The following is a 72,089-nucleotide window of genomic DNA, read 5'->3' as shown; positions in this document are numbered from 1 at the left end:
GAACATGTCAGGACTGCCTTCCAAACATACCAGCTGAATTATCCTGCAAGAGAAATCAGATCTGTTATTCCTGCACCTGGTGAATCCGCATGTGGGAACAAATACACTCAGAAATGTTTTAAGGCATGGACAAAGTGCCTCTGGCCCAGTGTTCCACCTTTCATAGGGGGGGCCTTCTTTTAGTGATGAGAAAATGACTGCCTCATTAGCCATTTAAAAACAATTTACTTCACATCATTGCTTGTGCTGCCATCCAGCTCAACAGATTGTGTGCAAGCCCACACCAATCACATCTGCCTGTTCAATCTGAACAGTTAGCGAGTGGACGATTACTACATTGCCCCGTGGTGTCTTGTGTACCCATCACCATTGCTGGACAATCACATCCAAAGTGGTACAAAAACGACAGTCTCATAAGGTGAGGTGGCATATGGGCAGCAGGATAGCAGGCCTAGCGCTATCATGTTTTTCTGTTTTTGCACCATGAGCCAGTTGTGGCCATGCAAAAAGTCTGTTTATCGCTCCATCATAATACATAAAATAAGGGCCAGATGCCAGGTGGGAAATATTGAAGAATTAGTTTGTTATGAGCAGTTTTTATTTTCAAATATTTTCAGGACATGTGCAAAGTTACACATTTTTCTTTTTGTGTTCCGAATGAACAATCAGTCAGATGACAGTAAAGGCTGCATGCAAAGGTACCCTTTTAAGATGCGATGCTGTAAGGCTGGCACCCAAGATTTGCAAATTGAGGGCCTCATTTACAGTACCCTTTTGCGCCACTGGGGCATCACTTTTTTGACACTCCTGTGGCACAATGTACTGCAGCATATTTACAAGGCCTTGTAAATATGTGCCCTTTCAGGTAGAGCACTGTGTGCAAGGGTCATTTCATGGGTGTTGCTATCAGTATTGGGGCAAAGAGGAGAAATACTTTTATTTCTCCTTGTTTTTCCTCTTTCTATGTGTGCTGCATTCTGTAGCATGCATAGAAAGAGCAAAATGCCATCAATGATTGTCCCTTCCTGACCAAAAACAATCATCCCCGCAACATAAGCACACTTGCAATATGGAGCAAGTGTGTCTGCATTGGCGCATGGCTGCTGTTTGTGTACCGGCGCAGGGGAGAAGGACAGGAATGCGCTGAATCTAGGAGATACGGTGCCCTTTTCGTTTGATACACAGCAGTGCAGCAGGAAGACCTGCTGCTGTGGATCAAAAGTTTGTAAATGAGGCCCTGAGAGGGATTTCTTTCTGTTTTCAATTTAGGTGGGTGAGTGCAGTGTTGGGGTTCTTTAGCTGAAACTGATTGATGTGTAAGTGTGCTACCCCAAGTCTACACTGTGGTGTAGGACATCTTATTTCCTCAGTGGTTGGTGCGTCAGATTATTCTGATGCATTTGTAAGCAGGTCTTTTTGACATTATGCAAAAGAGCTAATGCATGCTTGGTGTGCAGGGTTAACAGGCACATTAGTCTTCAAGTTCAAGCATACACTTATAAGCAGCCTTATATGACTGATGAGGGTTTAATTCCCGGCTGATCGTTCTAGCCAGTCTACACCACCAATGATTCTTGCTTCTGAGCCATTGTTAGGAAATAAAAGGTGCACCTCATTTATTCTCTTCCTATGCCTATGCGTGCAGCATATCTCCTCTCCTCCAAATTTCCTTATACTTATACTTTGGATATATATTTAAGGGACTTTGCCCCTTTCTATCTCACATGGATGGCACTGTGCTAATCCTATTCTGGAAGACTTTGAAAGAAAAGCAGACATTTGAGGTGAGCAAATTTAGAGTGTTGCTGGTGTTGAGGGTGCTCTATGCAGGAGCTGCTTTCCACCTAAATTTGAGAACTACCCATAGTTCTCTGTTTATTTTTTTGCATAATTTAAGCATCACTCTATGCCTGAAAGGGTTTTGTTTTGACTTATACTGGGTGCTCCCTTGTGTCTGGACAAAGCTATACCTCTCTGAAGAGCTCTAATTAGAGCGAAACACTGTGTCAGGGGCTGCTTTTACTCATTTCAGGTTGGCTTGGATGGTATTTTACCAATCCAAAGAGGTAATACTTTGCCTGGAGTAGTAAAAGGTTTAGGCCATTATACAACTCGGTATGGAGAACACTGTGCTAATCCTATGCTTAAAGACTTGCTGTAGAAATGGTAAAAGACTTTGTCCCTCTCTATCTCGACGCGTATGGAATTGTGCTAATCCTATGCTTAAAGACTTTGATAGAAAAGCAGACATTTGAGGTGAGCAATTTTAGAGTGTTACTGGTTTTGAAGGTGCTCTATATAGGAGCTGCTTTCCACTTAAACTTGAGAACTACCCAGATTTCTCTGCTTCTTTTTTGCATAATTTATGCATAATTTATGCGACACTCTATGTCTGAAAGGGTTTTGTTTTGTATATATATATATATATATATATATAGATATATATATATATATACTCTTCCTCACCATCCTATGCAAAGAAATCCCAACACTAGAGTGGTACGAGGAAGGACAGCGCAACCAGCACAGGTACCCCAAATCAGTATTTATTTAATCATTTAGTTCTCCATAGTGCCAAAAAGTGCAAGTTGGTGATGTGTTTCGTCCGGAGCATTCAACTGACCTCCCTATGCAGCTCCCTATGTGTAAAAGCAATTCTGCTCCGCTTCTGGTAAGCAAGAGCATTTTCTGTTCTCGCTTACTAAAACCAGAGTAGCGTTTGCCATGGCTTGGCAGGCACTTCCGTTACGAACAGGACTCTTGGCACAGATTTGAGCAGGTAAAACTTCAACTGCTCAAGCCTGGTGACTCTATCTGACCTGTGCTCCATCACAGTCAGCCTGAACTTTTGACTTAGATATCCATAGTTGGCGCTTTGAGCTTTTTGGTGCTATTTTCACTAAAATCTTTTAAAATTCATAACTCCGGCTCTACTAATTGCATTTTTATCATTTTGGTCTCAAATCATTTATTAAAATGTACTCTATCTTTCTGAATTGATTTTGGATTTGTCTAGTGTTGTATTTTAACTTTATTACTGTTTGTGTGCTGCATAAATACTTTACACATTGGCTGTAAACTAAACCTGGCTGCTTTTTGTGCCAAGCTACCCAGTGTTAAGCACAGGTAATTTAGTCACTTTTTGTGGTTCACCCTGCAAGGGATTGTGGCTGTTGTTTGACCAGGGCTCACACCCCAGCTAACCAACAACCCAATATCTCACAACTTTATTACTGTTTGAGTGCTGCAAAAATACTTTACATGTTGCCTCTAAATTAAGCCTGACTGCTTTTGTGCTGAGCTACCAGTGGGTTAAGCACAGGTTAATTTAGTGAGTTTTGTAGTTTACCCTGATAGGGCTGTGGCTGTTGCTTGAGAAATGCTCACTCCCCACCCCCCTCAACCAACAATCCAATTTCTCACAAGTACCAAGAAGTATTTCCAAGAGCGCTCATTGATAAATCTGTCACAAATGTGTTTTATTGAGGAGAACAAATTTGTGTTTTTACACTTTCTAACAATAATATTTAATATGGTTTATAAACAAAATGCTGAATCAGAGAGCGCCATAAGAAAGAACAGCTTCTGTGCCAACCACAGATTCGTAGCTGAAAGATCAGATGGAATGTTTTTGTGTCCCTTTTCTTCTTTATAAGTGCCCCCTAGCTTTTTTTATATAAAATAATGATTTCCCAAAGCTGCAATTTGCGTTTTGCAATGGTACAAATAGTGTCTACCATTTAATTATAAAACTGCTCCATTTTGTTTTTGACAGTGAAGAATTACAGTGGACTCTCTTTAGAGACCATAGGCCAGACACTATAAAGAGATGATGTTTGCAATAAAATGTATCTGTCTGCAATCTATTTGTGTGTGTTCTGCTCAGTGTATACAGAGAAAGAGACAAATAATTATAGGAAAAAACAGCATTTAATTATATTTGGTCTTGGTGATTACCCTTCAATGGCTCTTTAACATCACCGGTAATGTCCTATGCACTCCCTATTAAGTTTATATTCTAATCTGAGATTCTGCAAGCGAAAAGTTAGCCAAGAGATGTTTCTATTAAGTATTAATAATTTGAAAGTAAGTTGAATGTTCGATTTCTCACAGCAATCCCGTTATCCTGTTATAACAAAACAGTCATTTCATCTGCATGAAGCCTGTTTTATTTGTTCTGCAGCATCATATTATCAAATGCACATTCATAAGCACATGCAGTTAGTGTAACACTTAGTTTTCAATTGGAGTTAGTTTTTTTGAGTGCGAGAAAAAAAGTTTGAATTTTTTATTAATATGTGAAATTACACAAGATTCATGATTTATAACTAATAAAAACTATTTATATATTTCTTTTGATACAATAACACTTCCAATATTCCAATTCTATTGGGGATTAACCTCTCCAGTACCTGGTGACATTTATACTTCTAACTAGTGCTGACCTTTGAACTGGACACCGAGGGGCTTATTTATGGGTGATTGGCATAGGTCAGCACTGCAAGTCTAAGGGGCTTATTACAAGGGTGGTAAACCTGCCACCGGCAGACTGCCGGTGGCTGGTTCACCGCCATCGTACTGCGGTTTTCCACCCACCAGATTACTATGGCGTGCCAAAATGTGGCTTTCGGGAACGACAGGCAGTGCTTTTCCGACCGCCTGTCAGGGCTGCCGCATTGCCCAGAATGGCGGCGGTGCCTGTCAGGGACCACCGGTTATATTATGATGGTCCATCCCCGCAAGCCTTTCCATAGCGGTTCGTCTGTCATGGAAAGGCTGGCAGGGATGGACTTTGGGGTCCCAAAGCGGGCCCCCATTTCCTCCGGGTACTTTGGTTTTGCACTTGGGGGACACCTATGGTGCCCCCATACATTTCCCGGCACCATGTGGCAGAGACCGGTGCCTGCCACGTAGTGCACAGCAATGCAAAACTTGCATTTCTTCCATTGCGGGGGGTGCTGCAGCCAGCAGCATCCGCCGCAATGGAAAACATGTACAATACAACCTCCACAGTTGCGGTTGCATTGTAATTTGGCCTGTGGGACCCCCGACACTATGTCGGGTGGCCCCCATCTCCGTTAGGGTAGCGGGCGGACGTGAGTAAGCCCACCATCCTAGTCAGGCCCTAAGTGCTGATCTCTGCGGCACTCCCTGATGCAAGCTTTTATATTCAAAGCTGTAGGGAGGCAAAGCAACTGCCTGACAGCGATCAACTAAGTATGATTCTATTCATTTTAGCACTGAGCCTCCCACTCCAATTGTGGCTAATCTATCCAAAAGGATTATATGGATAACTGTTTCGAAGACAGCCGATTGATCAAGCATGACCAAGACTGTTGACTGACCTCCGTCCACTCTCACCTGCAGCTCGTCCAGTGCATTGATTATGGAAAACTCAGTGCCATGCTCTGGTCAGAACCCAAACTGTTCATCCTCAAGGAGGGATAAGGACTCCATGAAATGGGATAGCCTCCTACTCACATATCCCTCTACTATTTTCACAGGGAAAGAAAGGAGCAATATGGGTCTGTAGTTGCTCAAGGTCAGTGGATCCGCTGAGGAGTGTTTTAGAAGGGGAATGACTACTGCCTTCTTCCAGACATATGGCACAGTCCTTGACTTAATGGCTGATTACACAACTGCAAGGTTGGAGGAGCCAGCTCATCTTCCAACTCTTCCCATACCCTAGGAGGTAGGGGGTCTAATGGCGATGCAGAGGTAGTTGATTTAGCAATGAGTCAAAAGCATTGTCCTCAAACATATCTACTCTGAAACTTGTCCTATCTGGTTAAGAAACTGAAGTTGCTCAACAGCATCACTGCAACTTTGAAGCTCACGTTCTCTATTACTTGAAATATCAGTCTTTAGGAAAATGTGCACCTCTAGCCAACCTTTGTCTGCATGTGTGCTGAATGTATAGAACTCCCTTACTCCAACCATCCTACACTTACCTTCCTGCTACTTTGAAAATAGCAAAAACATTTACTTCACAACCTCCAATTCATGACATCTTCCTGCTTGATATCTGACCTATCTATTATGCTATGGGTCACTGTATGGTGGAAGCCACTCCTATTATTCTTCATCGACCAGATGTTTTCTATCTTGATCAGCATCTTCACTACAAATAGAACTCTTCTCTCCCTGTGCATATTGAATACTCTCCCAGTGAGCCCACTTTGATGTATTTGTCCTGATATTTGTATTCATGGGGATTCCAAATTTGCCTGCAGTCTGCTTAAAGGGCTCCAGGGCAGTAAACATCCATTACAACCCATGCATTACAACACATGTTTTTACACCAAGTGCAGTTACAACATCAAAGGCTATACCTAGGTGATGACACTTGACCAGTTTTTCCCTTTTGGTATTTTATCTTGGTGGCTTCTGACTGCAAATCATTTTATGTTGTTAGCATCTCTGTTTCTTGTACTGCCTTTTGTTTACCTCTTTATTCTACACTTTACACTTTATACTTAATTTTACTCATATTTGCTTGCTCTATGTAAAGTACTCTGATCCTCATGGGCCTTGCACACGGTGCATACAAATTAAAAAATAAATAAAGGTGGCCTATACTTGACATTTTGTGGCAATTCCTCACAAAAGTCTTGCCACAAAATTCTAGCCATCCTTGGAAAAATTGTATATATGCCAGGCATAGCATGAGTAATTTTGATGTCGCTAAAAGTATACATTACATAATTTTGGTGCTGGGAATAGTGTTTCCAATTTTAGCTTATTGTGGATATTCCTGACGTATGTCTGGGTACCACTCGCGTGACAGTCATGAATATTCACTCCATGAGAAAGACATCACTGGTTTTGATTATGATGATAAAATGGAGCATGAAAGGTGGAATGTGTACATAGGTGAAAGTAAATGCCTGTTGAACATGACAAATATGCAATTTGTGGCCAAAGCTCTGTTTACTCAAATGCAAAACTGATATTGTCTGCCAAACATACATTTTCCATGAATATGAGCAGGTTCCATTTAAAAAGATTGAGCTTTTTCATCCAAAATGACAATTGTGTACCTCATAGTAAAAATGTTAAATTTTCAGAAATTGTGAGGATGTTTCAGTCACAAATATTGCATTCTGAATTACATTAAACTCAGAAATGAGAACTTTATTGTCTCATCAGAGGGCTCTTCTTGCCATGGCTGTTTTTTTTGATTCTTTATGTGGAGACTTTGAATAATGTTCTCAGTATCACTACCACTGTTTGAAGCCCTAGCCTGTAATATTTAACCGTGGGTGAAATGTTAATTACGCCGGAGTCATCAGAGTAATTTCAGTAATTATGCATTACTGTGGTGATACAAAATTATGCTATTAAGCCAGCTTGAGTAATTAAGAGTAATATGGAGCAAATCTCTTAATGCAGGAGCACAGGGACAACAAACTAAGAGAGAGCAAGTGGCTGGCGGCTACTGCTATTCATTGCCATTTTCTTAGCACAAAATGTATCCTTGGGCTCATTATGGACGCAATGGTGCATTTTGTACTGAGAAAATAGGGCTAAATGCTGGATTATGCTTCTCACATAGTTAGACAGCATTACGAGTAATTTAGCTGGAATTTTTACACTAGAGAGAATTACACCAGTTACACCCACCCCAATTAAGATTAGACCTCTCTTTTTAGCCTGATGCTGTAAATTTAGTATGATTGATCAGTATCATTTTGATATCACACAGTAGGATTTGCCTACCCCTGCTGTCTGCATCCTGCGATTATGAGTTTTGAACACTATTTGTTTGACTAAGAAAGGGACAGGGTGGAAGAATGGACTGAAGCAAAATTCAATAACCTTCAGGTTAAGTTTTTGACAATTTGATATTGATAATTTTATGAAAAAGGGCCCTCTGTTTTACCATAATTTTTTTAAAGATTTCAAAAGTTACCTTTGTACAGTAGTAAACTATATTATCTCAAGTTAAATTTTGGCAGGCTATTGGATACATTAAAAGCTATCACAAATATGATATACTAATGTGGACAAGTGAAGTGGGATTAGCTGTTCATATTCTTTTTATAACTATATGAGACGTGGTTAATGTAAAATAAACTATCAACAGGGAGAGCAATGTGAAACACAAAATGATTGTCAAATTGCGACCTTACAGTTGAAGGACCTTGTATGATGTTGTATTCCTGTTCATAAGTACACCAGTACTTTTAATGAAAAAATATTTCCCAAAGCTACAATTTCTGTTTTAAAACTGTATAAATAGAATCTAGCTTTTAATTATGAAGCTACCACAATGGTTCTTTGACAATGAAAAATTACAGTGGACTCTCTTTGGAGTCCATCAGCACATATGCTGTACATAATGATAATGCTTGGTATAAAGTGCCCTTAGTCTACTGATGCACGCACAATTGAGTGCGCAAGGAAAAACTGAAAAGAAATCTGACAATAATGTGATATAATTATATTTATGTCATGATGATTACCTTGCAACCATTATGTTCCATATCAGTGGACATATATATATGCATACATTCCCAATTGCCAACAGGAAATGTTTTTCATGCTCAACAATCATGTTATTTTTAGGTCTCGCCTACGCAGTGCGCATGCGCTGCATAGGAAAGAGACCTCTTGAAATAGATTCAGTTTACAGGCAAAAACGTGCACGCGTTGCATTGCTTTCAATGCAACGCGTGCACACTTGGCGATTCCCTTGCGGGAGCGAGCGGCGACATATGTTAGCAAATATTGCGCTCGCTCCCGCAAGGGAAATGCTGCCTGCTCTTGGCCACACCCCCTACTTGCGCGAGGTGCGCCCTTGTTACTTTAATGTTATGGAAGGGGACATTTTTTAAGTTTGTTATTCCACAATTAGTTTTAATTGTGTCTTTTCAGGGCTCCTGTTTTGTAATGTGGCATGCACATTAGCAGCAGAGCTGCACTCATTATCTTTCATAATCTTTTCTTCGCCCTTTTCTTATCTTGACCCGTCACGTCTTTCCCGTCTACTTCGTCTCCTCCCTTCTCCCTTCCTATGCCCTTCTGCCTCTCCGCTTGCCTCGCCATGTTTGTTCTTCAGCTCCTTTCGCTCCAGCCACCCTTCTTCCCCTCTCTGCCTTTTCTGCCCTCTGTCACACTTGAACTCTCCTTTGCTTTCTACCTGCCCTCTTTGCCTTCTTTTTGCTCCGTTCTTTCATCTTCCGCCTATCGGTTCTCACTTCTGCTCTTCCCTTCACTCTCCTTCCTCTCTCCTCCTCCTCACCTAGCCCCTCGCCCTCCCTCTCTGCTTGCATTTCTTCTTTCCTTGTACTCCTGCGCTGATTGTCTGGGAAGAATGCAGCTAGGCAGGCACCCGCCTCAATTTGTTATTTGGAACATAACATTATCACACAAGTGAAAAAACAAACTCTTATAACCGTGACAGTAATACTTTTATGTGATTCCACCCGCCCTTCTACAAGGCGTGATTTATTTATTACGTTATTATACGCGTTGCATGTACCACAACACGGTACAATGTACGAATAAGAACGCTTGGTGGAAAGTAAGCTTTTCAGTCACAGCGCTTGCCATACTTTTAAAATTGTTCTTTTCTTTACTTGGCCTTCGTACTGTGAAAAACAGGGTCAGGCTTGCGGTCATTTTGTGAAACAGGATTTCAGCTTGCGCATCCCTATCACTATCACTCTTTTGGGGCACATGATGTGTACTGTGGATGCGGGCGGTACACATGTGATCATTGTTGGAGAGTAGGATCTGTTTCACATGGGTACCCACACTTTTTGCTGGTGTTTCACTGTTTTCCGACCTTAGTCTGGCTGTGGCCCTGCTAATCAGGACCACAGCCTAGCTGCTTCCTCTCTAAAATGGTTTCCATGTACATTAGGTACATATCTAATTGGATTCTGGAGTGCCTTATAAGCCCCTAGTATATGGTATACTATGTACCTACGGCATAGGTACCTCAGAGGCCTACCAGGGGCTGCAGCATGTATTATGCCACCCCTGGGAAGCACTCCAAAATGACACCACAGGTCTGCTACTGCAGCCTGGATAAGAGTGTGCTTGCACCCCTTACAGTGGTATAGGCTACCTATATCACTACCCTATTCAGACACATATAAACCTATAAGCCACTCCTATGGCAGGCCTTAACAATCCTAAAGGCAGAGTGCTTGGTTTTATGTGAGAGGGTGCCCAAGCATGAGATGATCCCCTCTGCAGCCTTCGGAAATACTTCCTTATGGCTGTTCTGTGATACAGCCATACCATATACTCTTAAGTGCATTATAACCTCGCGGTCAATGCTAACTTTGGAATGGCTGCATGAAAACATGTTGTGTTTGGTGTCAAACACTTTGGAATACTACCCCCCCGCCAATTCTGGCGGCGGGGGTAGCATTCCTCCCTTCTAGAGGCAGCGACATGTTCACACTGGCTAAACCCGGTAGAACTTTCCTGAGCCCTGGCATCACAAAATGGATGCCTTTGCCACAGACACGGGTCTGGCCTCCTGCTGCTGACCGAAACTCCAGCAGGGGAGGCCTGGACAATAGGTTTCCTGTCGCAGGGAGGTGTAACCACCTCCCCAGACAGGCAGATGTGTATTGGGACTGGGCGGGAGCACTCTCGGGTGCTTTGAAGTCCTGCACGGGGGGAAACTTGGTGTCCCTGTGCATAGTCCAGTTCAAACCGGTTGCAGGGGCTACCTGCCCCGGCTCTGGCATGAAACTGGACAAAGAAAATGGGTGTAACCACCCCTCTTTCCAAGCCCACCCATAGGTGGGGCCTTAGAGTTAGTCTATCCCCTAAACTTACTATAAGTATAGGAATCCAGTCCCTAGGACTTTATTTTACCCTGGACGAAACTCTGCAAGATATATCCTGGACCTTCGACGTTCTACTTTAACTAGGAGATTGAAGAAATCTCCCTTGGGGTCAAGGAGTGACTCCCCTGCTTGGCAGGCACCAAAGAAGCAACTGACCAGTCTGCATCGCTGAAGCTCCTGCCGGACGCCGAAGTCTTTGCATCACCAGAGGTGGATTTCCAGACTTCCCTGAGGCTACCCTGAGTCCACAGCAAAGCTGAGGCCTGTGGCTATCGTGAGTGACGTGGAACCATGACCCCTGGACACCATGATCTTTTGCAGCAACAACATTTTTCTGGTGCTCCTCGAAGTTGTGCTTTGGGCTCCGAGTAGCCCCAGCCTTGAGCACCTCCTGCACTGAAGATTGTTGGCCTCCACCCCATGAGTGGCCCGTAGGCCAGCTTCAAGTGTGACAACTTGAGGCTCCTTCGCGATCACTAGCCCATTGGCTAGCAGGTCCCCACGAAGGCACCTCCTTTTCTAATTGGGCTTACCTGATTGCTCCAGACGTGCCCTGACTTACCCTCACTAGGTGAGTCCCTCAGACCTTGCTGGTTTACACTGCAGTCCTTTCTCTAAATTCCAGTGACTTGCCGCTGCCAAGGCTTGTTGGGTCCTTTCTGGTCACCGATACTGCAGCACTGGACAGACTTTGTGGGACAGCTTGAATCCAGCATGTGGACTTTGTCGATGCCTCCTGCACCTCATTGCTGAAGAGTCAAGACACCCATCAACTCACCTGAAGCACCCGACATCTGTGGGCATTGGTCCATCCTGCCCTCGGTCACTGGCTAGTGACCCAGACTCTGTCCCCTCCACTTTCAGGTTCCTCCCATCCTAGATCCAGTCTTGGATCTCTTCGGACACTTCTCCTCTTCACGGCAGCAGCAGTTCTTTGCAGGCTTCCATTGAAATCGACGACGCGACCCGACACCAAAAGGCACCTATGCACCCGGCTTCCCTGAGTGAGGTAACTCGAGTACTCCGGTGCTCTCGTGGGTGCTAACCCTAGAACTTCTTAAGTGCAAAGGGGTTTGGTCCTGACTCGATTAGAAGTGTCCCTAATCTTTAAATATCCAACCGCGACATTGCCCATAGAAGATAACGGGAACCCGCGGTTGTGTTTACACACTGCATACAGTCCCCGTGGGTCCCCTGTGACACTACCTTGGGTGGTTCCTTGGGGTCCCAGCAATTCTACAGGCTATAGGCCTTGTGTCTATTCCAGTCGTGGTTCTTATACCACTTTTTTGGTATGTTGTTTGGTATGCCCCTAGGGCCCAAACGTGTATTTGTGCTATTACTGATTGCTATCTTGTAACTTAAGTACTTCGAACTCCAGTCTCATAAAGAGACTAGAGGGTGTGTTTTATCTTAAAAACATATATTTTGAATATATACCTAGTGTGGTTGTCTTTTCATTTGATCATTCAAGAGATTATAGACTGGTAAAACAAGCTGCTTTACATTCCTTCAAGACTTAGCCTGAAGGCTGCTCTCCATAGCTACCACTAGGTAGCTTTCAATAAAGGTTGTCTTTAACCTATCACCATAAGGGGTTGTTTGGACTGGTACAAGGAGCACACTAGAACTAGTGGACATCATATATTAGGCCACCTACTCACAATCATAATTCTTATATTGCGTGCGCTCCAACTTTATCATTCCAAGGCACTTGCCTGGTTGCCAACTCAACATGGAAACATTCGGGGCAACTCAGCAAGAAGGAAACTGAGGTGACGAGGTGGGGAAATATTTATGACGTGAAAATCATCAATGGTAACTTTAACTTTAATGGGATCTATTTAATAAAAGTAGACATAAATTACGTTTGAGCTTTTTTTTGCACATTTTGTTGGAGTGAAATGTGTCCTTGAGTCAAAAATTGATGTGATGTCCAGGCTGCGGAGGTGCTGCAGTCCCTCCTTTGGTGGATTGCAATGTCCACATTGAGCAGGTCAGTCTTTGATATGGGTATTGCGCTCACGAATGTCCAAAAGTACTATGAGGTTGCGCAGGTGCAGATTGAGGTATGGGGGACCAGGACGGTGGGGGGGAGGTTGAATGATGGCTTTGATTATCTGTGTGAGAAGGGGGTTGTGGGAGAGGGAGGAGACCTGGCTGTTTTGTCCATGATGGTTGCTGAGATTGTTTTGTTAGATATTTACATGTCACATATATTGTTTTGGACTTTAAAATCAATAAAACGTAATGCAAGAAAACCTTGATGTGATTGCGCATTTCATGCTAGAGCATAGTGCTAAATGATGGATTTGCATTTTGTGTGCTTCCATGTAATTTGGCAATAATTTCACATAATTTAACAAAAGCAAATTATGCACATTTTGTACATCCTTACTTGTTTCTCACAGAGGATAGGCTAATCCAATTTCATGGAATTAGGCCCAGATCATTGTACTGGGGTGAATGTACGACATTGTTCTGCATTCTGTCCATCAATTGTTGGTTTTGCATTTGTCACCCCGAGTGGCACGGGTATGTACAGACGTGGGTCCCGTGCTCTCCATGCCACTGGAGTCAAGCTATCCTGGCTGATGAGGGCTGAAATCCCGAAATCGGTTCGAAGATGCTTGTTTCAGTCCAGGGAGGACCTGGCCTGGCAGTTAAGGCTGGACTGTTCCCATTGGGTGCAGGGTCAAGACTGATTTGCATATGGCTGTGTCCAAACTGGAATTGCATGCTGAGCAAAAAAACGATAGATTTAGGCCAAGATCGCTGTACTGGTGTGAATGTATGACATTGTTCTGCATTCTGGTCATCAATTGTTCTTTTTGCATTAATGCTAATCCAATGCCAGTTCAAGGATCAGTGAATTTGTAGGCAGATCTGCAAATGTTTTGCGAAATGTTATACCCTTTTTTTTAGCAAATCCTGAACAAAAAAATTCAATTCACAACGCAATTATGCATAACAAAGACCATTAACAGTGAGCACTGTGGCCATCAGGCCAAAGTTCTTCCACTGAGACACAGTTCCTTACCATAGTCTAGGTGATGTGGCCAACCTGCGGTGCATGTCCAAAAGCTGTGCAAATTGAGAATTGCCCATCAACAGACAGCTGGGGGATGTTCATAGGACAGGCCTCGCACCCAACCCCAGCCGTGCAGCCAGTAAAGGTTGTCCAAGGACGGCTGGGCACAAGACCTGGGCAATGGCAAAACCTTGCCACTAACCCCTGCTGCACATGGACACTATAGAAGGTTGTTATACTATTTCATCAAATATTAATAATAATTAAAAAAACTCTCCTCTTAACACCTTGGAATACGTTTACTAAACCTCAGAAATCTCCTTTTTGTAGTGTGTAATATTATCCTTTAGAGTGTATTAAAGTACTTCTTTTATTGGATAATTACTGGGTTGAACAATGAAGTTATGATGCTTCTGAGTGTTTGTTAGCTGCTGAGCCTGTTGGATCCCCACTTTAACCTCCCTTTGAAGATTGTGACTCCTCACCACTGCTAACACTGAAGATGGGGCTGTGTTTGGCCCAGTGTGCAGAGCCAGAGTAGAATGGGCCCCTGACATCAGTCCCCATGGGCGAGGCCCAGTAGCCTGTGCTTGGCCCATGTTCCTCCAAATCAAAGATCCCACATTCTGCAATAGACTAAAAGTTAGCTAAAGTAAACTTGAATCCCTCATGAAATAAGAATTATGTCCCAACAAGACTTTCAGTGAAATGTGTGACATATATATCTAACAAATCCATAATGTGTGGAAGAGCAAAGTATAGTATAAATAAAGACGGAAAAATAATACATTTTTTCAGACCGACCCCTATTTGCTTACGGATGGGTATGTAACCTGCAATATGCCCTGATCAAAGGGTAGGAAATCCAAACTGCATGATGTTTGAAAGCTAAGACAGCTCATTCTTTGCAACAATTTAATCTCGGAATCAGTCAAACACCTGTCCAGATATTGGGATTCTTCCACAGTAAGCAATAGCAGGTGAATGAGAAATCATACTTAATCAGTGACAGATATGGTGATTGGCAACTGCAGTCATAAGAACCAAATAGCATAAATGAACACAAGTAGTTGTTGTGCTGGCAGACTAGTGCCCCCAACCAGAATGGTGGGTTCTTTCAGTCAGATGATGTGGGTTCTTCATTGGGTAAAGAACAAGAACATAGAGAGTAACAGCATAGACATTTGGGCAACGCACATGGCATCATTCACTATGCTGCAAGAAACTGAGTGACTGTTCAGACATTAAGGGGCACATGCACCATTGTTTTTTGCGGTCGCAAATGGGCAGATTCACAGAATCTGCCCCTTTGTGACCGCAACATTTGCATTTGGGATGCATCATCCCAAATGCAAAAATCGCTATTTAAGTAATTGCTAAATTTGTGATTACTTAAATTGCGATTGCATTTAGGGACTCGCAAATTGTGATTCCCTAAATGCAACGCAACAAAAAAATAGATTTAGCAATTTCGCTCTTAAGAAACGCAAATTACCAACAACTTAAAGTTGATGGTAATTTGCGAAAACTTTAAAAAATGCACAAAAGAGAAATTTTCAAAGTTCTATGTTGCGCACACACATGCCCTTGGGGCATGTGTGTGTGCAACATATTTTTTATTGCACTTTCAGGGGTGAATCAGGGTGTCCTTTTGGCACCCTTGCACCCTTGAAATAGCAGGTGCAATTTGCGAGTACTTATTTGGTACTCGCAAATTGCGCATGCAATTCCCATTGATTCCTATGGGCCTCTAGGCCCATAGGAATGAATGGGAAGCCATTCCTTATTTGCGATTCACAATTTGCGAGTCGCAAATAAGGAATGTGCAGGAATCGCAAATTATTTTGTGATTCCTGCATGCATAAGGAATTGCGATTCATAAATTGCGATTCCTTAAAAATCGCAATTTAGGAATCGCAATTCCTAAGTTTGATGCATGTCGCCCTTTACCGTTTGATTTTTTCTGAAACCTCAATAGCCTTTTTATTCTCATAGAGATCACTACAACATGTGGTTGCCTACACTTTGGGGGTGTTTCCTTCATGTTTCCTTTGTTTGAACCATTTTAAAATATTGAGGTATGAGTAGCCAAGACAGAAGATTTTAATTGGTGAATAATGGGCTGCTACTTATTTCAGGTTGTTCAAACCTTACCTAAACAGATTTCATGGTTGACAGCAGGTATTTATTCTTCTTGATGTTCAAATATCTTTGGTCTGCCTTATTCTACAGTCTCTACAGTTTCTGAATCTGAAATTTGGCATGGCCAGTGTATGCAATGTTACAGTAGTAAACTTTAGTATCATCAATGATTTTACTAGTTTGACCTAATATTCAGTGTTGAGTAGGGGGAGCACCTTTTTTTGGTGACATCAGGTAGCCATTGGAACTCTTGAACATGAGACTGCCTTGTAGATTGAAGGCCAACTATGAATAAAAAATTATGTTCAAAATACCTTGCTCAGGATGAAAGATATCTTAAATTAGACCATACCAGGATAGATAAGTTAATAATCTGATCTTTAAACACATACTTTCTCTGCCCAGGTTCCATCAATAATGCGTCTGATACTTTGAACATTCTGACTTGTAAGTAGGTTTGCGCAAAGTATTCCTGACTCATTCACCTAACTCCTACTTGGAATGAGCAGGTGCAGCCGGTTCAGGTAAGAGTGGTGGGGTGGGCTAGGGGGGGGGGGAGTCGACAGACGACGTAAAAGGTCAAATAAAATTTTAAAAATCATAGAACCACTTACTTGCGCTCAACTGCATCAACGACTCAGTGATGCGGAGAGCACAAGGTAAGTGTTTTTATTTATTTGTTTAATTAATTTTACCTATTCCATCGTCTGTTGACTTACCATACCCACTCCCCACTGCCTCAGCGCTCTTACCTGAACCGGCCGCACCTGGGAATGAGGTTTTTTTGTTTACCATGAGAAACTATCGCAACAATTTGATGCACAAGGTTTCCTACCAATATCCCTAAAGTATAAATGTTTGGCTCCTGCAAAAACACACTGTTTCTTATTCACATACACTATTGTACATTATTCTTAGTAAAACTCATCATTTACACCGGGACACTTTTTGTGCAGCATCTTACTCTCGTGCCATATTGTACTTTGCGTAACAAATTAGCCCTCCCCGGGGGGAAAGAAACTGCAACTGCCTTTGAATTGTATGTTCGCAGCAGCGACCTATACCCAAGCCAGCTTTTTTTTTGCATTTGGTATCTCACCTTAATATTCCACATCCAATTTTGTAAGTAATTACCTTAAGCGTAAAGTTCTCTCTTTAAAAGCACTAGTTACAAGAAAAACAAAAATACATTATCTGGGTTCGAAATGAGACAAACTTTTTAAATTGTTCCCTGCAATTAATAATTTATAGCCATTATACTTCCATGTGATAAATTCATTCCTGAGCATTCTTTATTGTCTCAGATATAGAGATATGGGAGACTTACTCTAATGTGAGGTTGTAATCTAATCCTCCTTCCTGGTAGATCGTTAATATTTAGTATTCAGCATCCTCAGGATTGTCATCTAATCTGTTGAAAAATCCCTTTTTAGGAAAGATAAATATTATACATCTAAGTTGGTTTTTCTGTTTCTATTTCCCCAATCCAATTTTAATTCCCATGTTATAAGCCCTTATCACATTTAATCGGATTAAACGCTATGTCCCAGCATGCATCAAGTTCAACCTCAGTTCATGTTCATATGTTCCCCATGATAGAGGATACTACAAAGACTAACATGTCCTGAATTCCTGTCTCAAAATTAATGCATGACAATTTACATTTTAACTAATTAACTCCCTGTAAATTCCTGCTTGCATCCACACAGACTGAAAGGTGTGCAGGCGGGCAGCAGTAAAGCACCCACACCAGTTTATTATGCATGGAGGCTTTGAGACATCACACAATTGGATGAATGATGTTCAAAAGGTCACAAATGGGCAACATGTGTCAAACAATACCCTTGAGATGGATTTAAATACCTCATTATTCATGTCAAGAATATGACACTTGAAAAAATATGGCTTCATTGTCGCCAATGCCAGTATTTTGCGTTATCAATTATCTTTGCAACGTCAAACAGGACAACAGTCTGCTCGTGCATTTTAAAATAATATTATAAAAGAGGAAATCTTGGATATGACACCATCGATTCATATATGATAAGATGCAGCGTTTCTGTGCTTAAGAAGACCTTTTTTGAGTGCATAATAAAATTAAAGAGGAAATTAGTCACTGGCTAACGGTTTATTTCACACTATATATTTTTATGTGGTGAGATAAAATCCGCAGAGGTTATAAAACCCTCCACGTGCCGTGATTATTCATTTTGTTAATTGAGAGCCCACATTTGCTTCCCTGCCCACCTTCGTTGCAGCTGCAACTCCTCAATAAGTATTGTTTGTGGCAGATTTCTGATTCTGTTATTTAGAAAACACACGGCACGGATGCATCCTGAAAGCCGCAGAGCTTGTTACATTCTCACTGAATTGGGTCTGATTTCCACCAGCTGAGTCTGACTGTCCCTGTAGGGGATACACGTCAGAAGACAAAACGAAAATAGGCGACAGAAGCGTGAGGAGGGGTTTTCTTTGGTGTGTGACTGTGAGGTTTCTGCCCAGTGGACATGATTGGTTTCTGCAACCTGTCACACACTCTCTGTTTGGGTCAGTGGGCTTCACATTATACTACATTCCTTTTAAGAGAGTAATACACGATGACAACAAATATGTATTCATATCAATCTATTTTTATATGGATTTTTATATGGAGAAGAGTGTTGCAGAATATTATTGTCTTAAAAAAAACAATTGATCTAATATTTTCATGTCGCCAGTTTCTTTCCAGACACATTAAAATATCACAACCAATTGTTCACATAATCAAAGAACATTCTGATAGGATGAACATTTGCTGTGCCCCCCCCCCTCAGCTTACCTTACTTGTTCTGTGTATCATAGGTTCATCATGGGGGCTGCCTCAAGAGACCTTTAGCTGCCACTGGCAGCTAACGCACTGACAACAATGGGATGAATACACATGGAAATAACTTCCAAAGAGATGATGGAGGATCACGTTTAACCATATAAATAATTAAATATCGACCCATGCAGCATGAAGGCCCCTGTATAGGTCCCACCAACTACAACCTGGAAATGTGCTAACTTGACCATTTTTATCCTTCACAGTCACTAGTGCCATAGTGTCTCACACCTCCCTTGACACATCCACATAGGCCCAAGGCCAGTGCCTCAGTTCTTGTTGTTCTCAATAATAAAATCTACTAGGCCCAGTATTCTTAAACATGCATTTCTCTTGTGCCCAACACTGCGAGGCAGCTCGGACAACCGCATAAACTTTCCACAGATGCAAAACCTATCTCGCCCACACACAGGGCCAGCTGGTACACTCTCGACATTTCGCAAATATCGTTTGCTTCATTTTTATTATGAAACTTTCCAAGCTTGCTCAAATGAAGCCCAAGACGGCACATTACAATGATGACACCTGTTTCAAAATTCCGCTCTCACATATATTTTACGAGAAACTTACGCTAAAAATGTTCTTTGGTTATAAGTTGCGGTCAAGCATTGCTGACCACCCGCCCAAACACCTGACCCACTGGGACACCACTTCTGTGATTTCAGGGTTTTAGCAAGGCCACCGTAGGCATGCGGTCAAGAGCACCTACGCCAGTGTGGTTCAAATACATACGTCAATGCGGTTTAACCATTCTGCATTGAACGGGTATATAGGGCCTTCACCCCAGTAGGAGCTCAGAACTCTTTTGCAGCGCCTCGCACGCTGTGGGTTCCTGGCCGGCCGTATATCTGCATTGGGCTTAGGAAGCCTTCTCTCAGGTGGTAGAGCCCAGTCTAGATAACATTTTTCCTTTTTTAGCCTCTTCTCTTAGGCTAGGTTTTTCATCCTCACCCAATTCATTGCATTTAATGTACTTTTAAATTGTAATTCTTGGATGGTTAGTTCTTTCATTTCAGGATTGCCTTCCAGGCACCTGCAAGTTTATTGATAAGTATTTTGTGTTGCTATTTCTGACTGATTGAACTGTGATCGTAATATTCTCTCTAAGCTAATGAATAGATGAATATATTTTTGTTGCTGTGTTAATGACTTGGTGAATAAAGTGCCACTCCAATGCAAGGTCTTTGTCTCACACTCGTGTTCATTTTTTTAGACAAACTGTGATTTAGCTGCATTAGACTACACCAGGAGGGGTTAGATTTACCCTTCATCAGGTGGCAACCACGGATTCATCGTGCGGACTGATCCTTCCTGCGGCAGACCAGGGACACTCGGCGGACTGCCCACGGATCACCCTTCTCTCCCCACTGTCAGCCACTGGGTAAGTCAGGGATATTTTTCTTTTTTTTTTCTTCCTTGACTTACTACGGTCGATCCCTGGTATGTGGTTGTGAGGTGGGGACTTTGGGCTCTCTCTGTCAGACTCCTCGATCCTCTGTAGCGGTCTTTCTTGCCACGATTTGCACCCTCTATGCCTCTGTGTGTGGTGACGGCTCTCGAGTTGCTTTGGATGTGGTTCTAATTGTATTGTGTGTTTTACTTCGAGGTTAGAATCCTCGGATGTGTATTTTGCTTCGAGATTAGAGTACACGGAAGTGGCTCTACTTGTATTACGTATTTTACTTTGAGGTTAGAGTCCTCGAATGTGGTTCTAATTGTATTTGGGTTAGAGTCCTCGGATGTGGTTCCACTTGTATTGTGTATTTTAGTTTGAGCTTAGAGTCCTCTGGTTATTGTGTATTTTACTTCGAGGTTACATTCCTCTGGTTCGAGGTTAAACGTCCTCCATTTTGGTTCGAGGTTACAGTCCTCAATTGTGGTTCAAGGTTGAACGTCCTTCATGTTGGTTCGAGGTTTCAGTCCTCTGTGTTCCGTGTGTTCCTTTTTATATTGACTTTGCATTTAACAGATTGTTTTTTCTTCTTCACTGCCTTCTGTTTCTTTTCCTGTTCATATGGGTTATGGTCTCCATGGTCAACTGGAGAGTTACATGCATTTCCGCAGCATACCAGAAAGTCCAAAGACCATATTTTAGATTCCCTAAAACTTGATCCACTAGGAGAAAGCCAACAATTGCTTCTTTGATCAGAAATGCTGCCTTGGAGAGATTTGCAGAGCAGCAACATTGCGGTTGAATCATACGTCCACAAAACACTATTATCTTGAGTTTGACACCTAACCCAATATCCAGTCTAGTAGTTCGGGCTTCTCTATGAAATATCTTTTCATGCTTTATTGGTATGACATCACACTGCTTTGGACATAAACTTGCTGTTCTATCCAGTGCTATGGATATTAATAAATTATCTATGTGTGATCTTGGCCGAGTGATGCATGATTTTAGGCCTGTATATGATGTTCATTTCTGACCTAGTGCTTTGTGAGAACTGGCTTGATACAACATGAGCATCAGGAAAGGTTCAAGGTGAGACTAGGGAGGTTGGGGAGGGACAGCTTCTGACCACCATCAGGGATTCTATTCAATGGACCAGGGTCTTCACCCTCTGGCAAGGACCGGCCTCTGCATTGTGACTTGAACATGCATGCTCACAGATCACTGCTTTCTCAGACTTATTTTTTTCAATCTAGTGATAACAATCAATGTCCATGTATTTCTGGCAATCCCAATCAGGACTGTCACAAGAGGGGGCGGAGCCGAGGAGAACAGAAAGAGCATTATGTCTTAACTTACGCCCTACCCTTTCCATGGTCCAATACTCTTTCAGCAAAGTTTAGCCATAGATTGTAATTGCAAGGAAGTCTGCCATCTTCATTAATAAGGAAGCACCTACCATGGCCACACACCTATATGGCACCAGAAGCCATGTTTGCTTCCCACATCAAGGGCCTGATTCACAAAGGTAAACTTACAATTTTGTATACCTTTACGTTTGTTTGGACTCCACAAAACTGCACTTTAATCACAAGTTTACAACTCTGCAGTTGGGGCGGAGAACTTCGAACATAAAGAGATACAAAATGCCAATTTTTTTATGTGCGAAGTTCTCCACCCCGACTGCAGTCGCCACTCTGGTAAACTTACAATTAGATTGTAGTTTTGTGACTTCCAAACAAGCGTAAACTTACACAAAAGGGAAAGTCGAGATTTGAGAATCAGTCCCTAAGTTTTGACCCCTGGCCTCGTAAAAAAGTATGTCAGGCCTAACATCAGACCACTTCACCAGCACAGTTCCACACTTAATTTTAGTAGAAAAATGAGCTACAACCCTTTAAAGTATGTGTACGTATTATTGCACAGAAACAAGCATAACCTCCATATTACTGGCTCTTCAATGCAAATTTGGACTGACAACAACAGTAGGTATTGGTGAGCACTGTATGATACTTGGTCAACATTGAGAAGTCTTAGTCAACCGTTGTACGATAGTAGCCCTGTGCTGTTTGAGCTTGATGAAGTAATGTGTGATCTTGGCCAAAAACAGTCTGACATAATGAGAAACATATCACAATGAGAAAAGGATAAATGGGGAGGATATTAGGGCTTCAATGCAACAGGTATGCAAGCACTTGTACCTCTTCCCTTTTTAGGTTTCGCCTGCACAGCGCTTATGTTGTACTTGAGAAATCTATTATTTATAATATAAACTTGAAAGGGACTTACTGTCACGATTCACTCCCTGTGCTTTTGTGCCCGCCATCAGGTGGCCGAATTGTGGGGCTTTCCAGCATTCTAATATGCCTCCAGACACTCCCCTGTATGCATATCCTGACTTCCAGGCATTTGGACATAATTTAGGAATTGGCAACCATTCCCAATCCATGCCGGGTTTTGTGAAACACAGTCTGCTCACGCTGGAAACTCCATTACCTATAATCCCCTGCTCACTGCTTTGTCTCCACCCCTGCAGGCCTAGGATGGGTGGAGGAATTCAGCTCACCTGTGGCTGGCTGCTGCTAGCCTGCTCACACCTGATGCGCATGAGTATGTGGGCTCTTTTAAGCCCCAGCTCCCTTCAGCCCAGGGTTGGTCATTGTAGCTGTATTCCGGTGAGACCGATCCTTGTTTTCTGAGCTGTTTAATGTTCCTTGATTCCTGAGTTATAGCTAATCCTCATTCCTTAATACCTGAGCGATAGCTATTCCTTGTGCTTGAATTAGCACTGCCTGCAGTGCTACCTTGTTTCCTGCGCTATAGTTATTCCTTGTTCCTGAACTGCAGCAGTTTCCCTTCTCCTGAACTAGCACTGCCTGCATTCCTACCTTGTTCCTTGATGCCTGAGCTATAGCTATTCCTTGTGCCTGAATTAGCACTGCCTGCAGTGCTACCTTGTTTCCTGAGTTCCTGAGCTATAGTTCTTCTTTGTTCCTGTTCCTGGGCTTTAGCTATTTCTTGTTCCTGACTTGCACTGCTTGCAGTGCTCTCTTGACTCCATGTTTCCTGAGCTGTAGCTATTTCCTGTTTCCTTGAACCAGCACTGCCTGAAGTGCTACCTTGACTCCTGAAGCTTTAGTAATTCCCTGTTCCTGAACCCTCCCCTTCTGTATATCCTTTTCCAGTCCCTGACTTTCTTCCCATTTCCTTGGTTCCAGTTCTAGTTTGCTGTCTTTCTATTCTGCTGTCGTGTTTCTGTTACCTTGTATGTTTGTTACCTGCTTTTTGCCAAGTGTGCCCTGTGATTTCCTTCCTTTCCTGTTAAGCACTCCTCCTTGCTAGCTCCTTGTCTATTGTGCTTGTGTTTAGTTCTACCCCCTTGCTGTTACTGCCTTGCGTGTTCCTGTTTGATCGCCAGGATCCATGGGCACAGCTGACTACCTAGGTGGTGTTTCTTGTTAACTGTGAGTATTGTCTTTGAGTTACAGATATAACATCACCATAGGTATAAGCTCCACAGACCCTGCCTTTGCATACATATCCTACAAGTGGGTATTTTCAGTCAGTATCTGTAACAGCAATTGTGTGTGAGGAACTTACTGAGCTTCAGTCTTACCGTGTGGAGCTCCTGAGTGCTTTACCCCACATTCCCTTTATTGTTAATGTTGTATTATATATATGTCTTGCATGTCTGTCCTGGGTGTAGTTAGTCTGAATGCTAAATTGCCTTGTGAGTGCCCTTCCTTTCTAAATCTTAGCCATCTTGTACAGGCTTCCCTTTTGGATCCCTTTTCCTCTTCTGACTCCTTGTGTGATCCTGGGCAGCGCTGTACTACTCTTTCTCTGCACAGTGCGTTTTCTACCCAGTCCCCAGCCCCTGCTCAAGTCCCTGACTGTGGTTTCCCGACATAGTCCAGGACAGTCCTTGACAGAATGACCAACCCACATTTCCAGAGTCACTTGTGAGGTTTCTTTGCGTTCAATTAGCTACCATTTGTTTGTTACATTTGTGTGTGAAAATATTGAAGGTGTGTTCTAATGAGAGGTTTAAGAAAGAAACACACCAGTTCCTCAGTTATGTTTGTGCAGGGCAGTTCACCTGTGCCCACCAATGAGAGGCATTTAGTGTCTACTTTACAGTTTGAGAATGTTCACCATAGTCCTGAAACAATTAATCCTCTTATGAAAAATGAACATTTACGTTCTGAATATTTTACTCATCGGATCTCAAACACCTCTTTGCCAGATCCTGACTTAATCTTCTGTTCTCATCCAGATTCAATGTCTGTGTCAGCATTGCAAAAGGAGAATACCTTACTCAGTTTGCTGAACAAGAATTCTGATTCTCGCATGTCTGCTGACAGTGGTTGTAAAATACAATGTTCAACCACACAACCAAAGAAAGAGCAGATGCATTTCATAACCTCTGTTTTCCGTTCAAATAATGTTACCCAGTCTTGTTATCCAGTGAAGATCACAGTCCCAGATACTAAAGGGACCTTGTTAAATACCATATTCAAAGTAAGCAATCAGATTAACAAAAGAGAGAAAAGACCTACTAGAACACAGACAGCTAATAGCCAGTTTAAACAAAATCCAAGATTTAGTTCTGTTGCTTGTTGTGAAGTTTCAAAGTCTACTGCTGTCCTTGTAGAAAAAGATCTACAATCTTCACAGGATATATTTGAATCTAAGATTTTGGAATTACAAGAGAATAAAATGTTTCAGACTCTGTTAAAAAACTATAACCCAGAGTTCAAGTGGGAATCTAAAACCCTGGTACAAGACTACTTCAGCTTCTATGTTAGCCACCTTAGAAATGGAAAATGAAACCTTGCACACTATTTTGCGATCTCTGGTCCAGTAATTGCCTAAATAATACTTTGGCTGATAACTCAGATTCCACTCAGCATAGCCATAGTACAATGTCTCAAAGTGCAGTTAAGGAAAGTATTTGTTTGAATTCTGAATTTTCTAACTCATCTATTTTGTCTTCTAGTGCTAAATTACATCTAGGTGCTACATCTGAGATGCATCCCTCCAGTTTTGAAAAACCCCAAATTCCAGACAAGGCACAAAAAATCTCTTTGCTTTCTTTTCCTGGTAGTGAGGTCAGTTTCACCCCGGGGGTATCACACACACCGGCTGTTGACATACAGACAAAACCCGACCCGTTGTCCCACATATTCCCTGATGTGACAATGTCCTGTGACTCAGACCATGCTCTTAATTTAACTGCTGCAACTGAAGTCAACCTCCTCGCTGAGAAGAAACAAAATCCTGAACCCTTCTTTGCTGTTTTGCCTTCAAGCACACCACATATTGAAAAGGCAGGAAGTTATAGTACTGTATGCTCTGATGCACCTGTACCAATCTCTAATGAAAAAGAAAATGAAAAAATGTCCAAAGACCATGTGATCTCTTACCTGTTTCCTCTGACAAAGACATGTGAACTGCCAAATGGTAAAGGGAGTTTGGTCCTCACAGACTCTAAGATAAGCAGTACTTTTAGCCATCCCGAATGAAAGCGCTTCAGTGTGTTTTAATGAGTCAAGGAACTGTGCTGATTTCACTAGTAACATCAGGGAATCTACTGTTCACGGGCTATCACCATTCCAAGAATTTAAAGTCTGTCATCCTTGCACCTCTCTGCCATCAGCCGACCTGCTGCTTTCAGAATCTCCAGAGTCTTCAGGCGGCCCTCTGCCGCCTGAACTTCAGCTTACAGCCTTCCTGCCATCTGAGCCCGAGCCTACAGCCTTCCTGCCATCTGAGCCCGAGCCTGCAGCCTGCCTGCCAATAGTACCGGAGCCTCCAGACTGCCTGCATTCAGAGCCCAAGCCCTCAGCTCACCTGCCTAGTAAGTCAGAGTCTCCAGCCTGTCTGACTTCAGAGCCAGAACTTCCAGGCTGCCTGCCTTCCGCACCAGAGCTTCCAGGCTCCCTGCCTTCAGCACCAGAGCTTCCAGGCTCCCTGCCTTCAGCACCAGAGCTTCCAGGCTCCCTGCCTTCAGCACCAGAGCTTCCAGGCTCCCTGCCTTCAGCACCAGAGCTTCCAGGCTCCCTGCCTTCAGCACCAGAGCTTCCAGGCTCCCTGTCTTCAGCACCAGAGCTTCCAGGCTCCCTGCAATCAGCACCAGGGCTTCCAGGCTCCCTGCCTTTCGATCTTGGGCCTCTTTCTTGCCAACATTTAGACCTTGTGCTTCCAGCTAGCCAGCATTCAAAGGTCTCAGCACATATACATTCAGATACTGAATCTTCAGCATCAGAGACAAAACTCTCAACATGTAAGCCTCCAGGGCCTGGGTGTCCTGCATACCTGCTTCCAAATACACCTGCATATGAGTTTTCTGTATGTTTTCATCCAGGGCCAGAGCCTCAGGTCTGCTTCCCGTTGCCTCTTTTGTCTTCAGCCAGTTTGCCTTTGACCTCTGTGCCTCCTGTCAATCTGTTATATGCTTTTGACCCTACAGTCAGTCTTCCTTTGTTTTCAGAGTGCTTCTCTAGCCTGCCATCATCAAGACTGCCAACACCTTTAATTCAGGCTTATAAGCCACAGTTACTGGATGTGGACTCCTTAGGCTCTGCCTTCAATACTGTAGTTAATTTACAGGCTATTATCCTACCCTCCAGAACATCACATTTTTCCTGCAGTCCTCTGGTATCTTGCAATACATCTCTGATGGAAATTGACTTATTTCAAAGCAGCAAAGGCTTTAACTCGAGTCCCAGATTCCGGAGCCGGTCGTTGGAGGGGCTGTACTGTCACGATTCACTCCCTGTGCTCTCGTGACCACCACCAGGGGGCCAAATTGTGGGGCTTTCCAGCATTCTAATATGCCTCCAGACACTCCCCTGTATGCATATCCTGACTTCTAGGCATTTGGACATCATTTAGGAATTGGCATCCATTCCCAATCCATGTCGGGTTTTGTGGAAGCCAGTCTGCTCATGCTGGAAACTCCATTACCTATAATCCCCTGCTCACTGTTTTGTCTCCACCCCTGCAGGCCAAGGATGGGTGGAAGACTTCAGCTCACCTGTGGCTGGCTGCTGCTAGCCTGCTCACACCTGATGCGCATGAGTACTGTGAGCTCTTTTAAGCCCCAGCTCCCTTCAGCCCAGGGTTGGTCATTGTAGCTGTATTCCGGTGAGACCGTTCCTTGTTTTCTGAGCTGTTTGATATTCCTTGATTTCTTGATGCCTGCAGTGCTACCTTGTTCCTTGATTCCTGAGCTATAGCTATTCCTTGTGCCTGAATTAGCACTGCCTGCAGTGCTACCTTGTTTCCTGAGTTCCTGAGCTTTAGTTCTTCTTGTTCCTGATTTGAACTGCTTGCAGGCCTCTCTTAACTCCATGTTTCCTGAGCTGTAGCTATTTCCTGTTTCCTTGAACCAGCACTGCCTGCAGTGATACCTTTACTCCTGAAGCTTTAGTAATTCCCTGTTCCTGAACCAGCACTGCCTGTAGTGCTATCTTGACTCCTGAACCATAGCTAAATTCTTGTTCCCGCCCCAACACTGCCTTCTATGCTATTTTGTTTTCTTGATTCCTGAACCTGCACTATTTTAGTATACCCTTGTAACCTCCCCTTCTGTATATCCTTTTCCATTCCCTGCCTTTCTTCCCATTTCCTTGGTTCCAGTTCTAGTTTGCTGTCTTTCTATTCTGCTGTCTTGTTTCTGTTACCTTGTATGTTTGTTACCTGCTTTCTGCCAAGTGTGCCCTGTGATTTCCTTCCTTTCCTGTTAAGCACTCCTCCTTGCTAGCTCCTTGTCTATTGTGCTTGTGTTTAGTTCTTACCCTTTGCTGTTACTGCCTTGCGTGTTCCTGTTTGATCGCCAGGATCCATGGGCACAGCTGACTACCTAAGTGGTGTTTCTTGTTAACTGTGATTATTGTCTTTGAGTTACAGATATAACATCACCATAGGTATAAGCTCCGCAGACCCTGCCTTTGCATACATATCCTACAAGTGGGTATTTTCAGTCAGTATCTGTAACAGCAATTGTGGGTGAGGAACTTACTGAGCTTCAGTCTTACCGTGTAGCGCTCCTGAGTGCTTCACCCCACATTCCCTTTATTGTTAATGTTGTATTATATATATGTCTTGCATGTCTGTCCTGGGTGTAGTTAGTCCGAATGCTAAATTTCCTTGTGATTGCCCTTCCTTTCTGAGTCTTAGCCATCATGTACAGGCTTCCCTTTTGGATCCCTTTTTCTCCTCTGACTCCTTGTGTGATCCTGGGAAGCGCTGTACTACTCGTTCGTTCTTCTACATGCATACTAATAAGTCACTTTTTGTTTTGTACCCAGGTACCAAGAATAACTGTTCTAGCAGTCCTGTGCACTCTACCAACCTCCTAACCCTCAAACAGGCCTGTTCATAAGTGACATCTTTTACAGTGTTTCACAATTATTTTTAGACAAGTAATGACCACATTGCAGCTGTGAGCTTAGAAAACATTCATGCATTTATGAATGTCATTACATTAGAATGGCTTGCCCATTATATTTCTATGCCCTTAGTGCACATTTGACAACAGAGAGCTATCCACACCAGACAGCACTGCTTGATATTGGTCCAGCACAGTCTGATAGTGGCACAATCATCTGCACATTGGGCGAGATCATTATAATCTTTGGCCAGTGCTGTTCAGTCTTTTTCCACCACATTTTGATCCAGATCCAGCTCTTTGTAAAGAGAAATACCTGCACTTGGCCTGCATTGTGCATTGAGAAGTGACTGTGTCATTAAACATATACCAACCTTGCTGCCGAAAGTGCATCTCATTCTGTGCCCAACATGGGATCTATCCGAATAGAGCTTGAGCTCTTTCTGCATAAGGCACAATAATCAAGATTTAATTGTGAATATTTATGCACTTTCATAACCAAGTTCATTCTGTAAACAATCATATGCCAGATCAGTACATCATTGTACTAGGCGTACACCATCAGGGTGATACTGACAGTGATACACTGACTAGTTGTATTCACATATGGCCTACTTTAGTTTTATTACATTTTATTTCAGTAGTTTTATAATACATGGGAGTATGCAATCCCAGTTTAAAATCCTGTCTCTAAGTTCCTTATTACATGTGACTTGTGGCATCCCTATTCCCTTATTCACCTCATTCCTCTATATGGTCACTGAACTCTTCACTGACTTGTAATGTCCTTATAATTTACAACAGGGACTTTATCCCATACATCCTGCACATCCATGTCACCTTGTGTGCCAAGCCATCTTTCTGTATCATCCTCATATACGTCCAGGGTCTTATCCTAATTCTAGTAAGCCTTGACTGGCACTTCATAATATATATTTGACCAAAAAGGATAGGGAAGTCAGTAAGGAAATCAAACAAATATCACAAATTAGTAATTGTCTTTCAGTTAACAATTCTTCTGTGTTACAAGAGAAGTTTAATTCTCAGAAATTGAATACCTAGATTTTCAGCTCAACCCTCAGCCTCCATTTGTGTCCTGTGGATTCAAGACATGACTTTTGGGCCACACTAAATTCCTGAACTTGAATCTTCGTCTCAAACAAAGGTTCTTGTATATGACCCACTATAGGGCCTTTAAAATAAGCTTTCTGGAAAATGCACTGCTACCGTGGGCTGCCCCACATTGACGCTATCCCACAATAAAGGAGACATGCACGTTCTGATGCATCCCATGTTAACACGACATAAAATAACCAATACCTCAATTTTACCCACTCGTGTGGACCACACTCATCCTGCTTCCACACGCTTCACCTGCTTCGAAAGACATTCAGATAGATCACCACAGAATCCAGAAAGGTCACCCACGCATTCATCACCAGCAGACTCGACTACAGCAACGCACTCTATGCCAGCGTCACCCAGAGACATCTGAAGAAACATCAGAACGTTCAAAACACCACAGCCAGACTGTTCCTCAACATCCCCTGCCACAGCCACATCACGCAGCACCTCTGACAACGCCATTGACTCCCAGTCACATGCCTACAAAGCTCTCCACGATGAAGGACCAGCATACCTGAACCACCGCCTCGCATGCCATGTCCCCACCAGACACCTCCATTCCACTCAACTCGCACTAGCCTCTGTCCCCAGGATCCAAAAGACCAGAACCGGAGGAAGTTCATTCTCCTACCTTGCTGCCAAGACCTGGGACACTCTGCCCCTCCAACTCAGGCAATCCGAGTTGCTGACGCAATTCAAGAAGGACCTCAAGACCTGGTTCTTCCAATGATCCTCCACCCAAAGGGACCAGCAGCTCCCCTCCAGCTCCTTGAGACGCTCACGGGTGAGTAGCCACGCTTTATAAGCCCATGATTGATTGCTTGATTGATTGATTTATAATCAATCAAGTAGAATTGGTTATATCTTGCTCTTTTTGCAAATATGGCCATACCTGGTATATATGAAGGTCATCCCTAGAAGTGAAGGTGACCATAATGCCCTCCAACTGAGAATGAAAGGCTCTAAATGAACGAAAAATGAAATGCAGTGTTCCGGGCAACAGAGGTAATTATGTCTTGCTAATAATAAGTAATTACCAAAGTGGCACTTAGTTGCTGGCGAACCTAATTTCATGGCTCAAATTTACTTTAGAAAATTTCAGACTCACCTAAGCTAATGTTGAGCATCGAGCCTGATATTGATGGTGTACTGCAACATCTCAAACAGCATGATGAGTTATTTGACCAATTAGGTGTATTTTTCTTCAGGGAATGAAATAAGCCGCACAAATGTGTTCTAAGCATCCTTAGTTCAATCATCTTTGTAGATCCGCTAAGACTGCCCTAATACACTACATTAAATTAAATAATCGGGAGCAAATGGTACTAGCTAGAAGGCAATATAAGAATTATCTTTGGTACACCAAATCTAACTGGGAAACAGAGGTATGGGCCTCTCCCTAAGTCATGGAATTATGCTGAGATAGTCCCCATATTTAAACAGGGTAGTCGAGAAGTCTCTTGCAACTACTGACCTATCAGTTTGATTGATGGGATGCAAGAACTCTTTTCTCACCAAATTTTGGGGAGACTTGTTGATTGAGTCCACTAGAATACTATCTTACCAAAGCAGGTTTTCGACAGAAAATCAGTACAATGCACCAGATATTTTGGTTGTGCACCTTACATACCAGTGGAGAAGAGCCACCTGAATGTGGTTTTGTGGACCTGAAATCAGCATTTGATTCTATCCCCAGACACAAGTTATGAGCCGTACTAGGCGATGTGAGGGTCCCTGAAGAAATTCTATCTATTTTGATAAGATTGCACAAGCCTTTCTATGCCCATGTCAGGTGTTGTAGGACTGGTGAGTTGACAGATAGTTTTAGAATTCAGAAGGGTGTGTGCCAGGGGTGTGTGTTGGCCCCAACTCTCTTCTCAATATATCTGAACGATTTAGTGCATTACCTGGACTTTGTTGGTAATGATGCACCAATAATTGGGGCACTTAAAGTCCAGAATAATGTTTGTGGACGATACGATGCTTATATCTTGAACCCCATCAGGTCTACCGGTCTTAGTGGATCATTTTCTTCTTTTCTGTGCTGAAAGGGAATAGTAACTGAAAATCAAAAAGACAAATTGTATGCCTTTTATTCCCTTTCCATCCAGGAAGTGCAACATTCTGGCACAAAATGAATGCTCAATCAAGTAAAAGATTTTGATTAATTTGGATTTAGACTCACCAATAAATTGGCCTGGTCCTTGCCGATATAGGGAAGAGTGCACTTGAGGTCCACTAGGAATCCTGGGTTATCTTGATGATGATAAAGAAGACTAGGAACGATGTCACTTTCTTTAACTGTTGAAATATATACTGTCAAGGCCAAGGGGCCTGTGTTTGATAGTGCAGAGCTATAGGGCTATGATTCAATTAAGAGCCTTTCACTAGCAAAAAATAAATTTGTAAGGTCCTTGCTGAACCTATTACAAAGTACCCCTTGTCTACCACAGTTTTCAGACGTGGGTGTTTTCCCAATTGTTCTAGTAAGTAAACTTAGAGCTTTACGATACTGGCATAGACTGTCATCTAGTGATTAGTTGGCCGCATATAGGCTTCACCTTGCAGTATTAATGCGACCCAATGTCTGCTTCAAAAGGTCTCTTAAGGAAATGACTTCTATATTCAACTTAGCTGCCCTTTGGAACTCTCCCTCTGATGCTGCCCTCATTTCTAGATCTGTGGTTAAAGACAGACTAAAGGCCCTTTTTTATGGGAGGAGGAAATGTGAAAATGTAAACGGGTAGTCGGACAGATAGTTTTATTGATTTTAAAGTGGTTCCAACCTTTGAGCTCTTTTGGATAAGATCACAAGCCCAGTAGCCAAGCAGTTGTTTATGAGATTTAGATAAGGAACGCTACCTAATAATTGTTTTTGTATTCACTGGGGAACTAATTACTGCACTAGCGTTTTATGCCTTCCTTGTAACCTGGAGATTGAAACTTTTCATCATCTCATTTTCTTTTGCAAAGCTTACTCAGTTGGTCATAAGAAGTGATTCAAACCAATTTGTCTTTCTGTGGGTATCAGGCAAATTAAGCATGTGTTTAGAATAATGAGATTTGATATGAATGAAATGATTTTTATCAATGTTCTATTCTCCACTTGCATCATTCGTAGAAATTCATTAGTGCCCACAGTTGATTACTGAGTTAATGTGTTTGATTACATGTGGTTGGTAACCTTGGAAGTAAATGCATGTTTTGCACTAATTGTGTTTTTGCACTTGATAACAAACTATGTGCAATATAGTGTTGATCGTTGATGTTCATTAATTAACCACCATCTATCACATGCACTTTATGATAATTTATGTGCAATATATTCTTATTATTGAGGTGATGTTTACAAATTGATCTTTTTGCCTTCTTTTAAATGTGGAACATTTTAAATACATGTATATGTTTACTGAATTGTGGTTGCCTTTCACTGTAACGGAGAATTATGGCTTTTTAATTTGAGCTAGAAGGATGTAGTGTCATGGGTTATTTCACTGTTACCAGCTTTTATCTTGATTGTAATGGTTTTAGCTGATTGTTTTAATGTGACTTATGTGTGTTTTTAAGGAGTTTGAATCCAAAATAAACTAGAAATGACACTTCTGATATTTGTAGAGAAATGGTCTCATCTGTATTCCAGGCTTAGGAAGTTGAACATCAAGTTAGCAATGCTCAGGATGGCATGCTCAAAGTCAACTATTTGTCTAGGGATAGTTATTCTATTAAAAACACAGACAGAGGACCTAGAAAACCACAACACGCTCAACAATTTGCATATCTATAGTATTACAGAGGGAACAGAAGGGTCTGACATAATTAAGTTCCTTAAGCTCAACATTTCTAAGTTAGTCAGACAGAACAAAACCTCTGAACTTAATATTTAAAGAGCTTATTGTGTTGGCCCTCCTACTGCGATATCCTCAGCTTCTGCTAGACCAAGAGGGATTATCGCCTTTTTTTCTACAATATGCTGATCTTATGAAGGGCCTTGGAACCACAAAACAATGTAAACAAATGCTATGGTCATATCACAAGATATTCTTCAGTCAAGATGTAGCCAAATCGACAGACAACAGAAGGAAAGAACTTTTGTTTTTACCTCCAGCTTTGAAATCCATGAACGCTTGATACTGCCTCCTTCACTCCGTCTCTTCAAAGTCACCTATACAGACAAGATAAGCGCCTTTGAAAACCCGACTGATTTGAAACAGTTTTTCCATGGCTACAAGGATAAATCGTTGGATCTTGGACAAACTTGATCTTTTTCCCTTCTGTGTAGAAAATATTTAATAACAGGTTTTCAGTCCCCCTAGTCTCTTCTTGTTCTTCACAGGTTTATAATAATCCAAGGCCCTTTGAATTGACGTGCTCTGTGTTCCAGTGCTCTCTTGTTTTCATCACTTCATCAGTCACCAGTATACTGCCTTGTCCATGTTGGTAAGGCCTCCCCAGTTTTCTTTTCTTCCTCTCCTCCTTTTAACGTCCTTCTAAGTCACTCTTCTTCTACTGAATACCTTCTCTGTTTCTTCTCTCTTGGAGTCCACTCCAGGTTATCCTCAGATTTTTTCACTCCACCCCCTCACACTTATAGTGGCCTTTGGTTTACCATTAACACCTATGGCTAGAGCCTCAGGGCTTTCTGCCATCTCCTCGTCACTGTTATCAGGGAGTTACTGTATCTCTCTGTCTTTTCTTTTTTTATCTATTTTCCCTGCTTTTTCGATAAACTTATCTTGCCCCCTTATTTTCTCACTACTTCTACATCAATCTGCAGCCCTATATAGTTGTGGCGGAATTTGTATATGCCTTATACATTTCCTTGAGGTTTCCATTCTTCCCAATATTGGTTTATCTAAGCTCTCATTGTATATGTTCATCCACACCCAAATATAAAGAGTACTTTGCTTATTATTTCATGTTCCAGTTAGGATTTACATAACCCCATTAAGAAACAAAGAGTGCTTACCCACCTATCCAGGTTACGGTGCTGGATTGCTTTACTACAAGAAGCCTATCTTAAAGAACAGGACTTTGTATCTATACAAAGACAATGGTTTGGGTATGCGTTTTATTCTACTGCTGTTAATAATAAAAATGGTGTTGTTATTCTCATTAATAAAGCCTTACATTTACAAATTGAACATGAAATTAAGGATGAGGGCAAATGGATTATTTTGAATATTAAGATAAATCAGACTCAGCTTTCTATTTGCGATGTTTATGGCCCCACTGGAGCTGATCCGAAATGTTGGGAGAATTTCTCCATGCTAATAATGTCTAGCCCAACAAATAACCTCATTCATAGGGGGAGACTGTAATCAGCTAATGGACCCTTGTATTGAATGACGCTCTCAGACTAGATATTCACCCACCAAAATATAAAACGCTTTTAAAAAATCAGTTGTTTCAAGAGGGTTGATAGATGCCTGGTGGCCTTTCCACCCTGATGAACTGGAACGTACCTTCTATTTAAGCCTGGGTGGAGTTCCGCCACGTGGACCTCCGCGAAGTGTAAAAAAAACTCTGTCACGCTACGTAGAGCTACGCAAGTGGAGAAGTGCGTTAGAAATATGCCATTCCCGGTAATTTTCAGTCCTGGTGTTTTCCGCACTGTGAAATGACCGCGAACGGCACCATGCACAGCACAAGCTGCCACAAACGGGCGCTGCTTCCTTTCTGCCGCTCACGTAGATTTTCTACTCGAGCGGCAGTTTTCTCAACGTGAACGGAAGGTTTCTCAATGTAAGCAGTCGTGAGTATACACGGCTACTCGCATTGAGAAATCCAACTGCCCGCATTGAGAAATCTAGCTGGGAGGTTGATTTCCTTCCCTCGCACTCGCCAACTTGATGGTTTTTGGAACTCTGCGAGCTTTGCGTAATGCAGAATGCGGAAATCTCTGCAAACTCCATGAGCGGAGCGGAGTTCACCGCCCAGGCTTACTTCTATTCCCCTGTATACCATTGCACATCTAGAATAGATTCCATATTTCTCACACACATATTTTACAATCAATGTTACACGCTGACATTAGCATTATCCTTATTTCAGGTCATGCCCCTGTTATAGTCAACTTGGATCTCCCATCAGAAACTCCTCGTTCTAACAGATGGAGATTTAATAATGTCTAATTACATTCTAAAACATTTCTAATGAAAATTTTATTATCAATCGAACTTCTGATATTCAGATTAATTTTGTCTAGGATGATTTAAAGAGACTGCCAAATGCATTAATATAGAATATGTTGCAACAAAAAAGAGTTGTTAAAGATTCTTCAGAAATACTAAAAACAATTAAAACCCTTGAACATGAACACTAGTCAGGACAACATTTTATATCGATTGACTCAGGCCAAATTACAATACAATTGGCAATCCCTTGACAGTGCAAGTGGTACCTTACTAAAAATGAATGCTAAATATTATGGAGACCATAATAAAGTCAGTAGTTTACAAGCCGATTATTTAAAAGACAAGAAGCAAAAATCCAAGATTAGTGTTATCACAGATAAACATGGAATCAGAGATTGCAGTGATTCAAAAATTCTAGAATGCTTCACAGAATATTATATTCAGTATTACATTTCAGAGTCCTCTGCCACCTAGAAAGCTCTGAATGCTTATTTTACACTCTATCCCCAAAACTGCTGATCAAATGGTAGATCTTTCTTCCCCAGATACTGAAATGTCCATGAAGGAGATCATCCTGGCAATTTCCAAACTTCCAAAAGATAAAGCTCCTGGCCCAGACAGGTTTTCAGTCAAGTTTTATTCCCAAATCTCACATATTTTAATCCCAAAACTATTGCCCTTGATTAAATATTTTCTCTCTCAAGGAAGGGCATTTGTCAAAAAAAAATTTAAGCTATGTTATGTTTGCTTCCAAAAAAGAGCAAGGGTTTGTTCTCATGTGGATATTATAGACCTATCTCTCTTATATATACAGACTGTAATATATTTGCAAAAAGTTCTTGCTCTGCACATAAACCAAATAATTCCAGATCTATTTGGCATAGAGCAATCTGCTTTTGTGAAGGAAATATGCATTTCAGATAACTCTAGAACCTTCTTAAACATTGTCCACTTGGCCTTTAAATCTACCATCCACAATGCCACCCTAACACTGGACACTGAACATGCCTTTGACCGCGTTAATAGGGATTTTATGTTTGCAACATTAAAGTGGCATGGGTTCAGCCACCACACATCCTTAAATATATCCACTTCCACCTCTGTTTTTGTTAATGGTACACACTCACAGTGCTTTCCCTTGCATAGTGGCGCTCTAGCCTCTACTTTTTCCAGTTTTAAACACAAAGACATGGACGTTGAATTCACTCCATACGCGGATGATGTTTTGCTTTTTGTCTCCGATCCTCAATGCGCCATTCCTGAATTTTCCCATCTCTTAAATGAACACTCTGTTGTCTTGGGATACAAACTCAACATATACAAATCAAAAGTTTTACAGCTGAATAAATATTGCTTTCAAGCTGTTTAACAGGCTTTATTTGGAATTCTAATAACATCAAATGCTTAGGTATTTTATATTCCAGTCCCATCAGGGACATTATTCTAATTAACCGCAATGCAGTTAAATCCAAAATATCAACTTTGTCTGACTGATGGGCTCCCCTATTTTTGTCTTGGTAGGGTAGGCTAACCATTATAAAAATGATGATGCTGCCAATTATTAATTTCTATTTATTCATGCTTCCTGTTGCTTTCCCACATACAATTTTTAAATCTCTTAATAGTTTACTGATACAGTAACAATATACATTTAGCAAAGTTACAACAACCTAAAGATAGTGGTGGGATACATTTTCTGAACCTTAAGCAGTATCATCCTACCTTTACCCTTAAACAGATTTCGACCTCCCTTTCAAATGATTCCCAACTCAAACCTATCCTTTGCCGCAAATTGGAAAGCTCTATCATCATTCCTTTTTCGATTCAAGACTTGGTTTATATTCCACACCCTCCTAAGTCATTTAAGTCACCAATACTCACTCAGTCTGTTTCCTTATTCACTCTCTTCCTCACTTACTCCAAATCTAATTTAGAAAATCTAGCGCTTGCCCATATCTCGGTATAACAAACACATCAAACTAAATAATAGGGTCCTCTCGTAGAAAGATCAGATACATAAAAGGAATATAACTACAGGTCAGTTATTTTCAGATGGGACCCCCCCACCCCCTTGATTTTCATGACATTCATCACAAATTCAGACTTTCTTCCAACTATGCTACCAGATACGAACACCTCCAGGTGATTCTTTAAATATTTTCTTCACGCTCAATCTTAAAATCCGATGCTCAACCCTCTTTTTCTACCCATAACTTTTCCTCTGAAGTAAGTCCATCCTTCATATATAAGACCCTGTGTAAATCCCCTGCCATTAGACCAAAGTCTAGTGTCTAATTATAATGGGAAAAAAAAATTCAACAATTCTCTCTCCATATCTGGAATAAAATCTGTTCCAAGCGGTGGCAGCCTGTGACTTTTCAAAGTGGTAAGGCGTAAAAGTATGAGACAAGTTCAAATAATCAAGCAAAGCAAGTGAGCCTGACTAATGACTAACATAAGGAGGGTTCGGGTGCTGGCCTCTACAAAAGTTTGAGGGAAAAGTGGGACAAATTATGCATTTTAAAGTTAACATTTGGAGAGAAACCAATAAGGACATTTCTCATAGTCATTAAGCAATCACAAACACATTTTGCCCTGTTTGGGGTGTGATAAATGAAAGCGGGGGAAGGGCAGTGAGGAGGTGGTGAATACCACATACACTTAGGAGTACACAAATAAGAGAAAGCTTCAACTCTCACTGGTACAAAAATAATCCCTTTAAAATATACCCAAAGGCCTGACCTGTGTTGTCCTTAAAACAGGTTCGCACCTCAATTCTGGGCACATTCATTAACAATGGGTATGCAGATTTGTCTGAGAGCGGCACTTTGTCGTGGAGAATGCAAGAAAACCTTTTTTAAGTTTCCAAGGTTAAGTTTATTAAAAGTATGTCACAAAGGAAACAGTAAAATATTCAAATAATAGAGCATCAAAGATGAACAATACAAAGCATAATACTAATGGACGATAAACAAAGAATCATATAAGAAAACCTTTTTAATTCCCTAAAGTTCAGTAGAAGTGGGCGAGCCACTTAAAGCTCGAGCCAGGCTCAACCAGACCGTCAAGCCCAAATCGAGCTGAGCATCTCTAAAGCTTTTGCCTGCCCCCCACCTGCTGACTTCATGCCCAAAGAATAAGAAATAAAGCAGTGATGTTTGATGTAAAAAAAAAAAAAGGCGAGAGTAATAGATACCCATCTCGTAGCTGAATTACACAACATGAAATCAGAAAACCTGGGCTCAACCCTAGCTTCCCCGTTTGATCAAATTGTGTGATCCTAGACAAATATGATATTTCACCTTGCCTCCTTTTTCTTCACCATCACATGTGAAAGCGCATTCAAATATATGAGTTCAGGATGAGTGCTGTACAAAACCCTCTAGTTTTTTATAACAATCTAGGCCACAAATAGGCCGCACTTGACAGTTGACTTGCCGGTTAGTGCTTAGTTTCTAAATGTAATCTTTAAAAACGATCACTGTTATCAAACGCCTCTCTATGTTATGGTATAATTTGATGTACTGAGGAGACACGTTTCCCTCGTTAACGAATGATGGGGCATGTTTACAAGCGGGCGATAAAAAATTATCGCCGCTTTTGCGGCCGTTTTCGGCCGAAAAGCGGCGATAATTTTATCGCCTAATTAGCAAGGCCACGCTAACGCGTGAAACCTTGCTTTAGCGTGGGTATTCTTAACGCCCAGCTTTGCATCTCTAATGAGATGCAAAGTGGGCGTTCCTGACCTAACATGACAGGAGAAATGTCGCTAAGCGACATTTCTCCTATCATCAAGCCCAACGCTATGAAGCATAGCGTCAGGAAAAGAAGCGATAACCCCTGTCATCGCTACTTTCCTTACGCCTGCTTCAGGACTGACTTAGCCATGATATCCTATGGAAGGTGGATATCATGGCTAAGTTTGATAGTCCCTATCAACAAGCTAAAGCCACATTGCGTGAGATTATCCCTGGGTTTCCAGCGATTATCTCACATTAGGTAGTTAGCGTGAGGATTTTTATTGCTGAGGAGATAAGCGTTGCTAATAGCACGCTATCTCAGCGCTAAAAATCCACGTTACCCGGCGATAATTATCCTCAAGCTAAGAGGGCTGAGCGGTAATTATCGCCGGTTGTTGCTGATATGCCCCGAAATACCCTACTTTGAATTCTGAAGAGCCTTTATCGGGCTTTTATGTGCTATCTGCCTCTTGATTTACGTGCAAACTATTTTTAGGAATTACAGCCCTGCTCTTGGAGCCCAGTCAGAGCCTTGGTTCGAGACTCTCTATGTTCGTTTGTGCTTGACCGACATCTAATTACCAGTAGCAAATGCTTATTCTTCCATGATTTGTTTTTAAAATAGCAGCTACATCATTGCTAAAATAAAACTTAAATTTCACATTGTTTTGTTGCCGTAAGTACTCGGGATCCCTATAACTGGCGAGAGCTTAGCCTTCATGCAAAAGGCATGTTTCTACAGGCAGACCATGTGGCACATATTTTCAGGAGAAAAAAAACGCTCCAGGTCCCTTACTTTACATAGAGAAGCAGCACACAGTAATTCTTCCAGAGTCCGATAAAACCCCAACCAACAACCGGGTGGTCATAAGGAGGGCTCTACTGGCAGCTGATGTCTCCATTGTACATGCCAGTTGATCAACAAACAGCCAACACGTGGACTACAGCACACCTGCTGCTCACTGATTATCCCCAAAATTGTAGTGGATCAGGCGACCTCTTCTGCAGCCCACTCCCCCAGCTTCCATTATCCAATTGGGAAACATAAATAGTAGTCCGGACACAAAGGTAGTCCTTCAGTTGTAGCCACCCACTGCAATGCCCCTTACCCTGTATGTGTGTAGAGTCGCGCCACGGGGTAGGCCTACTCTATAAGGATTCACAGCCGACACAAAAGTTACGATAGTGGCCGGCTCGAAACTGAGCCACGCCCAGAGCCCTGGGCTTTTTATTAGTGTTTCCACGTGGTCTCGACATCCGTCGAGCCCACCCTCTGTTGTGTATTTCAGGGGAGTGGTGAACTGCAGGACCACCCCTTCCACTGCGGGAGACATGGACTGTTCCACTGTCTCTCGCGACATTACAATGTGAACAGCGCTCTGCTGACCCCGCCCTGGGCTACAGCATAAACGCCCCATTAAAATCTAACCTCTGCTGCTTTGTGTGGCCACACCCATTAGGCTGACATCACTCTCCTTGCTTGGGCCTTGAGGTCGAGCAATAGTCCTCGCCCAGTTAGCACATGCGCAGGAGGACTGTAACATCACGTACGTCCTCCCCAAAAAACTAAATTACTGTAATTCAGTTTCAAGGGGAACACAAAGCAGTAAGCACTCTTTTAAAGTTGCTTCATGGTGTTCATTCTCTCTCTTTTGTCTCCTCCGAGTGCTAGTAAGGCCACCCCCCTAGACCGTTTACACCAGCCGCAGGGTCGGCAGGAAAGGAAAAATAAAACGATAATAAAACGTGTTTTTTATCGTTTTATTTTTCCTTTCCTGCCGTTTTGAGACATCTGGCAGGGGTGGGGCAACACTCCTCCACCACCCTGGAGAAGCCACTGCTGAAACCAAAATACCCTCGTCTTCACGCTCAGCTAGTACAACACAATTTTTTTTTTTTTGCAGCAGATAATTTTTTACCCTGTGTCTCTTCACAGGTCCAAACATTCCATTGCCAATAAATGTTGGTCTTGTCTTAAGGAAAGTTGTGATTTTCTTCATATGTTTTTTGAATGCCCTCATGTAAGTGTATTTTGGTTACAATAATAATAATCTTTATTCGGCATGTAAGAATATGGCCATAAAAGAAACATCTTAAAATATACATACATCAGGCAAAAGCAGTGTTCATAAAAGCAGCCACTTACACATTAAAACCAAGTTTTTTATACTATCATAGTGCCCCACTGTCACTTAATTTCAAAGTAGATCCAGCAAATTTCAGTACATGTTAAAAAGTACAAAAACAATAAAATACTCGACTAGCAATTTTATAGCAGCAAGACTTAGTGCAAAAATAGCCAGAATTCTTGTGGGCTTCAAACACCCCTCGTGGTTCTTAACTTTAAAGCAGATCTTAAAACATTTGAGAGACAAAAGAGTGTAAAAACATCTGATGACAATTTTAAAAACAGTAAGGCAACACGTGCCTGTTTGAGTCTAAGCTTTCTTAAGAGGCCCTTCAGGAACATTCTTCTAGGATATGCGTATTGCGGACAGAGGAGGACAAAATGTAAGGTATCCTGTGGGGTCCTATTGTCACAGCCACAGGGTCCTCTATGCTCTGTGTGCAATGAAAAAACAAGAGGGTACAGCCAAGAGATGATTAAATAAATTAATCTAAAACGTGTAATTAAAAGTTTGTCATGTGCACTAGTTATGAGAGATAAATATGGTTCAATGCCCTGAGTTGACTTAACTAAAATGTGTTCCCTCACCATGGGCTTGTAAAGTTCATTATCCTCGTGTTGCGTCGTGACATACTTAAAAAACAAGTCTTTGATATGTGCCTTTTCCTAGGTTCCCACCTTATCAGGGTTAGAGAACAGGTCTGCCCGTCCTAGTTTGGAGAGGGTATCCACGTATTTTAACCACAGGATTTTTAGCGCGTGATCAAGGGAGAGACAGTCCTGCATTACGAGCCCATTAAAATCTGCCTCTTCGTTTGCCCAGATCTTCGCCCAACATAAAAGGGGTTTAACAGCCACCATGTCAGAAATGTATTTAGACCCCAATTCCTCGTGAACAATATACGCAGGGGTGCTGTGGGGGACTTTCAACAAGCACCTAAAATATTTATTCTCCTCAATTTGTAATTTGTGAACCATCTTCAATCCCCAAACCTCACTACCATATAAAACTTTAGAGCAACAGATGGAATTGTATAACTTTAAAATCGTTCCTGGTGACCAACGGCCTAATCTATGAGCAAAATTAGCGATTGCTCCTGTGGACCTTATCAGAGTGAGGCACTTATCCTCTAATACGTATTTAAAAGTCAGTTTTCCATCAAATAAAATACCCAAGTATGAGAAGGCCGGTACTTTCCCTAAGGTGTGTGTGCCTATTGTTTAATTGTAAGGCTCCCTTGACTTCTTCCCAATTTCCATTATATATGATTTAGCTAAATTAGGAGACAGATCCATCTTATTCATGAAGGTCACAAAATCGTCTATTAAAAAGCTGCAAGCCCTTTGGGGTGCGGGCGAGGAGTACGGTGTCGTCTGCATAGAGCTGAACAGGGACCACTCTTGTACCTATCCTCGGGGTGTCTGCTTGTATGGCAATCTGTTGATATATAATCTAAACAAGAACAGTGCTAATATGCAACCCTGTCTAACCCCGCTAGAGCAGTTAAAATGGTCCGTGGTCTGGTTTATTGGAGTCTTTAAAACATGGGTTGTTAATGACCCTCCAAAAATGAGTAGAGTCCTTTAGCTCCGCTGCCTCTGTTAACTCCTCCCAGGCTTTCTGTTGTAGTTGTCCCTTTCGCCCCTTGACTGTTTGGTTATAGATTTTACGGCAAGCCGTCACCTGATTCCTATCTCTCTGGACTACTTAAGGGCTGACTTTAAGTCTCTAAGGGCCCGAGAACATTGCCTAGCAAAGAATCTTGGGGCCTCCATACTAGAGGAATAAGCCGGTGCTTTCAGTAAGCTGTCCACTAATTGTGCAATGTCCCTAAAGGTCTCTACTAGTTCAACCCCTAGCACTTCTGGGTCTAAACATTTCAAATTACCTGCTTGCCTATATTAAAAAGAGAAGTGTTAAAAGCAGCAGTGTCTACCTGAGCCCAGCGTAACCACAAAGTCACCGGATTATGGCCACTAAATACACTAGAATTGATGTTAAAGAAAGATATACACCTTTTCAGTGTAAAAGAAACAAAAAAATCAATAATTGGTGAGCAGCCTCTCTCTCTGTAAGTCGGGTGCACAGCTATGTCCGGATGGGTGGCAGTCGGTCCAATGAGTGAGATAACCCATAGGTGTTCAGGAGGCCACTCATCATTATCATTAACTAAGCTTTAGTCGATTTTTTCAGAAAAAAAACATAAAAGCGTACAGTTAAAAACACATATACAATTCATAGTTAAAATTAATTACAAGATATTCAATTCTACAAAATTTGGGTAAAAAAGGCCATTAATACAGATCTGACTGGTTTACATTCACGCAAATTCATGTACAAATAACTTTTCTGCATTTGATTACACATTTAAAGAATGATACGATTGACCTTGCAAAACATTAATTTTCTAAAAATTTCAATGCTAGAAATGCTGGTAGCATTGTCTCAGACCTCACATTCCTAAAATAGGTAAGATCCACTTCCTTCTTTGTGTGGTATAAAATTTACAAAATAAAACTACGTGCATTGATGATTGCTAAGACAATCCGACACACGGACTGTTACTCAATGTTTTTGGCCAATCGTTTATTGCAGGGAAGCTTACCAATCGATGGAAGATACCGAGTCTAAAGCGGATCAGCACACATCTCTTGTACCCACTTGATGTAATAATTAGATAGGGCTGGGTACCAAGGGAGCTGAAAATCATTTGGTTGGATTGTACCAATGGTTGTGATGCCTCAACAGCAAATCTATTTGCCTCCAAGTGCGCCATACAATATCTTTTTAAAGCCCTTCTGGAGACAGAACACATGGAAAATGGATCATCGTAGTATTCAGGGCAGCCCAGATTGTTCATAAAATCTTTTATATATTTTAGCCAGGGAATCTCCATCACCCGATCTAGCTTAAGGCTGTCTTTTAAAATATCGTGATTAAAAGAAGTTTTTATGAAATCCAAATCCGGTGCCACAAGAGAACCGGTTGGCCTTTTATTAATTCTGTGTGGCATATGTAAGTTGAGGTAGTGCTTGGAACAAACAGAAGAAATTTTAGAAAAGCATTTTCAACCTGCTGGATTGGCTTTACATCGCAGTAAGCCCAGATGCCGGCTCTTTAAATGGCTGTGCTGACACATTTTGCTTGATAAATGTGCAGCAACTCAACAGGGGGTCTTCTTCCTAATTTCTTGCCAAAGTTAACTACAGCTGCCGCTGCTTTCATGAATAGTAGTTTCCTAAACTTTACAGCCCTGGACCATGACCCCTTCTGATCGAATAATATACCTAAGTAGGGGTATGTTTAAGTGGTTTCCACCTTTATGATGTCAATAAACATATCCCTACATATCCCTAAATTTGGCACTGCCCTTCCCACACTTCCTTATGAAGGTTTTGGTGGTATTCACTCTCAGACCCAGATTTTTCATATACTCAGTGTAGTCAGTGAGTACCCTTTGGAGTCCCAGTTGCATTCGGGCCATCAGCACTGCATCATCCGCGTACAGGAGAGCAGGTAGAGGATGATTGTTTATGTGTGGCAGATCCTGGCACTTCTCTACCATTGCTTGTTCCAGACTATTGGTATAGAGTGTGAATAGAAATGGTGCCAGGACCCAGCCCTGCCTAACCCCCCCTCCACGTTGAATGATGCAGTGCATTCTCCATTGGCTCCGTACCAAACCCTCGCTTTTGCATTACTGTAAAGCTGCCTCAGAAACTGTATCAGTGGAGCTTCCACCCCCATGTCAGCTAAAATGTTCCACAATGTACCATGGACTACTCAATCGAAGGCTGCCATAAGGTCTACGAAAGCCAGATATAATCTTCCCTTTTTTGACAACGTATACTTTCCCAGTAAGATGTTTAAATGTAATCCTTGTTCAACTGTGCCCCAAGCCCACTCAGAATCCAAATTGTAGATCCGATGACATTTTGTTATCATCTGCCCAGTCCTGGAGCCGGTTGAGCAGAATCTGCCCTGCCACCTTAACCAAGGAATCTAACAATGATATTGGGTGGTCACCTTTTTTATATATAGGGACCACAATAGATTCCGACCAGGTCTTTATAAACCCAGTTGAACAGCAGGCTACCAGTACTTGCATTAAGAGTGGGCCCCATAAATCTAAGTTTGATTTAAAAAGATCTATTGGTACTCTGTCTGGGCCAGGTACCTTTCCTCCTTTGCCGGCCTTGATTGCCCAGTTTACCTTGTCTAGGGTGAAAGCCAAGGCTATAGGGTATGATACCTGGGTTGTTGTTCCCTGCGGCATTAATGGGGAGTCCGTGCCCCTCATCACCCATTCCTGTTTGTACATATTTGAGAAATAGCCCACCCATTGCCCTTCGTCTTTCGCAATCTCTATGGTTGGGGTATCTTGGGCTGTAAGGAAAGGGTCCTTCACCAGGTGCCAAAATGCTCTACTGTCTCTATTCAGGCTAGCTTCGTGAAGATTGGCCCAGGCCTTATCTTTTAATTTGCAAAATTTCAGGAGCTGATTGTATTCCCTTCTGCACTCTATTATTATGTTACTATTCCTTACTGGCTTGTGTAACACATGCTTTAGATTTGTATAGGCTTTGGTACATCTAGAGTCGAACCACCCTTGTTTATTTGTGCTTACTCTTTTGAACTCCACCCTTAGAGAATTTCCTATTTCCCCTGTAATCTACACATGAGATCCAAGGATAACAGCACAAGGCATTGTCTCATCTAAACGAGTTAAAAGGGAATTATAACAATTTGCCATCATTTTCTCGGTAAACTCAAACGGTTCTACCTTGTCCCATGATAGGGAATAGCCATTTATTTTGTCCACTGCTATATTCTGGGCTGCGTATAATGATTTACAATGAGGTTTCCGCACTTCTTTAGTAAGGAATAGAATCACGCTTAATGGGAAATGGTCGCTCAGGCCATTCTTGTGTGTTCTATGCCCTTTGAGTCTTGTCGAGTATCTATTAGGTATGATTATAAAATCTATAATTTTGTTTGTACATCTCCCATTAAAGGTCTGACTAAAAGGGATTGGTGGGTAACTTAAATTATTGGCAAAACCTACATCGAATGCGAATAAAATCTCATTTAAGACGTCCCCATAGATTGAGTGAGGAAAGTAAGGATAAATATTGTTATCGTCCTCAGATAGTCCACAATTTCCATCACCATTTATTGTGCACAATGTAATATTAAAATCCCCACCCCATACGAAGAAAACATCTTCTACATTTTCATTCTGTAACTTATTCAAGTTATTCATTAATTTTTTCAATACTCCAACCACATGATCTTTCGGGACATTATTATAAAAATGTATCAATATAATACAGTATTGTTTGTCAGTGTACATAGTCAGAATTTGATAATAGATCTCTGATGATGTCAAGGATATCTTTAGCACATTCACTTTTTTTTAAACAAATATACTAAGACCCCCTAGGACCTCCCGTGCACAGACGGCACTGCAACAGTGTGAAAGGTCTTAAAACCATTAATATGAATTGTGTCCACCACCCATGTTTTATGGAAACTAAGTATAATAAATTTCCTAACAAACTCATGCCAAAGGGGGTTTGACAGCTTAGAACATAAACCTGCACTGTTCCAAAATAATACAGAGGTGTTATTCGCCTTCTCCATACAGTCATTTGATCCATAAATTGGTTTTGTGGTGGTCGTGGATGACTCATGTCTCAAGCCCATGTCTCGGATAGATCCTGCACCCTGACTATGGGGAGGGGTATCAGGTCTTATAAGAATGTTTTCTGCAGGGCTATCTCCACGATCCGTACATATACCCTTATCTATGTTGGATTCCCACTTACAGTTGAGTCCGGTGGCATCTGGAGGAATTTGTAAGTTGTCTATTGTTCTTGATGTTTCGCATGTGGCTAATGTATTTAGTCAGTCTACTTCATCTAATGCAGGGAGAGGGTCAAATCGGATTTCGCTACGACATTATATGTGTACTAGTTGCTATCATTTACATCCCTCCTATTAGTTCTCAAACCAACATTAGAAGGGGGCTGATAGAAAAAGCCCAGGGGTAATGTGTTAATGCTGTGGATTGATATAGAATTATTACCTACTCTCCAGAAGATGTTTTACACTAGTTGAGGTGTCTTGAACGTTAATACCACACATTCCCCTGCTATTATTTTACGGTCTCTACCAAGCCAACTGACTCTTCTAGCCATCTTAAACTCAATAAAGAGTGCTTCCGTTAATCCTGTCTGGGTGCCCAACCAGTGCAGGGACTTATTTCTCAGTGAATCCCACGATTCACATTCCTGCGCCCTCAGTCTTGGTACGTTGGCAAGAATAACTGTGTATGGGATGACGGTTGGTGGTAGATACAGACAGTTTAGTTCAGAAGAAACTGTCGTAAAGGGTAGTGTCACATTGGAATAGTTGTTATTTGACTGATTCGAGCTGCCCGCTCGTGTTTTAGTACCATTACTACTCCTCTCTATCTTTGTGTTAGATTGTTTGTGTACCAGGGGGGACTTGAGGGAGTCTACGGCAGTCCCTGACGCTGTCTGTGTATGATGCATTTTGGGTTGGATCCCTATATCTGTTCTGGTTGGAATGGAGGTTAACTGTCCATTATAAGTTTTTTATTCTCTCAGACCTATTGATTACTCCTAAACCCTCTTGGCTACATGGCAGGCTTTTGTATTTGTCCATCTCCTAAGTAACCTGGAAATTTTTCAATCTTACTTCACACTGGACGACTCGTTCTGTTAGTGTGGCCAGTGTGGTTCTTAAGACTGTATCTAACTCTTGCACTAATGAGGTAAGATTCCCAAGTTCATTAGAGGTGTTAGATGTGTTAGCGGTTCGCGTTTTCGGGTGTGACTTTGCCTCACGTTCTGCGTCGAGTGGGGCTGTTGTTTTCATGAATTTTGTCAATTTTTTATGGTGTTTTAGGAGTGTGCACCTAGTTTCCGTTTTGATTTTTTCACTTTCTATGGAGCCAACCTTCAACTTACTCCTTTCCATCGGGTTTCTCGGGCGTTTCATCGGAGGCTGTGTGTCGATGTATGTTATGTTAACTTATATTTGTAAAGCGCCAAATCACCCACGGTCACTAAGCGCTACCGCAATGACCATGAACCCAGAAATCCCCTACTGCCAGCTGATCGAGCAGAATTGGGGTACGATTATCCAAACGCCTCAGTAAATAGGTTGGTTTTAAGTTTCCCTCTAAAGTGGAGTAGCGCTGCTTCCCCATGTAAGCTTTCTGGTAGTTTATTCCAGAGCTGGGGGATCACCACAGAAAAGGCAGGCCCCCCCAGCGTAGCTCTGTTAAAACGGGGAATGGCCAGCATGTTTCTCCCAGATGAACAACATTGACTGGGCACATAAAGCTTCAATCGGTCTTTTATGTAGCTTAGTGCCGCTCCGTACTGAGCTTTGTGTGCAATGCACAGGCCCTTAAACCTGACCCTCTGCTTAATAGGAACCCAGCGTAGTTGTTGTAGCAAGGGTGTGGCGCGGGTTCTTTTTGGCAGCTTAAAAATCAATCTTGCCGCGTCATTTAAAGTCACCTGAAGTTTCCCCTGGAGATTCTCAGTGAGCCATATATAGACTGCGTTGCCGTAATCCAGGCATGACGGATTAATGCCCACACAAAGGTACGCATGGTGGCAAATGACAGCAGGGGTACAAGTCTCCGAAGTTGCCTCATCAGACCCACGCAGCTCTCAACACCCGCAGCTACCTGATTGTCCATAGTTAACCTGGCCTCTAACCTGATACCCAAGCTCTTCACAACAGGCACTGGTATTGGAGTGGTGCCGATCTCTTGTGGCCAGTAGAGGCTGGACCAGGGGATAGCCCCTATGCTGAGAGCAAGCACCTCTGTCTAGTCTGGGTTTACCTTGAGTGAATTGGAAGTCATCCAGTTCATAGTGAAACGGAGGATGTTCTGTACAACAAGCTGTGTCTGAGTGGAGTTGTCAATACACACAATTAGCTGAGTGTCATCGGCATAACACCTAACAATCCAGTTTTGCCATTGTTTCTACCAGTGGCTGGAGGTATATATTAAAAATCAAAGGGGACAACGCAGAGCCCTGCGGGACCCCACATGGCAAGGCGCCATACCTGGATGTGCAGTCCCCTAGTTGGACTTTTTGGGCCCGATGCTCCAAGAAGGAAACAATCCATTGGAGGACCGTCCCAGTAACTCCCAGCCATCGAACACGGGCCACCAGCTGTGCGTGGTTTACCGTGTCAAATGCGGCTGAGAGGTCCAATAGAATCAGTGCAGAGGGGTTTTTCTTGTTGGCTGTGAGCCTTAGCTCATCCAGCACTGAGAGCATCACCAACTCAGTGCTGTTGTGGGCCTTAAATCCAGCTTGCCGAACATGTAGCAACTGGTGATGAGAACACTCTGAGCACATGTTGTTCAAGTACTTTGGCCACAAATGGAAGTCTAGAGATAGATAAAAAATTCTTTAGATTCTTAATGTCTGCCCCTGCCTTCTTTAACAGTGGAATCACCATAGCTTCCTTTAATTTGGGTGGGACCTTCCCTGTAGCCAAGGACAGGTTTAGTAGGGACAGCCCCTCTGGTCCTAATACCAGAAGGCCCATTTTAAACACACATGGAGGGCAGGGGTCCTCAGGTGACCTCGATTTAACTTTGGCCATGATGTGAGCTAGGTTGTTAGGGTCAAGGGCAGGGAAGACCAAAAGTGTGCCGCCCTGAAAATCTGGTGGATCTAATGCTGGGAAAGGGCAGGGGCTTAAACAGGTGCTGCCTATTTCCCTAATAATGTATTTGACCTTGGCTGGAAAGAAATCCTGAATTTTCTCATAGTCATCCTGGTTGATGACCGCCCTTTGTTCTTTCTTAAGACTCAGCTCTTTCAGTACATTAAAAGTCTCCTTCTGAATGTCCGTGGCCTCCTTGATCTTTGATTCGTAGTACACAGATTTAGTTGTGATAATTAATGCTTTGTAGGAGGCTAATTTTTTTAAATATTTTTCTCTGGCCTCTGGATAATATTTATTTCCGCCAGTGCCTGGTCACTAAGTGTTATATGGTCTGACACATTTTGAATGCAGCCATTCTGGGGTTGTATGCCCCTTGGGGGCCCAGAAGGAGAACCAGCCAGTGCGGGTGATGTCCCGGCCAAAAGCCACAAATTTTCTGAGTTCAGTGTCTCTTCAACTGTAGAAATCTGTTTCTAAATGGCCCCAATAGCCCCTGTAAGATAGCTCATGAGTGTTAGGCGAGATTTCCTGTCAGTCTTTGTTAGTGGAGGTGGCTGATTAGTTGTAGCCTTTCTCTTTCCCATAGTGTAGGAGGAAGAATTCACAACAGGGTCGGTAAATGTGGCTTTGTGATGGTAGGGTGTTTATATACCTTACACAAATACCAGCTGGGCGAAAAAATTGGGGGATATAAATTGCAGAGTTGTACCCACCCACCCCCAAAAAAGTCAATCTTTGCTTGCGCAGTAGTCCAAAAGCAACAGGCGTCTGTTTAAGGGGGGCTAAAGGAACGCTCCACCTGCAAATCCTCACTCACCTCTGCTTGGGGGTGCTTTTATGCCTTTGTGTGTCCGTTGCCTCGAGTATCCAAGTACCCGCAGTCTGTTCAAGCCAATGAAGCAAAATCTGCAGGAAAACCCCAAATCCAGTAAACCAAGAGAGGAAGCCCAGCCCAGCCTCCTCTGGGCTCCGGCGGGCTAAGACAGGCCCATCTTGGCCCGGTCTTCATCCGGGCCGAGCCTGGGCACACCCTGCGCGTGTCCCGTGCTGTGGGATGCCTCCGACGTTGTTATAGCACTCCTGCGATTGTGAACCCACCTCTCTCCAGGGTCTGTGCAAAAAGTGCTGCTGCCGCTACTCTGAGGATCCCACGCTGCGGGACTCCCCCGACGGCGGACCTTTCCTCTTCCCCATAGTGCACTTTAAACGATCACCCCGATGGGCCCACCTCCCTATTAAAGGTCTAAAATGCTTCACGAGCTTCGGGAGGGGGGGTGACATGGGAGAAGTTACTCACATGAGCTGATTCAAGTGTCACTGTCCTGCAGTCAGCCGTAGCCCAACCCAGATTGTTTCCTTGCTGCTCTGTCTCCTTGCCAAAGTTTTGACAAGAATCGCGCTGATCCACATTGCTCCAGCTCTTGTTGATATCGATGGCAATACTAGCCCACAAAGAGAGTGGGCCTGGCCCGGCCTTCAACGGCCCGGCCTTCAACGTCTTGCTCTGTGGGAGCCCAAGGAAGAACTTATGCACCTCCAGGCGCAGAGGTCTCGCGCAAGGGTACTTGGAGGCCGGAGTCCCCCGGCTCAGCGGCGGTGACGGCAATCTGCAACAAGTTTGGGATAAGATAACTGATATTTGTTCAAGTAACATACCTTTTGATAAATGAAACATTTTTTAGGAGGTTTATTTTCTATATGGCACTCTCAAGATATGGTTGGAAACTTTATGGACTTACGTATTGCTATTGCATTACAAACCATTAAGTCTAATTGGAAAGACTCTACGATAAAGTTTGTTTGTCTGTTGATGGAATGCAATATGTCATCATCGTAGACTGGATAGAGCTAATGCTATAACCACACATATGAAGATTAAGCAAGACCTGCTATGGATGACACTCACATCCTTCCTATCTAGACAATGTGTTACCTCTTCAGCTACCACTACTACTTTTGAAACCCCATAATTCTTTTTGGTGGATCTCTAGCTTGCAGTATGCATTAAAATCACATTGTTAAGTTTATGCTGCTTAATTTCTCCTAGGATGTCTCCCTTTTTTTCCTACTCCTCTCCCCTCCTTTACTTTCCTTATTTTTCTCATCCTTTTAATCTTCAAAACTCTTAAGATGCTAGTTATCTGATTAAATTTAATATGGTAATATATATGTACTTGGTTGCATGGATAAATACTTTATGATCAATTGAATTACCTTTTAGCTATCTATAAGTGTTGGATATGCTTTTGCCAATTTATAATAATTTCTATCATGTGATTCGCTTCAATGAAGCATTTTCAAACTCAAATAGCAAATTCTAAATAAATGTATTAACTGTTGTTTTTCTTTCCACAAGGAAAGCTTATCTTTATTTCTGAATATGTAGGAATCATTTCTTTTTAAACCCTGTTATGGGGTGCTACTCCAAACTATTTGACCATAACATTAAATCAATACCTTGATGTTGTTAAGCAATTGGAAGTGAGACCTCAGTCTTGATATGAGTTCAAATGAGCTCCCATAAAGTTCAGACTATTTGTTTCCAATTAATAAACAGTTTTTGAGAGGAATCCATGGTTTCCCCTTGGTAGCTTGGCACAAGCAACTGGCTTTCCTCTGAGAAAATTGCAAATTACCCCTGTACAAAAACACCAAAATAACATTACAGGTAAAATAAGATAAGTTAGGCAGCACGGTTAGAGGTTTATGGTTGGGTCATGCTTTTTGGTGAATTTAAGCTTAGGTCAAGCCAGGGTTGTCCCAATCCAAGCATTTTCTTTGGACATTGAAACATTCCTTCATGTTGAAAATCTTCAGAAGGAGGAGGGTGTAGCCAGGCAGGGGTCAATGAGGCTGGATACCTTTCTTTCAAGCTACATATTTAGCCTTAAATATCACAAATAAAAGCTCAAAGTGGGACAAACTAGGAAACTGTATTCACCAATGGAGCATCTTCATTGGAAACACTTCGCTCTTGGCACGGTGATGAAAAGATGAAATATTTATAGTTCCCAAATTTTCTCAAAAGTTGTATAACTTCTTAACTAGTGTTCTGAAGACCAAAACATTCACAGAAGGCCTCTTAGATGTCTAGCCAAGCGTTTAAGTGGAAAATGATTGTCCCCTCAACCAAAAGTCCCATCACCATAGGACTTGCTGGTTGTCTTCCAGGCAAATGCAGCTGTCGCTGTTCCTTGAAAGGTTTCCACTTTTAAAGTTTCAGAGAAGTTTCACAAGAGGCAGAGTTCTACCATTCAGATCCTGGACCCTTTTGGGGGTGAGCAAGAGGCTAACTTCTCTGACCTACAGGACAGCTTCCAGGTCCAGAAATAAAAGGCAAAGCTGGAGTATTCACTTCTCAGGCTTTCACTAGGCAGATAGGATTTTTTTCCAAGCAGGTTATCTTCTCTCTTCTCAGTCTTGTTCAGTTGTCTAATGTGAGAATAGTTGCAGCAATCCTTAACCAAATCCAGCTCGAGTTCCCATGCAACCTTTTACAGCCGCATAGTCCAGTTCCTCTTTCCTAAACATGACTTACTGCTAAATCAAGCACATAATGATTGATTTCCAGTTTTCGAAGTGGAATAACTGAGCCTGGTCTTGAATTAACCAACATCCTTTAACATGTCCTCTGAAAGCCAATCCAATCCGGCCCACACAAGATCAACGACAAATAGCACCAGTTCTAAGAGCTCCTACAGATCATCCATAGACTCTCTCCTCAAAGAAGAGGAGGCGTGTCATCAAACCTTGTGTCATGCGGATGTGATCTGGAAGGCCCAAAGAAGCCTTTGTTGAAAGGAAGCTTTATTCCATGACATTTGGTCACCATTCTGAAGAGAGTATGAGGTTTGAAAAGCTTTGAGCCACATAACACTCAATTGATGGGAAGGAATTTAGGCCTTCAGAGCAGATTGGTTACTTTAAGGACAGAAAATGTGACAAGTTATACAATTCACATTAACAGAACATATAATGAAAATTGCTTGTGACTTATAATTTTTATTTTACTTAATTAGACATATGTCACCAGTATGATGTTCCTAACTATTTCCTAAAAGCAACTTGCAAATTCCAGAGTTTCAAAAGATTGTAGCTGGTCCCTTGTTAAATAGCACTCAAGCAAGTTGTTGCCTTTTTAAATGTAAGTATGGATGTGAAGCTATGTTTCTTGTTTAAGCTCAATTCAGTTGGTGCTTAGCAATTTTGAAATGTAAAGTTACAGCTGACTTGCACATTGTTACAGTTGGCGTTTTAAAACCAAAACTTAGTTCAGCTTTTCTTTTCATATCCATGTCTAGCCTTGCATGATAAATATCTGGTGCTCTGCTCATAACACAGAGTTTTCTTTAAACACAAGAGGAAAAAGCTTTTTCTGCAGGTGCGCATCCCGACTTTGATGTCCTGTGTTTCATTTCTTTGCACTTTATAGCCCACTTACAAAAAATGTCAAATATGCCAAATCAATGGTATTCATGTTTTTGTGTTTTCTTCATATTCTCCAGCTCTAGACTTGACATTTGGACAACTGGGCAAACCTCTGGGGACATGAGGCTTTGAGGATGTTTGCAGCTCTCTATGAGGGTGGCAGGTGGCACCCTACCTTTAAATTATTGGAAGTGCAGACAAAAGTAAAGATACCATGACTCATTGTAAATAGTTCCTTGCATTGCGGCTAATGTTCATTCCACTAATGGAATATTTCTGTTAGAGGAACCTTACTAAACAACAACACAAACTTAGTATCTTAGAGGAGTACAACAATACCCATGTGCAGATGAACAGAGGAGAGGTACCACAGGAGTGGAGGAGACAGGCAGATAAGTAAACAATTTTTCTGATTTGAAGTGTGGGATCAGCGTGGTTCCGTCTATGGGTTGTGTGTGTTCTTGTGTGTGTGTGTCTGCATGTGTGTGCATGTGTCTGTGTGTCTATGTGCCAGTGTGTGGGATGGGTGTCTCTATGGTCTTGCCAGATAACCCCTGACATCCTGGGCCGCACATGGCATCTGCTTTTCCCCTTCCAAAACAAAGAAAAATCTGTTGCACAATGAGATCTGCCCTGGAGAAAAACATGGCTTTTTTGTCACACAGTGAGCAAACTTGCATGATTGCGCCCACCCAAGGATAGACAAGTCTTGTCACAAGGATGGTCATTGACATAATATGTGAATACTTTGCATAATTGTGCCAAGCACAGGCATAATGATTTCTATTAGTGGCATATGGTGGACCTCATTGGCATTATGGAGGCTATCCCAGCCATTTTACTGGCCCAGGTGTTACTGTGGTTATTTTTGGTCTCATGATGCAGCTATTGCACATGCCCCAAAGATGCACAGTCCTCAGCCTGCATACAAGCTCTGGGTGCAGAGTATGTCCTCTGGTTGCAAATGCAACTACTCTTCTTGACTACAGAAAGTACTACTTATGGCTAAAGGAACTGTGCTGCATGAGGCACTTAGCACAGGGTACAATGTTGTCAGCTACTGATGGCTGAGAAATGTTCCATTTGACATATATATGGGAGTCCACCATCACCTGAAGTTCCGAGACGATGAAGAACAATACCTCTTACTGAAGGGATATTCTATGAATAGTTCAACTCAGCATAGAGGTATTGAATATGGGAGGGATGTCTTTAAACAAAGATGAGTCACATTGCTAGCACATTTTAGTTTTGAATTGAATTGAATTGATGGTGTTGAGAATAATGCTGTTGATATTCTTCATGGTATTAATGATCATGGATAGTTTGAAGGTGTTGAGTTAAGCAAGTCTCAAAAGTTAGGGTGATTGATTTTCATAAGGGGATGAGACCATGTTTTAGAGCCTTACCTTTGGAGCTAGAAGGTTGAAATGGAAGAGAGTTGTTGAAGGGAACAATACAATGGTTGCACCTGTTGACCTTGAAGATGGAAAGCATTGTACCAAAGTAGCATCCCAGACAATTAGATAGAGTATATAACTACTGTTGGAAGTCTGGAGTGAGCAGAGTTGATGTAAATCATTTAGATGTAGATGAAATTCTAATTGTCATTAGAATTTGGAATTGGGAATTTCCCAGTTGATGCTATTGAGGAGAACATTTTACTTTCTGTGATGCATCCAGCAAGCTGATCTATAAAGTTTAATTAATGTTTTGTGAGATTGTTGATGATATGAGTGCTGTGATACTTGAGGAGATTTGGAAAAAAAACCTTAAGGTATTTAAATCATGTTATGGAAGTTGTTTTGCATTGCAGATAGTGTTTGAAGATGATGGCAATACTGTGACCTTGTTTACAGTGTTGGTTACGTCATAAAAGGGAGTAGCCTTAGAGTACAAGAGAGTTTATTATTGCTTGTATTTAAATATGTTTTAATGAAGCAGAGAATGTCAGGATTTTAGGTACTTATAAGAAAGGGTGGGCCAGATGTACGACGTGATTTTGCATGCTCAAACGGGTTTGCGACCCGTTTGCGCATGCAAAATCACTACAGGACATGGACAAAGCCAATTTAGTGAGTCGCAAATTATTTGCGACTCGCTAAATAGGTTTTGAGACTCGCTATTAGGAAGGGGAATTCCCTTCCTAATAGCGACCGCAAATTACCGCCCTCTTCAAGAGGGTGGTAACGGAGTCGCAAATGGGAAGGAGTACCCTGGGGACCCATTCCCCTTTGTGACTGGCTCCAAAAATTATTTTTAAGGGCAGACAGTGGTCCCAGGGACCACTACCTGCCCATAAAAAATGAAACAAAAACGTTTCATTTTTTAAAATTAAAGGCATCCCGTTTTCCTTTAAGGAAAACGGACGGCATTTAAAAAAACAAAAACTGCTTTATTTAAAAGCAGTCCCAGACATGGTGGTCAGCTGAGCCCAGCAGGCCACCATCCCTGGGAGGGCTAGCATTCCCAATGGGCTTGCAAATTGCAAGAGGCTCATTAATATTCATGAGCCTCCCAATTTGCGACCCCATTCGGAATCGCAAACAGTGTTAAACACACTGTTGTACATGCCAAATACTCGCAATTTGCGAGGTGCTATTTTACACTTCGTACATCTGGCCCAGTATCTGTGGGTGATTTTTTTTGCAATCTTACAGTACAAAGTATGCATTTGAGAAGAATATTTACCAGAGAAATATTGGTGGGGTGGTTGTGAGTGCTAGAGATGGAAATGGGATTGTTGGGGTTGGACTTTTTTAGGGAGCTTTATGTAAGTTGTCAGGATTGAGCGGTGATAAAGATGTGGGGCTACTGGATTTCGATATGAGCTTAGCAAAATGTCCCTAAGCATTAGTATAGTAAAAGATACAGATTGAACTTATATTGTGGTTAAGGTTATGGATGGCCATTTTGGTGCCAACTGACATACAGCTTGGAGTAGAGCCCATTACACATTGTCAGCTGTGGCAAGCGCCAAGAAACCGCTGGTGAACGTGCGCTCAATTAATAATTTAATCATATCACATCATCCGCAGGACAGGTGGATGAAAAAGCAGAGCATCATCCCAGCAGCAAGAGGTATAATGGAGTTTGTTTATCAGCTTCATGGGAATTGCACCCTGGCAAGGATCCCTGGCCTCTGTGGCAGTGGCACAATCACTTCTGGAAGCAGGTCACCATACAGCTCCAACCTGAGCTCTTGTTGACAGCGCACATGTGCGTGAGGGGGCAAAGACAATCGATCAGCTGCTGTCCATCAGCAGATCTCCGCCAGGGGCTCTTAAGTCAAGTGAATTACTGGTGCGAGCTCCATTAGGTTTTGTTTTCTTCTCTAGAAAGAGCTTCCAGAATTATGCACACTAAGCCGGTGAACAATGGTGCTGTGAAGCTTCCAGACCCAAGTTGAGCACCTCAAAGGCTCCAGCTGCTCGCTGGGTAGCTCTGTAATGGCACACCACACCAATAAGTGGCTCGGTGAATCAGACTCCGCAATGGACATGAGGGACAGCGATATCAGGCAGGCAGTCCAGCAGGCCTATGGTAATTCGCAGGTCAGCTGAATATACTTTTTAAAGTTTATGGAGAGCACCAAGAAGGCAGCCAAGTATGTGCTACTTTGATGGAGGCATCCATGCTGCATGGAATTGGAAAGTGGCTGTAGAAAGAATTTTTCTGGAAAGCATTTCTGTTTAGCCTGTTTACAGAATCTGGTGGCGCAAGACGTAAAGCAAGTCCTCATAAAGCGACCACCTTGCTATTTTCAGGGTCTATGTTTTGGCCTTGCACTATTCTCTGCTTATCTCTTTGTGTTTTGAGGTAGATCCAAGCAAATCCCCTTAGCAACTATCTTCAAAATAAAATGTACTTTACCAAAAGCCTTTGATTCATGTCTCTTTTTTTAAAGTCACTATTTTGCGTATTTTTATGTCCACAAAGCATAAGGGTGCCTGCAGAAACTGGAATCTAACTAAGCCCTAACCAGAGACCTTCACTCCATGTCAGCCCATTGGATCAACCAAAGATTATTCAAGAGGTTGAAATATGAAGGAAGATTACTGACGGGCCAATTTACAAAGGCAAATTTCCAAGTGAGCAAATGTACACAGTCAAATTTATCCATTCACTTTGTAGTAAATTTACTACTTTTGGCTGCTCACTATTTTTGAGGATAAATTAACTACAAAATGTGGACTTACATGTCAACACCTGTGAAACAAAGGGTTGGGCTAGATTTGAGTATAAAGTTACTACAGTCACAAAGGACTAGGCCTAGGCATACTGTAAATTATGGCAGTGTAATTTGTGTAATTTCTGAAATGTTTACGCTTGTTATGTGAAATTTCCCAAATTCTGCCAATATGCCACATCACATAATTACTAACCATTCACTGTAAAAATTGATCACAAATGTGCCATTTGTGTTACCAATTTACGAGAAAAGCACAGGAACAACAGAATGTGAGTGGCTATTGTTTGTGGTACTTTTTTTTTGCACTTGTTTATAGTGGAAAAAGGGTTCTTGTGTCCAGAACTGATGTAAGGTTGCATTTTACACTAATATTAAGGGGCCGATTCCGATTTCGGTCGGAAGGGCTCCGACCGACGGTCGGAGACCTTCCGACCGATTCGGATCATGCCGGCCGGATTCCTTTCCGACTGAGCCATTCTGATGGGCTCGGTCGGAATGGAATCCGACACGGATTTCCGAATTGCAGACGAGAGGCTCGGAGAGCCCGTCCTCCGTCCGGAAATCCCTCAGTACTCCCCCGGCCGCCTCTTTGCGACCGAGGGAGTACGATGGCAGTTTTTCACTGGCAGTCGGAAACTGTCTTTGGGGGCCCCAGTAGGGCCCTCATGGGTGCGAGGCTGCCGAGTGGCGGCCTGGGGGCACCTATGGTGCCCCTCTGTGGATCCCTGCACCCGGTGGCAGGCACCTTGGGGTGCCGCCCACAGGGTGCAGGGATGAAATGCACCCCCTGCTTTCCACGATGCAAGCATGCATTCCACTCGGAATGCATGCTTGCATTGTGTTGTATATGAGTGCAACCAAACCCTGTTCGGTCGCATCGTACTAGCAGGGCCGTAACCGACGACAGCAGGTCAGGTCGGTTACGGCTCCTGACCGATGTCGGGCGGACCTGAGTCCGTCCGACATCGGAATCGGCCCCATAGTGTTAAATTACGGATTTACAATTCAAGTAACTAAGTGTAATTTCATATAATTTTGCCAAACATTTGCATAAATATGCGAAAGCAAATTACACCCATTTCACATACTCTTAAAAAGTACCCAAATCATTAGTAGCTCAGAACTGGAGTAAGTCCAGCACCATACATGGCCAATCACCTCCACTTCAACACACTGCCATAAAAGAAATGTAGTTAGGCACTTAAAAAGAATCCCACAGCAAACAATGTGCACATACATTAATTGATTTTAACTTTATACATTTAATTTAGTTTTAAAAATATACAAATTAAAAATAAATGTTATTGTATGAGAAAATATTGAATAACTTTTTAAATCTAAAAATAAATGTAACATTTGATAAAATGATAACATTAATTTAAATTAATTCAAACATAGCTATGTGTACATTTTAATACATAATAAGTAAATATAAATTTTTCACTGTAGATGGGATTTCCTAACTAAATCTTCCAAAATTAATTTTGCGTAAAGTTACTGCCACTAAACATTTACATGTAGGCAGAGTTCTTTGCCACTGGGGCAGTGATGTCCCTATGGTAAATATATATAGCACATTTTAAAGTTTATTCACTTCAAAAGCAAAACGGTAAACATATGTTGCTGTTTTTTCTTATCTCTGTTGAAGCTTTTGATGTTACAGGAAGGAGTGCTCCATGAAACTTGATAAAGAAATAAATGAAAAAACACACATTGTTGCTACAAACCGTTCCTAGTGGTTTTGAACACAAACGGAGCCCAGAACCCATGCTGAGACTATCTGTGCTTAATTTAGTAGCAGAAAAGTCCCCACAAACCCAGAAAGATTGAGAAGGACCAAAACCTGAAGTACACCTAAAGCAGGAGTCCTGGCTTAATGATCTTACAAAACAGCAGATATATTTGGCAATTGAATACATCCTTGCAACATAAGATATTCGAACGGGTGAGCTTGAGGGGCAACTCCACATTAGGACAATGTGACTTCCATAAAACTCTTCTTCCTTATTCAAATATATTTTTAAATGTGAATAAAGAATAACTTTTAACATTGCAAGATCTGACCAACTTTTTTCATTTGGGAAAACAACTGTTTACTGTAAAACATTTGCACCTTGGATATTGTCTAATTAATGACATGTACATGCATTTAACCTTTGGAAGTGAGGGGCTATTTTGCTTATGTTGTTTTAGAGTGATCAAGGAATTTTTTCTTGCCTCTCAATTTGGGACCTAGGGGATTGTGTACTAAGCCCATTCTCACCTTGTCTTGCTGAATTTTACTACTTGGGATGTTAGGACTGGTGCAGGCACTAATGCTTTGATCCCCATCTTTGTGTGATATATTTTTAAATGTGGGCAAAGTTCAGATCACCATCATCATACATAAGATCAATTTGCGCATGTTTAAACAACATGGCTTTGCGTCTGGATAAAAAATGTTGGACAGCTACCAGACCCTTGTCTTTAGGAATACATGTGTACAAGAACTTAACATCCATAGTTACAAGCATTATCTCCTCAGTTTATTCTACATCTGAAAATGTGTTGATGAAATCACCTATGTTCTGTATATATAAGGGTAAGTTAACCTCGTAAGGTTGTGAGAAATAGTATATATATTCTGATATCTTTTCAGTAGGTGAACCAATCCTTGAGGTGATCGGTCTGCCTGGGGGAGGGGGCTGCCTTGTGAATCTTTAAAGAATGTACATACAAGCACTAATAGGGAGGGGTTGATTAAGCTATCTATACTCTAGATCAGAAATCAAGCATAAATCTCTGTAGTCGAGTAAAAACTCAGTGATATGTCTTGTAATCTCTGATGTAGGATTTTTGTCTAATTTGGTGTAGGCAATTTGATCATTTAATTGTCGATTATCTCTGCTATATAATCCTGTTTATTCATGAAAACAATGTTTCAGCCCTTATCAGCTTCCTTGATAATGATATTAGGATCTGACATTCAGGATTTCAAGGAACTATGTCACTCTGTCGAAAATTGCGTTTGAAGACAAATGAGTAGTTGGTCACGCTATCTTCCAGCTTGTATAGGTCTTTAGTCACAAATGTACATAAAAGACCAATGTTTACTGGAGGGTAATGAAGAATTAAAAGTAGACTTAGGTTTAAGACCACTGTCCCTGATCAGATCTGAGATTATATCCAAATCAGAAAATACTGTCAAATGGGTTGTGCTATGTGTTATCTAATGACATAAATGAGTGTACATCCGTAAAATCTTGTACTGTCATTTCACACGGGATAGTGTAAGATACTGGAGTTACAGTAGAAAGAGGTTTATCCTGATTATTTTTAGATTGCAGTTTGAGGATAAATTTGAAAACATAAATATGTATATGAGTGACATTACATTCATTGGATGAACAGAAGTTGAGACCCTTAGTCTGAAACAAACATTCAGTACTTGATAAAATGAAGTCTAATAGACTGACAATAGTTGGAGTATATGTGGCTATCTCCAACCCCTCATTAGCAGCAATCAGTTTCACTGGCACATGGTTGATTATCCCTCTGTTGCTGAACTGGTTACCACCCCACCTGTTCTATTTTTTTTTACCATCTTTTAAGACCACGTCTGGTCAGTTTTTGCCTGGACTAGTTTCTCTTGTTATTTTGATGCCTATTCTGAAACGTTGCATTGATTCTAAAAAATAGACGGTGTTTAATTAAGCACAGAAGTAGATGGATGCTCATCAATAACTATGCCGGAAACATCTGATTCTCTTGCTGAGGAGGTACACAATGTTGTGGTGTCTTTTTGAGGTGTTTGGTGTTACTGGTAGTGATAATATCATATTTTCTGGCATATGTGAATATTCTACCACTTATGTAGTCTTTATCACCCGGTTTAATTTATTTGTGTTTTTTATGCTTAAAATAAGCTTGGTAAGCTTCAAGAATATCCTTAAAGAACTTATCCTTCTCAGCGCAGGCCTCAGGTAAATTCAGGACCTTGATTTCTTCCTCAATCTTGGCTATTTTAGCAAGAATTAACTATTGTTTTCTCTCTGCATATCTTATTAAGATATCCATCATGCCATAGAACAAGGTGTACAGTAACTCCTCTCATTCGGAAAGTAAATTTGTATCTTAGGGACTGATTATGAGTGGGTCTGTTAATTCTGACCTGTTCGTAAACCCCAGTTTATGCCCAGGTCGGAATTACAAGTTTGCTTTTATTTATCGCATCGGATAATTATCGGATGCATTAAATTACTCAATATTTGTTTCATTTTGGGAGGTCAAACCTGCTGAAAGTTAACGGGGGAGAAGTATACAGTATTTACGATATCTGGTGGATTTTGCTTCATGTTAGAAAATGGTGCTTTCTGAAGGGTCACTGCAACCTTTTTGCCTTCCTCCTCCTAATTTTCTGACCTCATTTTTGTTGGCTTTATGACTCTGAGCACTTTACCACTGATAACCAGTGCTAAGAGTTCATATGCTCTCTCCTCTAAACATGGTAATATTGGTTCATACCCAATTGGCATATTTAATTTACTCAGAAGCCCTTACATGTGCCCAGGGTCTGTAAATTAAATGCTACTAGTGGGTCTGCAGAACTGATTGTGACACCCAAACAAGTAACCGCTTAACCATGTCTCAGGCCTTCCACTGCAAATCCTGTGTGTTCCCTTTTGATACATATATACGTCACCCCTAATGTAGTTCCTTGACCACCCAGGGGCCAGAGTGCAATGGATTTAAAAGGTGGAACAAGTAGTGTTTTGCATGTCCTATTAGTGAAAAACCCTCAAATTCATTTTTCACTGCTGCAAGGATAAAATTTCTTGCAGTAACTCCCATAGGATAATATTGGGACTACCTCATTACATCTTTTAAGTGTAACCCTCAATTGTGAAGAGATAGATTTTTCAAGTTTAGTGTCCCAGGACTCACAATTTAAAATCACAACTGATGGTGAAGTTGGATTTTAAATTCCACTTTTGGTTGGCATTCTCTTACTTTAGCCATTCTGTGCCTGCTGCCTGTCTTTGAATACATGTCTGGGCTGGATAACAGCTGGGCTTTGTGCATTTCCTCTCGACAACCACACACAAAGGGAGCTTAGATGTGACTGATGGGCCATTTACATCCTGATGGGCTAGCCTGGGCAGGATGGGAGGAAGGAGCTAGACACAGCCTCGCACTTACCCCTGAATAGGCTGTGTCCTGTCCCCACTCAACGGGCTGCATACCCCCCTGTTGTAGTGAGTCTGGAGCCAGGACAGGATGACCTTTGTGCACTTCAAATATCTTTCTTTGAACTTTCCTCCAATTCAAAGGCACAACTGGGTATAAATACTACCTCTGACACCACCACTTCAATACACTTCTGTACCTGTGAAAACTCTGCCAGGGGAAAGAACTGGGGTGCTGCTGAAAAGACTACCACTCTACTGGACTGTTGCTTTGCTGGACTCCTGTGTTGCTATGTTGCAATGCTGCCTACTGTTCCCCTGCCTTGGTGAGAAGGACTGGACCTGCTTCACTTGAACCCAGAGGGACTCCAAGGGCTTAATGGTTTGCCTCCTGATGAAAGTCATGTGTGAGTCTGCCCTGCCAAGTTGTTCCATCCCAGTCCTGGACCCTTTGAAGTGAGGCCTAAAGTGCTTCTACAAGCCAACCCACGCATCCCCATCAGAATTGGTGCATCTTCATCTTTGCTCTTACGTGGATCGGAACCTTCGCCTCCTTGTCGTTGTATGGAGCAGACCCTGCACATTGCGTTTGGAACCAGCGTATTGCCTTTAGAACCAGCGCATTGCCCTCATAACTGACACATCCTCTGTTGCAGGAGCAGTAGCAGCGCATCACATTCAGAAGCAGTTCGCACTTGTAACCAACACATTGCTGCCATTCATGGAGAAAATCGACGCATCTCATCCACTGCATGGCTCAACACCGGCACATAGCTTCAGCTGCACCTTGCAGCTTCATCGACGATGGAGCTGGCCAGATAAAAGTGCTCTTGTTCAGTGGGCCTAGCTGGGTCTCTGTATCTGGCCCGCATTCCATCACGGTCGGCCTGAACGTTTGACTTTGTCTTGGTCCGATGCGACTATATATATCACTTAGGTACCTATTACTTCTGAGCACTATTGTACAGTTTATCCTTTGGAAATTCGTATCTCGACTTATTTATTGGATTTTTGTCATTTTGGTCTTGTTTTATTTATAAAATGATTCTCTGTTTTGATAACCTGGTGTGAATTATTTTGTGGTGTTTTACTGTACTTCTGTTTGAAGTGTTGCATAAATACTTTACAAACTGCCTCGAGTTATGCCTGGCTGTTCTGTGCCAAGCTACAGAGGGTGAGAACAGGATAATTTAGGGTGTTTTGTGACTTACCCCGACTAGGATTGTGGTTTCTGCTGGGACAGGGTGCATACCTCTGCCGACCAGAAACTCAATTTCTAGCCTGCGTTAAACAACAAAATCTGCATGCTATTCCCCAGAAACTTGTAATAGGTGCAATTTATCAACCCAATAACTAACGAACCCGTGTTATCACTATTTACCAGGTGCAATAAATGGCACCCATACTTGTAATCAGGTCCCAAGTCTGCAAATGATGGAAAAATAAGAATCTTCAGGCCCCTAGGTACACTTTTGTGTTCAGCCTACGGGAAAGTTCCTGTTTTCATAATCTTTCAAGTTTGATATATTTTTGCCAAGGCATTGTTGAATGATAAATGTTTTGCAATGAAAAACTGTAACCAATTAGATGAAAGCTCTCAGCAACATTCCATACTCTGTGTAGGTTAAACTTTTTATTGCAAACAATAGTAGAACAGAGAAAGAACTGAATTCCAGAAGACAGAAAACAGAAACGAAGAGCACTAGGCAGCAGGAGAAAAGAAGTGTCAAATTATATTATTTGTGAAAGATGTCCCTCGAGAGTTCTGAAGCCAACCCTTCTTGGAAAGCGCTCGTTTCTCTGCTGCTTGAATTGCACGTTTCAGTCCCTCCATCGATTCATCGAGGGCGCGAGCCTCTCAAAGGAAACACTCCAAGGTGCGCGAGGCAGAACAATGGACGCGAATAGTACAGGCGTGTGCCTGCGGTTCTCCTTCTCAGGTGCAAAACGGTGACAAAAAATATCTGTTTCACTTACTATATCATTACCACGACATGGGTTGGGTGGACGTAAGCTGGAGCAAAGGTATGAACCTGTGTTTTGACTGGCAGAATAATTGCATGTTACTAGTGGTTCGACGCCAGCTGGTCCATTTGCAAAGCGCGTCGAATGACCACCTCGCGATTGCTACAAAAACTCCTGGTTGCTCATTGAAAACTGTCCATTGTGCAGCCTTTGAAATCACATTAATCACGCTTCTTGGAAAGCGTTACCAGGAATTGCATCTACCGATTTTTGACGAGGTTCTGACTGTATTATGCACCTGTTCTTCATGCACTTTCTGGTTATTAAATTCAGACTTAGCAGTGCCCCCAGATCAAATATTCCTTGTCTGTGAGTATCCTCACTGGCCGCTCTGTAGAAGATGTTTTTCTATGTTTGATTCCTTGTGAATATTATACAATATACCCCCTAAGAAAATATAACAGTATTTAACTCTATGCCTTTGAGTAGGTCTTTAAATAAATTTAGATTTGGCCAGCAATATGAGACCAATACATATAAATTAGGCTATTTGAGGTTTGTCAGACAGATGCCCTTTCTACGAATGTTATGGTTGCCCCTCCACATTTAAAGGTGGGGGAACATCCTGGATTCTGACCATGGAGCTTCAGCTGGCTCGGAGTTTGCAAGCCATCACCTGACCAGCGACGACCGTCAAAGGTAAGAGCGGTGTATCAGGGCGCGGCAGGGGGGAAAGCCGACAGACGACGTAATAGGTATTATTTATTTATTTAATCATGCCTCACCGCGTTTACCTGTGCCGGCCTCCGCTGCACCAGGGACCACCAGCTTGTAAAAGTCAGAAAGCTGTCCCTATTCTGGGCTGGCCTTCAACACTGATTTTCCTTGCCAGGGTCCAATGGCCAGCACTGCAATCTTACCTAAAGTGGCTGATACTCTCGATAATACAAATCCCTGTCAAGCCAGGCAGGATCTAAAAAGTACGATGAGCTGCCCTTTGCTGGACGAGCTGAGGTGGGGCTATGGCCACACTTTCACTTGGGGACCCACCACCTAACTCAAAATGGCATTCTAAGTCTAGCTTTTTTGTTAAAGTTTTAGGGGGTGATTTTTTGACTTTTTCCCCTGGAGTATTTTGTATTTTTTAGTGGATAATATTAATAACTGAGGCCTTGATTTAGAGTTTGGTGGACAAGTACTTCGTCATGAACATGAAGGATATGTCATCAGTCTTATTGTAAGTTCATTGTGACATATGCACTTGTAATAAAGCGGGTGTGATATCTGTGATGTTTATGACAGAGTGCCCACCCTTCAGCTCTAAATCAGACAGTAAGTCTGTTCTAGTTTTATCAAATTTCAAGAGAAGTGGTTTAGGGAACCAAATGGTTGGATCCACACACTAAGGTGAACATATTTCAGATCTATCTCTCTAGTATTTATTTTCCTAGTAGCCATTGATCCAGCACAGCCCATCTTCTAATCCCTTGAAATGTGCCTCTCAAGGAGGTGGGAAGCAATCCTCTACATATGCCACTATGGTATCAAATCAAATCAAATCAGGAATATTTGCTTAGCGCAAACATATCACACGAAAGTCTCATGGCGCTTTGGAGAGGTTCAAAAGTATGGTTTAGGTAGAAGCTAGTTAGGAGACAAATAACCAGGTTTTTAATTCCTACGGAAACTAAGATGGTCTGAGATGACACGCAAGTATAAGGGTAGTTTATTCCAGAGGGCAGGTGCAAGAAAAGAGAAAGAGCTCCCTCCCATTCTCGTGGCCCGAATTTTGATGGGTGTTAGAAGGAATTTGCTGCTAGATCTCAGAGTCCTGATTGGGAGGTACCAGGTAAGTTTCTTTTTCCAATATCCGGGGCCCTTGCCGGGTAAATTCTTATGAGTTAGGCAGAGAATTTTAAAATGGGTTTGTTTCCTGATGGAAAGCCAGTGAAGAAGTCTCAAACTGGGGGCTGAAGGGGCTCTTGGAGGTAAATTCAACACCAGTCTGGCGGCAGTGTTCTGCAGAACCTGAAGTCGGGTGAGAAGGTCTTCGTTTATTGAGGACAGCAAAGCATTACCATAGTCCATGCGGTTAATAATTAGGCGTTGGACTAGTGGCTTCCTGGCTTCCAACGGAAGCCATTTAAAAACCTTGCGTAAATTTCGCATAATGCCAAAACAGGAACCAATTAGGTGGTTAACCTGGTCTTTCATACACAATTGATTATCTATTAGGATGCCTAGATTGCGAACTGATAGTTTTGGCACTGGACAAAGTCCTAGGGATTGAGGCCACCAGTCATTTGACCAGTGTTCATGGGCTTTGCCAAAAAGGACTATTTCGGATTTTCCTCCGTTTAATTGTGGATGATTTAGATTCATCCACCTGTCAATGTGGGTCATACAATTTTGGAAGCGTAGCTTGGTGTCCGCTGGATCTGGGCCTAAGGTGATCAAGATCTGAGTGTCATCGGCGTATGACACAACATTAAAGCCGTAGGATGTGATCACCTTGGCCATCGGAATTACGTAAAGATTAAAGAGCGTCGGGCTCAAAATAGACCTGTTTTTTGAGACAGTGTCTTTGATCTGGATAGCTGTAACTCGATCAGTTAGGTAGCTCCTAAGCCATTTAAGGGCGTTCCCTCGGACACCAATCGCCCAAAGTCTTAGATCTAAAATACTGTGGGAGATGGTGTCGAACACAGCGGATAGTTCTAACAGGACGAGAATAGATGATCGACCTCTGTCCAATGCTAGCCTGATGTTGTCAGTGACTTCAACCAGCGCAGTTTCAGTGTGGTGAGCAGCCCTAAAACCTGACTGGGATGGGTCCAAAAGACCATGGCTTTCCAAGTGAGCGATGAGCTGCCTATTGACCAGTAACTCAAGCAACTTCCCGAAACATGGGCAATAATTTATTGGGAGATTGGGATCTGCATTGGGTTTTTTCAGGATAGGCCTCACTCTGGCAGCCTTCCATGTCTTAGGAACCACTGCTTGTGATAGTGAACAGTTAAACAGATTAGTGAGATGGTCAGCAAGTACTGATGCGATGTTTGAAAGAAAACGTGATGGTATAGGGTCCACAGGTGAGCCTGATTTGATTTTTTCCATTGCTCCCAGCACGTCTTCCAGCTTACATGGAGAGAACTCTTCCAGAATGGGAGGAGAGCTGGTGGGAGAGGAAAGATGACTCCGAGAGATGATTGTATATTCTTGTGGTGGAAAAGAGCTATGAATTGTGTTTATTTTGTCATCAAAATATTCTGAGAGAGAATCCACCCAGTTTTGTGAGATGGGTATAGATGTCTTTACTGGAGATGACATAAACTCTTTTAAGATGTTATAAAGCTCCTTGTTAGAATTAACAGCCTTTTCTACCCGATTTAAAAGAAATGATTTTGTGGCTGATTTGATATTCTCCAAATAGCTCCGGTGAATACTTCTATATCTATCACGATCCAACTGGCTTTTGCTTTTCTTCCATTTCTGTTGTGCTATCCTACAGGAGAGTTTTATTTATGGTATAGCTGACAAAGCATGATGCACATTGAGAGGAGGTGGAGTTGGCCTGTAAACTCGGACTATTCGGGGGATCTCCAAAGGGAGGCCATGAGGTTCTGGAGGGAGAGAGGCAGCTTGTGAAGCCGTCCTTCTATCTGAACCTAAAAGCACTTGCAATCAATCTAAATTACTTAGAAATAAATAAGAACAAAAAATCATTGGAACATTGTATTACACCAACCCCATATTTTTTCAAATGCATGTAATGCTCTCATTCTTTTAAAGTATACACTTTCCTTTGCTTAATCGATCATTTTCTCAATCCATTATTGAAAATGTGGAGAATATTTCACTTTACAAAAACTTGACAATACTGCTCTGACAATTACCCACCTACACATTCCAATAGGTGATATTCCTAGGTGTTTTGCACTTCCTAGTAAAACATACATTGCATCAAGTCAGATTTTTATCTAAAGCTTTTTTACGTATAAAAATATGTGACACCAGAAATCCTTAAAACTTAGGCATGACCAATCCTTGTAATCACATTTTTCTATTCCTGGGCATCTAGTGATAAATGTAGACTATATTGGTCACATTTATGCATATAAGCTGGGGTATGGTAAAATAACCACTGAGCAAAAAGGTGCATTTTTTAAATTACCCCACTTGAAGTTTTTAAGTTGTGATCACAACCTTCTGCACTTACATGACTTCTCTGAAACCCCATTCTATTCTACCATTTTCTAGGTTTTTGCCAATCAAATCATCCAAGTTCTTGGTACTCCAAATAAATGTAGACCGTTGACCCATTTCTTCAGATCTTGGTTCATGGGCAGACAGAATTTTGAGAGTAGATATTACATCTGTCAGCCTTGGGGTGGTCTTCCCCCAGAAGTTTTGCCTTTACATCCACCATTTTTGCTGATCTCTTTTTTGATGGCCGTGGAAACTTCGGCACTTTACCATTGCTAATCAAGCCAAGTCAAATTTCATTTATTGATTCAGCTTTATAATAAAGCCATACAATAATAAAGCATAACATTAACACATTTCAAAGTGGCTAAATATATGCACTTCATTAGAACAATACATACCCGTCTGCATTTTCATGCATTGCAAGAAACAAACTACATGGGTTGTACACCCCAATGGGCTTACATCTACTTCGCGTGGCTTCCCTTGATGCTATTGGTCTGGTTCAAAAGTTTGGTGTATCTATCATCCTCCACTTGAGCACAATTGAGGTGTACATTAGCTAGGTAGGGGCACACAATAAGAAATAGCAATATCAATGAAATAAATTAGATTGAAGGGACATTTCCAGTACAAAAAGGAACTGGGATAAAAAATGCTATATCTAACTATATTAAAATAACAAAACAATTGTACAATGATTCCTAGATATTACTAAGAAGAAGAAACCAACGAGAAATTGGTATTTCAACTATGCAACAGGTGGATAAAAGTGCTATGTGTGGTCTTTGTCTAGAACGGCTATGGCTTGGAAGAATTAGGCCGCCTCAAGAGCTTTATCTGTGCAAAAACCGCTAAAGTGCATCCATGCAGGGTGCAGCCTTAGATGAATAATTTTATTGTATCTGTGCAATGAGCAGGTAAAGTGCTGTGTGTAATTGTTGTCTAGGTCAGATAGTGGCTTAAAAGTATTAGTCCGCCTCAAGAGCTTTATCTCTGTAAAAACAGCTAAAGTGCGTCTGTGCAGTGCAAAGATTTTGATGAGAAAGATATTATATCTGTGCAGTGAGCAGGTAAAGTGCTATGTATAGTTGTCATCTAGGGCGGCTAGTCACTTAAAATTATTAGGCCCCCTCAAATGCTTTTTCTACGCAAAACAGCTAAGGTGCATCCATGCAGGGCAAAGTTATTGTGTGGAATATATCAACGCCAGAGATAGACCCATGCAGGCTAAAAAAGCCTTATAAGACTGCTATAAGTGCTGCTTGCATATCGAGTGGCACCTACATAGACTTAAATCATCGCCCTAAACCTCCCATTGAGTGAAAGTGCAGGCGCAATTTAGACCAATAATAGCCATTTGTTCCAAGCAAACATAGGAAATGAGATCTCGTTGTACAAGAGTATAAAATCAGATACATTATTTTATCATTACTGTGCAAAGAACAAAATAGTGCTTTGTGTGACTGTCATTTGAGAGATCTGATGAAAAGGTGTATATCTACCTGTGCGACAGCAACCAAAAGGTATCTATACGGGGCGAAGACTAGGCTGAAAGGTAGCGATACCAGAAAGTATTTGTTTATCTCAGAGGCTTTACCTATGCAAAGACTGCTGAAACATATCAGGCTGCCAAAGATGTA

Source organism: Triturus cristatus, chromosome 11 (assembly GCF_964204655.1).
Source record: "Triturus cristatus chromosome 11, aTriCri1.1, whole genome shotgun sequence".
Lineage (NCBI taxonomy): Eukaryota > Metazoa > Chordata > Amphibia > Caudata > Salamandridae > Triturus > Triturus cristatus.
Note: the sequence above shows the minus strand (reverse complement) of the source record.